At 45.9% G+C, this 60,948-nt stretch overlaps 1 protein-coding gene across 1 annotated transcript; it reads left to right on the forward strand.

Moving 5' to 3' along the window:
- Positions 1–39,472: 39,472 nt before the first annotated feature.
- Positions 39,473–58,533, forward strand: ERFL (ETS repressor factor like). Its single transcript, XM_026715385.1, has 5 exons — positions 39,473–39,536; positions 49,011–49,245; positions 54,379–54,568; positions 56,675–56,798; positions 57,908–58,533. The coding sequence occupies exons 1-5, from the start codon at positions 39,473–39,475 to the stop codon at positions 58,531–58,533; spliced, it is 1,239 nt and encodes a 412-aa protein (XP_026571170.1).
- The last annotated feature ends 2,415 nt before the right edge of the window (positions 58,534–60,948 follow it).

Genomic DNA, 60,948 nt, shown 5'->3' on the forward strand with positions numbered 1-60,948 from the left:
AAGGAAGGAAAGAACTAATGGAAAAGAAGGCTGCAAATAAACAGGGAGAAGACGACCTGTGAGCAGCCCAGCTGAAATCGGCCAGGGATGTTGTATTTACATCTCTCTTCTTTACAGCTGCTCTTCTTCACTTGCTGACTGCCAGCAGGTGTGGTGCAGACAGGTAGGCAGGAGGAAAACTGGTGCAGCTTGTTATTTCGTTTTATTTTATTTATCTGATTCGTCAATAGCTTACAAGATAATAGGTATAAGAATAAACACGAGTACGAATACAGGAAATAGGTACAAATAAACGGGGACAGTGGAACAGGGACAGTAGGCACGATGGTGCACTTAGGCAGGCCTCTTTCTTTTTTTTTAACCATAAATACTGCTTTTATTTTCATATTGGGAGCATAACCAGAATGCAGTCTACATTTTTGTCATCAATTAGTGTAATTTTTAAATAGGTAAGCTATATATATTTATTAAAAAAGGCAATCATATAATCCAGAATCCAACAAAAGCTACAGTACTTACATCTTCAAGAAACCTTTAAAAACCATGTGGTCTCCTTGTCCTGTTTATACTTTGTGGTTCGAAGATGGCACCACACACTAATTCCGGTCTTCTAGTCAAGTGATTTGAATTCACTTCACTTTCTTGAGGCAAATCTTTTTCCGCTGGGAGATCATAGTGTTGGAAAGTCTTCATCCGGTGGTTAAAACCTCCATTTTTAACTTTTGGGAAGAGGAACAGCAGGCTCTTCTGGGTCAGATTCAATACCGGGGACAATGGCTTTGCACTTAAACAGACAGATAAACAGCTAATCAGAGTTGGAAGGGACCTTATAGGTCATCTAGTCCAAACCACCACCACCCACGCCCAAGCGGGAGACCCTACACCATTTCTGACAGATCTCTTCTTGAAAGCCTCCAGTGATGAAGCTCCCACAACTTCGGAAGGCAACTTCTGTTCCATGGGTTGATTGTTCTCCCTGTCAGAAAATTCCTCCTTATTTCCACGTTGAATCTCTCCTTGTTCAGTTTCCATCCATTATTCCTTGTCTGGCCTACAGGCGCTTCAGGGAATAGCTTGACCCCTTCCTCCTCTCTGTGGCAGCCCCTCAAATATTGGAAGACTGCTATCCTGTCTCCTCTGATCCTTCTCTTCCCTAGACTAGCCAGGCCCAGTTCCACCATTGTGTAGAACTACACGCCGTCAACTGGGAGAGAGAGAGAGAGAGAGAGAGAGAGAGAGAGGGTTTAGTTTAGAGGGATTTTCTTTCTTGCACCCCTAAAGCTCCACAGCATCCTGTAGGCTGGGGATGACCAGTCTTGACAACTTTTAAGGCTGGTGGACTTCAACTCCCAGAATTCCCTGCTGTAGATGCATCAGAGTGAGGCAGACAAGCAAGAGGGACATAGCTGAAGGTTTGACATATTTGTTGAAAATCTGAAAACCTGAGATCACAAACTAATCTAAAAGCAGTAGCGTATACAGGCAGGCCTTAACTTACCTCCACAACTGGGACTATAATTTATTTTCTTTCTTTCTCTTCCTTCCTTCCTTCCTTTCTTTCTTTCTTTCTTTCTTTCTTTCTTTCTTTCTTTCTTTCTTTCCTTTTTCTTTCCTTTCTTTCTTTTTCTTTTCTTCCTTCTTTCCTTCCTTCCATCTTTCTTTCTTTCTTTCTTTCTTTCTTTCTTTCTTTCTTTCTTTCTTTCTTTCTTTCTTTCTTTCCTGCCATCTTTCTTTCCTTTCTTTCTTTTTTCTTTTCTTCCTTCCTTTCCTTCCTTCCTTCTTTCTTTCTTTCTTTCTTTCTTTCTTTCTTTCTTTCTTTCTTTCTTTCTTTCTTTCTTTCTTTCTTTCTGTATCCATCCATCTCAGCAAATGACTCTGGACAGCTCACTCACAAAGCTAAGTGGTTGTTAAATGAGTTGCATCCGATTTTACAATCTTTTGGGGCATGGCCATTAAGTGAATCAGTACAGTTGTTAAATGGATCACACGGTCATTAAGCAAATCCAGTTTCCCCCACTGATTTTGCTTGTCGGAAGTGGCTAGGAAGGTCAGAAATGGTGCTCATGGGAGCCCTGGAGTGCATTCATTGGCTGTGGCGAGTTGGCCCATTCCGCACCATATTATGGTTTAATGCAGAGCCTAAACCCCACCAATGCTCAGCTCTTAGCTTACCTAATAAATTTCAGAGCAGAGCAGAAATTTCAGCCAAAATATCTGCTGCTTTCATAATAGCAGCGGGAGATAAATTATTCTTCCATAGGTCCATTTAGCGCCGTCTTGATGGTTTATATTTTGTGTTAGCAGGAAGTCAACATGCATCAGAGTTTGAGACTCAACATGGATTCTGGAATTAGGGATGGTGCATAATGCAGAAAGAATTTACTGAATCACTTTAAGACAAGGGCTGGATTCACACAACATATAGGCTACATGATGGCTTAATGCAGTTTGAAGACCAACCCAACTCTACCAAGAATTAATGGGTAAGCAAACTACCATATATGCAGCAGCCTACTGCCTTCTGTCTCTCAACTTCACTTTTCTTGCAGAAATTGGCAAATGCAGGGACCTCTTAGGGCACGTTTTTTATTTATTAATTAATTTTTAAAAATTAAATAAAATTAAATGTTTCATCCGTCTCCCCAACAAGGTGACTTCTTCCTAACAATTCTACAACCTGGAAGGATTTAATTTTGTAAATTATATTCACTTTTAGCCCAAAGACTTTGCAATTTTGTACAAATATACACAATTAAAGATAAATGGAAATAAATATTTTCATGTATGTACTCTAAAACTAAAAAAAACAGAGTTCCAGGGTGTAAAATCTGCTGTTCCAATAACCAGACAGAAAAAATGGTGTGCCGTTTCCAGGTGCCTCTGCAAACTTTCTAACCCAGTAATGGAAAACATTCTTGTTTGCCAAAGGTTTTAATGCTGTCCATTATCAAAGAACTTGGAGCAAGACTCCAATAAAAAAAATTAAACTTAAAATTAAGACAACTAAGAAATGATCTGTTTAGAAGTTTATACAGCACAGAAAGCAGATAGGTCTCTTGTTTCCAAATTAGATGCTTTAAAATTCCAAATTGATTTTTTATTTTTTGGTAACACATTAAAAAGCAGCAGGGGGGCGGAAGTAAGCATTATTATCTAACCTTTTTCTGGCCTCAGAAGTCATTGCCACACCTTGTTTAAACCGCCTCTCCACAAAGCTTAGAAACAGATCTGAGAATCAAGCAGCCACTTGGCCTTCTCTGAGGATTTTCTGATCCGTATGAGATTTAAGAATAAAAAAGACTGAATTAGATATGGAAGCAGTGAGCCAGTTTTCCACCAAGGTCCTACTTATTATTTAATTAGAGATGTTTTTAAAATATCACTGGTATCTATTCTTGCCTGGGTTTAGAAGCTAAGCAGGGTTAGATCTGGGCAATTTATGGATGGGAAACTACCCAAAATTCTCAAGGTTACAGATTAAACTGGAGTGTAAGAAGGCAAAGAGCCAATCATTTCTATATTGCTGCTGAGAAAAAACTGCTCAGATATAGCACAATGATGTCCCAATTGAATTCCAGGGAGTGTTAACTTCTGTTTCTACTTTGCATTGCTTCAAATGGCGAGGACCCCTCAAATCATAAATTGCTTGTTTACTTTCTACTGTAGAAAAACTTCAATTATCTCTTTCCCTGACATTCACTATGTTTGCACAAGCTGCTTAAGTGATTCATTTAAATAGTTGCATTTGCAGAAAATATTGTACTGGGTTAATTTTTAACCTTGGTTTTGTGGTTTTTCTTTTCCCAGGGTTAGTACATTGTCTAGTTGAGAGCTAGTTTGGTGTAATGGTTAAGGCACCAGGCTAGAAACTAGGAGACTGTGAGTTCTAGTCCCATCTTAGGCACGGTGTCAGCTGGAAAACTTTGGGCCAGGCAGGAAGCAATGGCAAACCCCTTCCAAAATCTTGCCAAGACGACTGCAAGGGTTTTTCCAGACAGTTGCCAGGAGTCAACAATGACTTGAAGGCACACACAAATACACGCATCCACACACATTGTCCATTTAGCTGATAATTCTATGTATTGTCCAGCATCCTTTCCTCACAAAGCAGTGTAACGTTATTGTGTGAATGCAACCGACAACCTATTTCGATAGGGACAGGAGGAAGCCTGAGTATCACGTATGGAGTTTGTGGTGCATGTTTTATTTTTCCATGGAAAAAAAACTTCTAATTGTGGCCTTGGGCACAAAGCCAGCTGAGTGGCCTTGGGCGGTCACTCTCTCTCAGCCCAAAGAAGGCGGCAATGGCAAGGCACCTCTGAAATCATGGCAAGGAAGCTGCAGGGGACTTGTCCAGGCAGAAGGGAGGAGGAGTCAGGACTGGCTTGAAGGCACCAGACAACAAAACAAAATAAAACAACCCCATAGAGTAAGACATTACAGTAGTCCGGGATGACCAACCTAGCACGTGTATCAAGTTCTGTTGAAAAACTACAGCTCCCAGAATTCCTTTGGCTTGGCTGGCTGAGACTTCTAGAAATGGCTGTCCAACTTAGCTGGATAGAGCCATGAAGAGAGATGTTGGCATGCATTGGAATTCTAGCTGTATTCGAACAATCACTTGCAATAGTTTTCTCCCCTTGTAATAAATATATAGGAATGTCCAGGTATAAGGGCTCCACCACCTTGGGCAGGGTTTGGACTAGAAGACCTCCAAGGTCCCTTCTGACTTATGATTCTATAAAACCAGACTCTTTAGGTAAAAGTAAAGGTTCCCCTCGCGCATACGTGCTAGTCGTTTCTGGCTCTAGGGGGCGGTGCTCATCTCCGTTGCAAAGCCGAAGAGCCAGCGTTGTCCGAAGATGTCTCCATGATCATGTGGCCGGCATGACTAAACGCCTTCGAAGGCGCATGGAAGGCTGTTCCCTTCCCACCAAAGGGGTCCCCATTTTTCTACTTGCATTTTTACCCGCTTTCGAACTGCTAGGTTGGCAGAAGCTGAGACAAGTAATGGGAGCTCACTCCGTTACGCAGCGCTAGGGATTCAAACCAACGAACGGCCAGCCTTTCTGATCGACAAGCTCAGCGTCTGAGCCACTGAGCCACCACGTCCCCTAAGACTCTTTAGAATAGCCACTAAATCATCCAGATTTATCCTAGATTTATACTAAATGCGAGAACTTTATGCCTGAACCCAGTTTGGGAAAATGCTGATGCTATGGAATAATCCTATTGCACTGATATGCAGGTAGTTCTCGATTTATGTCAGTTCATTTAGTGACGGTTGGAAGTTACCCCACTGGAAAAAGTGACCGGTTTTCACACTTCAAAACTAAATTTTGTACATGTGAATCTATTGGGATCCTTATAGTTTGCAGGATCCCAGTATATTCACATGTTCAAAATTTAGACACTTGGCAACTGGTCCTGCAATCCGCTTTCGCGATCTTCTGACAAGCAAAGTCCACGGGAATTCACTCAACAACCATGTGTCAGGGTTCTGGTGGATGCCCTAATTAATTCATGAGCCTAACTTAATGTGACTAACTTAGCAGCTGCAATGATTCAAGTTACCACCTTGGCGAGACAGGTCGTAAAACGGTGCACAATTCGCTTAACGTGTCTCACTTACCAACAGAAACGTTGGGCTCCCTTGTGGTTGTAAGTCAAAGAGTGCTTGTAATCACCCCACAGGGGAGCAAAGAAGTGAAGTAAGGGAAGCGGTCGAAATTTTGGTGAAATAGAAAGGCTCAAACCTTTTATGTGCCGGAATCTGTATGCTCCAGATGTCCGTAAGGAGAGACCATGCTTGCAGAATTCACATTTTCTGGAGCATGGAGAGATTCTTATATCACCCTCTCCAGGTTTCCATTAACATACAAATCTGCACCTTAGCCTATGTCTGAGCACTTAAATTACTCTTTCTGCCTTTTCACGGGCTAGCTGTACCGATGGGGTGGGGAAAAAAGCCATTGTGACTGGAAAATAAATGAATTGAGGAAATCTTCATAAAAATCGGATTCAGCTGTAGCGCAAAATTCTTTGCACGCTGAAATCACTTGATGTTTCCAGGTAGGTCTGGACATTTTTTTTTCAAAAAAAAAAAAAAAAAAGGAGGAACTCTGTGGGCAAGGCTTACGCCTAGTTGTAAATGGTATGGGTGGTAGAGAGAAGGCTGCCCTCACATGATTTACGGCATGAAGGATTTGGTCTGGTTTTCATTGAGCATGTGAAATTGGGCTTCTCCGCACTGCTTATGGATCGAGGGGTGGATGGGTGTCATGCGAGCGTAGCCAATGGTGGTTTATTTCAATAAACCATGATGAAGGAAACCGCAGCGGTACGGTTTGTGAAGCAATCTATGCTGTAGATCAGGGATGTCCAACCTTGGCAACTTGAAGACCTGTGGATTTCAGTTCCCAGAATTCCCCAGGCAACATAGCTTAGCTGGCAGGGGAATTCGGGGAATTGAAATCCACAGGTCTTGAAGCCAGGGGTGGGATTCAAATTTTTTAACAACCGGTTCTGTGGGTGTGGCTTAGTTGGTGGGGTGTGGCTTGGTGGTCATGTGATTGGGTGGACATGGCTTGGTGGTCATGTTACTGGCTGGGCATGGCCAACTCAACATCACTCACATCGAGGCATGCATCTCCTCGCCTGGCCTCTCATGACTGTGGGGATGCTGCAACAGTCGTAAGTATGAAAAATGGTCATAAGTCACTTTTTTCAGTGCCATTGTAACTTTGAATGGTCGCTCCATGCAAGCAAAGTACCAGCAAAGGAGGGGAAAAAAAACTCCAGAGAAGTTCCTGAGACAGGAAGTCTAGTCCTGCCAAGAGTGTAATAAGGGTTAACGGAGAGGCAGTTTCTGTAAGCAACACCAGAATGTTTCCTTCCTGCCTTCCTTACAGGATTAGGCCAGTAATTTCTTCTAACAACCGGTTCTCCAAACTGCTTAGAATGTTAACAACCGGTTCTAGCAAATAGGTGCGAACTGGCAGAATCCCACCCCTGCTTCAAGCATAGCTGGCTGGGGAATTCTGGGAGTTGAAGTCCACGGGTTTTTAAGTTGCCAAGGTGGGATAACTCTGCTGTAAATAAATTGCAGTTTGCCAACTCCCCTGCACGATCCTAAGCCTAATCAGAGAAACCACATGACAGTTTGCAGGGTTGAATTAAACCACTTTGCAACTTTTCCTTCTGCCCACTCCAGCCTGATTTAGATCTGCCAATATAACCTGCAACACACACACACAGTCCTACTTCTGAGGGGAGAAACCTCTCCCTCTTTTTGCTTTTGCGGGTTTGGCTCTGTCGTTGCCACACAGATTGTCATCCCTTGATAAGTCTCTTGAAAGCTGGGTGTCCTAGAAAAGGCAACTGAGCAGGGGCAGAATTAAGGGAAGAAAAAAGGGACGGTTTCCAAGAACTCAGACTTCCAGTCCAAGAATGGCAAAGATTCCACCAACAAGAGGGAACATAAGGGGGTGGAGTAGTTTTAAGCAGCACGGGGGGGCGGGCACCAGGATGGTACAACGATGCCCAAGTCAAAAAGCAGCCCTCCGTTGTGAGAACCAAGCTCCAAGGTGGTTATTTAGAGAAGACAAATGTGGGGGGTGTGCTTGATGACCCAGGGGGGTCCCAATAGGGGGAAGTTTGGGCAGGCGATCTCACCAGCTGGCAGGGCCGTCTTAACCCAGGGGCCTGATGGGCCCATACCAATCTGTGCATGTTAACCCTTCAATGCGCCTTGCACCATATAAAGACAGCAAGATATTCATGACATATTTCATAGTTGGAAGTGCCAATGAAATCAATATATGTTTTGTTTTATCGACCGTTTACCTTTTTCATCCCTGTAATAGTCCTAGTGTGCCCCAGGACACGGCTTTGCCCATATAATGCTGTGAAGGTGGCCCTGGCAGCTGGGCCCTTCACAGAGGACAGAAAGGAAAAAAGTGGGGTGCAGGTTTAAAGGACACCCCCCCCCCGCCGCAGAGTGAGGCCAGGTGGGCCTGCCTTGGCATCTTCCCCAGGAATAGAATAGAATAGAATAGAATAGAATAGAATAGAATAGAATAGAATAGAATAGAATAGAATAGAATAGACAGAATTGGAAGGGATCTTGGAGGTCAAGCGGTCGCCAGCCTTTTGGACCTCAGGGACCACCAAACTCATCATTTTAAATCCCGCGGAATTTTGACTGATGGTGGCTTGCTGACGTTGGTGGGAAAGTCGGTCCCATATTCCACAGCTGCAGGAGTCACAGGACTGGCCCTTTGGTCATCCCGGAGTAGCTGCTCCTCCACCCGGGTGCACCAGCCTACTATGGACTAGAGAAGCTGCTCCGGGATGACCAAAGGGCCGGTCCTGTGACCCCTGCAGCTCCGGAATATGGGACCATCTTTCCCGCCAACATCAGCAAACCACCCCGGGGCGGATTTCCCTCCCCCGCCGTTGGTCTTACCTTCCAGTTCCAGCTCACATGGCTCTACTCAAGGTAAGGTTTGAGCTCGGCTGAAGGGTGGGGCCCAGCAGATGGGTGGGCCATGTGGGTGGCACAGCCTTGTGTTCCCACGCAGCCTGGATGAATTGCTTTGGGGCGGGGGCATTTCTCTGCGGACCACCAAAATTTTCTCACAGACCACCAGTGGTCCTCAGCCCACTGGTTGGCGACCACTGCTCTAGTCCAATCCCCTGCCAAGGGAGGAAACCCTACATCACTTCAGAAAAAATGGTTATCCCACATCTTCTTAAAAACTTCCAGTGTTGGAGCATTCACAACTTCTAGAGGCAAGTTGTTCCACTGGTTAATTGTTCTAACGGTCGAGAAGTTTCTCCTTAGTTCTAAGTTGCTTCTCTCCTGGATTAGCTTACATCCATTGTTTCTTGTCCTGCCTTCAGGTGCTTTGGAGAATAGCTTGACTCCCTCTTCTTTGGGGCAGCCCCTGAGATATTGGAAGACTGCTATCAAGTCTCCCCTAGTCCTTCTTGTCATCAAGCTAGACACATCCACTTCCTGCAACCCTTCTTCCTATGTTTTAGCCTCCAGTCCTCTAATCTTCTTCGTGGCTCTTCTCTGCACTCTTTCTAGACTCTCAACAACATTTTTACACCGGGGCGACCAAAACTGGATGCAGGATTCCATGTGTGGCATTATAAAGGGGCATTAACCCTTCACGTGATCTTGATTTCTATCCCTCTGTTTATGCAGCCTAGAACCGTGTTGGCTTTTTTTGGCAGCTGCCAATCCACCCTCCCCGCCGCCTCCTTGGATGGTCTGATCTCGAGGCGGGGAGGCGGGGGGGGAGCGAAGAGAAAGACCCCCATCCACCCCTTCCTCCAAGCGAAGGGTCCGGCCGGGGTTGGCGGGTGTGGGGGAAGCGCGGTTGCAGGGCGCCGCCCAGAGGGCTTGGCTGGACGGCGGTGGGCTGCGGGGGAGCCGAGCCGAGCCGAGCCGGGCAGCCTGGATCGATGGCGGCAGAGGCGCCGAGCGCGAGGATTGCATCTTGTCACAATAATTTATTGCTCTCATCCCCGCCTGATCGATGGTTTGAATTAGCGGAGCGCCCGGCTTTAATATTTACCCTCCGCGCTGCTCCTCCAATCTCAGGTCTAATTGATTCGGACACCGGCAAGCGCTGGGCTGGGCTGGGCTGGGCTGGCTGCGGGGGGCAGGCAGGCGTGGGAGGGGGGATGGAGGGAGGGGGTTGGGGAGTGGGGGAGTGGGCAGGGCGGGGCAGGGCGGAGTTGGGGTGTGGGGGAGCACCTGCACTGGGGGAGGGGTTTCCTGTGGGTGATGGGGAGGGGGAGAGGCATTAGGAGATATATATATATATATATATCTTGCCTCTCCGTTGGGTTTATATATATATATATATATATAATATTTATATATATATATTTATATATATATATATATAAACCCAACGGAGAGGCAAGATATTAAAAAAAGAAAAGTGGGGAGAGAATTGAAGACCGGAGTTTTGCAAGGGACATTATTGCTGAGGGGGAAGATGAAAGGGGAATCTCTATATATAGATAAATAGCGAAATCCCGCTCACGCATCCTCACAAAATCTCCAGAACCGTAAAGTTCTACAAACTTGAAATTGGGCACGGGGGTTGGCTTCTAGGTGCTCGCTAAGAAAGGATTTTTCGGAATGACCATCAGAGCATTAGTATTTCCTATATTATTATTATTATTATTATTATTATTATTATTATTATTATTATTATTATTATTATTATTATTATTATCTCGCTCTGACTCCCACTCCCCACCTGAAAAGAAATCTCTTCCAAATGCAAAACACAACTGGAGAAGAGAAATTGCGGTTTTAGTTTTAGTTTTAGTTTCATAGCACCAAGCAGCTTTAGTACAGAACAGTTGAACTAAGCCATGCCCAGGCTCCTTGCTGTCTCCTTCTTGTTCACACAGCAAATACTGTTTCACTTTCCAAACAGCCCTCAACTCTCTCACACACTGACAGAATTTTTTCCCTTTTATTTTTCTCCCCCCAAAACTAAGCCTGATCACATAGTTTTGTAGCAAAGCACCGGTATCCAGCTAGTAGTTTAAAAGAAGGACAACTTTCAGGCAATATTGCAGGAAGATTGGAGGGAAGGAAAAAATAGGAGGGGAGGAAGGAAAGACCTGGAATTTGGGGGTGGCATGAGAAGACACCCCCCCAACCTTCCAAAGGGCCACCAGAGCAGCCTCAGTTCCCCTGAAATTGGAGGGTGAGGTATTTTACAGTTGTGGGATTCAATTTTTTTTTTACTACAGGTTCTGTGGGTGTGGCTTGGTGGGCGTGGCATGGCTTGGTGGGCGTGGCTTGGTGGGTATGGCAGGGGAAGGATACTGCAAAATCCGCATTCCCTCCCCACCCCACTAACCTGCTTTCCAGTTCCGTTCTCCTGTGCAGGGCAACCAAAGAAGACCCAGCCAATCAGCTGGGACTCAGGAGGCGGAGAATAGATGGGGGCGGGCCCAGTCAGAGGCAGTATTTGCCGGCTCTCCGAAATACTCAAAATTTCCGCTACCGTTTCTCCAGAACTGGTCAGAACCAGCTAAATACCACCTCTGGTGAGGTTCTTTAAAAAAACACGTAAAGGGGCGAGAATTCATCCGAAAATAATAAAGAGCCAGAAATTGTATCGAGGAGAAAAGGTATACAGGCAGGCCTCAGTTTCATTTAATGACCGTTCAAAGTTACAACAGCACATTTGAAAAAAAAAATGTGACTTGCAACCGGTTTTCACCCTTACTAAACGTTGCAGCCTCCCAGTGGTCACATGACACTTGGCAACCGACATATATTTATGACGGTTGCAGTGCACGTGATTCCCCTTTGGCGAACTTCTGACAAGCAGAGTCAATGGGGAAGCCAGATTCGCTTAAGAACCGGGATATTAGCTTAACAATTCCAGCAATTCACTTAACAACAGTGGCAAGAAAAGTCGTAAAATGGGGCAAAACTTAATAACTGTCTTGCTTGGACTCAAATGTGGTCGTGAGTCTAAAATGACCTGTGCCTTTCTTAAAAAATTTGAGTTTACTAAGTGTATTGTGAGTAGAATGTCTTCATTTCTTCCCAGGGCACCAGAGGTGGCTATTCAGCAGGTTCTGACCAGTTCCGGAGAACCGGTAGCGGAAATTTTGAGTAGTTCAGAGAAGCGGCAAAAACCACCTCTGATTGGCCCTGCCCCTGTCGGAATCTGATTTGGAGGGGGAAGCCGAACAGCTGACAGGAAGTGGGAGTGCGGCTCCGTTGGCGGTGGAGGAAACTGGGGAAGGGCAAAGTCTGGCTGGGCGGGGCAGAGCAGGGAAGAGGTAGAGTAAGGGAGAAGGAATTCGGAGGAAGATCCAGGCCCACCCCCTCTTCATCCTAGGGCACGCAGGGAGGAACAGAGAAGCGAGCAACGTGAATTGCATGGCTTACGGGGGGAGGAAAGGGCCCTGATTCCCTTCATTAGCTGCAGCTGGGAACACAGGGTATAAAAAGGGAAGCTGCGCACAGCAAGTTATTGGGAGCAAATCGTGAATTTATCTGGTATCGTCGAGGCTTATCTGTGGTCCTGGCGTCTTCCCAACTGTGTGTGTTTACTGGGCTTTCAAGTCTACAATTCCTTCTCCTGCCCTGTCAAGTTAATTACTGCAGCGTGGTTTGTTTGGATTTTTGGTTACAGTTTGTATGTACTTTGTTTTCGGACTGAATTTCCTCCGCTTAAAGGCTGTTCCTGGGAGAGCTTTTCTCCAGACGAAGGTAACCTGGGCAAAGTTGGAGATAATAAAAGGATTTTTCTTGCTTATTTGACTGTGTTGCCTTTGTGCCATGCCCAGGGGTCATCACACTGCCTCCTGAGTCCCAGGAGGGACTCTGGAGAACCATAGTGGAAATTTTGAGTAGTTTGGAGAACCAGCAAATCCCACCTCTGACTGGCCCCGCCATCCCCATCTATTCTCCGCCTCCCCAGTCCCAGCTGATCGGCTGGGTCTCCTTTGGTTGCCCTGCACAGGAGAACGGAGCTGGAAAGCAGGTTAGTGGGGTGGGGAGGGAATGGAGATTTTGCAGTATCCTTCCCCTGCCACGCCCACCAAGCCACACCCACCAAGCTATGCCCACAGAACCCGTGGTAAAAAAATTTGAATCCCACCACTGCAGTGCACCTTTGTCCACAGGCACACAGCAGCGTGTGTGCATGCACATACCAATACACTAGTGCTGCATACACAAACAGGCACAAACCATTTGTACCTTTGGGTCTCAAGGTTTTTTTTTTCCAAATTGCAGGCCAAAGGGATAATATATATCTTCTTGTCTACCCATTATATGATCCGGGCCTGTCTTTAATAGGTAGGGACAATTTTTAGACATATTGCACTGAATTCTCATTTCCTCCAAGAGAGTTTCAGCCAGCTGAGGCTATTTGACAAGGCCTTCAGGTCACTAGTAGGATTTACATCCTTGTGTCTCTTTTGTGAAAGACCTTGAGTTAGCCACGGATTTGAAGACTTCCAATCATTTGTTTCTCAGATTATCCCGGAAGATAATTTCCACTTGCGGTCAAATTAATGTAAGTCTTGAGTTATTGCTGAAAATTGTTTGGGGAATTCGAGACCCAGAAGTGTATATTTTGGTTGATTCATTAGTTTAAAAAAAAAACAGTCCAAGGAAGTGATTTTGAATTCAGATCCTGCCCATTCACAGGATAGATGGAATATTTGCCCCAAATAGTTGCTCTAGATAGGCAATAATTTCACACCGTAAATGTGTCCGTATACTGTAATAGTGCAAAATGTAAATTAATAGGAGTGGAATAGGATGGGAGTCTATACACTATATATTCAGATCCGTCTGTCTGTCATGCTGTTCCTAGTCTAAACTTGTTTGGGTCACCCCTCAAAGGGCCCTTTTGCATTTTTGAGAATTGTGGACTTTCTGGTGTACGGAATAAGTGGGACACGGATTGTTTACTCCAATAAGTCTCCTGAGTACCAAAATAAATCGTATTTCTGGGCTTAGAATGAATCCATGCAGGGGAGAGGGAGGAGGGAGAGGGAGAGAGAGAAGGAGAGGGGGGAGAAAGAAGGAGGGAGGGAGGAGGGAGAGGGAGAGAGACAGAGAGGGAGAGAAGGAGAGAGGGAGAGGGAGGGGGAGAGAGAGAAGGAGAGGGGGGGAGAAAGTAGGAGGGAGGGAGGAGGGAGAGGAGGAGGGAGACAGAGAGGGAGAGAAGGAGAGAGGGAGAGGGAGAGAAAGGGGGAGAGAGAGAAGGAGGGAAAGAGAGAGGAAGAAAGAGAGGGAGAGAGAATTCCCACATCACTGTTAGTTTTTTTCCAGTCTGGGTTGATTTATGAAGGTGAAGACTTCATAAGATTTAGCCCAGCAAAAAAACTAGAAGAATTTAAGATCTGTTAACCTTCTAGTGTGTTTTAATTGGTTTTTAACAGGATATTTCTATTTGTTTTTTTACCTCCTTGGAGCCTTGGGGAGAGAGAAAGCTATAAATTTAAATACTTTTTGTTTTTAAAGAAAAAAGCGTATTCTCTCACTCTGGCAGTGTGTGCTGAGCTGGCTATTGGATTCTAGCAGGTTTTAACCAGCAAGCTTTAAACGGCAACCTTTTGAAGGGATTCTTGGAAGAAATGGATTAAAAAATATGATGTACAGGTAATCCTCAACTTATGACCATTCATTTAGTGGCCATTTGAAGTTACAATGGCTCAGACTTACGACCCATCCTTTACACTTAACGACTGTCACAGCGTCCTCAGAGTCACGGTTGGTGCTCGGCCACCAACATGTATGACAGTTGCAGCATCCTAAGGTCACGTGATTGCCATGTGAACAACCTTCCCAGCAAACAAAATCAATGGGACTTGCTTAACAACTGGGTGATTCACTTAATAAAAACATAGCAAAAAAGCCATAGAATCAAATGCACCTCTTTTAACTGCCTTTCTTAGCAAACCAAAATTCTGGTCCTATTGCCAGTTTGGCTGTTTAAAGCTTGGTGGTTGGTTGGTTTGTTTTTTTTTTTTGGTGTATATATCACTTCAGCCAAGACTCGAAAAGGGATGATGTCACAAAAATGTTGTAGTCAAAAAATGTCTTCTGCAAAAATCTGGTGAAGAATTCAGGGGAATTTCAGAGAAGGGTTAAAACAGTATGTTTCAAACTTGGCCACTTTTAACCCGAGTGGGACTTTATTCTGGAGCTGAAGTTCACAATGTTAAGGTTGCCGATTTTGAAAAACAACAGCATTTTATAGATACTGCATCCGGTATCTGCAGGATACGGTTAAAAATTGGCAATTCGAGGTGTAAGGTTATCCAGGGGTGGGCTTCAAATTTGTTAGCAGGGGGCTCTCTGCCCTAATGACCGGCTGGGTGAGTGTGGCTGGGTGGCCATGTGACTGGGTGGATGTGCCCAACTCAAGTTGCTTCTTTAATTATATATATATATATATATATATATATATATATATATATATGTGTGTGTGTGTGTGTGTGTGTGTGTGTGTGTGTGTGTTTGTGTGTGTGTGTGGATCTTTGGTTATTCTCTCACAGAAGATTGGAAGTATCTAGACAACGTTTTGATGAAGTCTCATTCATCATCTTCAGGCTTGTGTCTTCAGCTCTGTGCTTCTTCACTCTGAGAAGCACAGAGCCGAAGACACAAGCCTGAAGATGATGAATGAGACTTCACCGAAATGTTGTCTAGATACTTCCAATCTTATGCGGAGAAAACAAACAAACAAACAAACAAACAAACAAACAAACAAACAAACATACATACATACATACATACATACATACATACATATATATATATATATATATATATATATATGTAGATCTTTGTTGTTCGGGTTTTCTCCACGCGGAGAAAACCCGAACAACCAAAGATCTACATATAAATACCATGAGAACCTCAGAAAACAAATATATATATATATATATATATTTTCATAGATTTTCCCAGGTACAGGTATGCAGGTCTTGGCATGTTCGGGTCTTTTTCCGTGTTAGATTGAGAGCATCTTGCAACGTTTGATGAGGTCCAAGATGCTCTCAATCTTACACGAAAAGACCCAACACGCCAAGACCTGCATATATATATGTGTGTGTGTGTATGTATACGTATATGTACACCAAAAAGTTGTTTATTATTTCGTGCATGAATAATTAAATAAAAAACTGGGTGAAACCAGGCTTAATAGCAGTGACTGTGAGCGGGATTTTGGAGTCTTAGTGGAGTTTCTGATGAGTTATGTGATTCTTATTAGTTGGGAATTAATCCCCTCGGAGGCTAGTGCTTATGTTATCTGATTTTCTTGAGGGTTCTCCCTGGCAAGTGCTGAGGGGATTGTTTATCTAGCTTGCAACACTTTTACGAGGTGTGAAGTGCTCTTGGCTGAACGCCCAGAAGTTCAATTAAGCCTATTAAGAGCTTTCTCTTGCTGCTTGTCTTTCTGGGGTTATTGGGGGATTTCCAAGCCCCGCAGAGTCTTAGCTAGCCCCCGCAAGCCACCAGAAGCCCACCCCTGAGGTTATCTAAATCTATCACCCCAGATTTATGTGTTCAAATGACTAAAGTTTTAGCTTGCATGCCCGTCTTACCTAGCTGGAGCCTCTTGTGGGAAAATAGTTTAAAGCATCCTGTGATTTAAGCTGTGATTAACTGACCAAAGCCACCCATGGAAAACCCTAAAACTTAAAAGCACGCTAAACTTTTGATAGGCATATCTGTGCCTTTCATAAACTAAGTGCTTTAATATTAATGCATTGGTTAACAAACTAAACTGCTACAGGCACCCCTACCCACAACGGGGCAGCCTATTCCAGTTCTGCAGGATAACTGTATTCACTGAAGACTCTTAAGATGAATAGTATATATTAATTAACGTAAGTTTAAGCAAAGGGAGAACAGCACGGTAGCTCGGTGCTTAAGACGCTGGGCCTGGGTTCGAGACTCCAGTACTGTCCTTGCTCCAGCTCCTGCTGACCAGTGGGGTTATGCTGCTGGTTTGCACCAGTTCTAGCAATCCGGTAGCGCTGGTCAGCAGTTGGCTCCACCCACCTGCCCTGCCCTTTTCTTTCCTATATTTCCTTTGTTTGTAGCTTAGCTGTTAGGCGCAGCGGAGTGGATGGTTGTGCCTCAGCTGTTTACTCACCAGTGTTATTGGTAAGTTTTCATGCTTAAAATTGCCCGTTTTAGAACACTCCGTGCGTGTTTGTCAACTCACAAATATTTCTCTGGCCTTTTAGAATTTCCAGCAGAAAGGGAGTGGGGAAGTAATGCATTTCTTAAATGCTTATAGATAATTTCTAGGTGACCGAAGCTTCTGGAGTGCAAGATTATTACTGGAGAGCATGACTGATGACTCTTGGCTATGGATGTGTCCCATTGGAGAATATATAACCAGGGTCAAGGGTGGAATGAATGATGTGTCTCAGTGTTGGCTACACCCAGGTAGCAATAACATGTTTCACTCCTAATAAATCTTCTTTAAACTCTGAGAGATGTGGCTAGAGACTCATGATTTGAATGGGGGTGGATGCCGGAGCCCTGACAGCGCCCACAGAACCGGTAGTAAAATAGTTTGAATTCCACCACTGCTGCCAACCTAGCAATTCGAAAGCATGTAAGTAGATAAATAGGTACCACTTTGGTGGGAAGGTGCTCCGTGATGTCATGTTGGCCACACGACCACAGAAATTTCTTCGGACAGCACTGGCTCAGGGGCCTTGAAACGGAGACCAGCACTAAAGTCGGTAACGACCAGCAGAGGAAATTTTACAAGGATTTCTAAAATAAGGGGAAACAATCTTGGCCACAGTGGCGCATTGGTTAGGGTGCAGTACTGCAGGCTACTTCTGCTGACTGCTGGCTACCTGCAATTTGGCAGTTCAAATCTCACCAGACTCAAAGTTGGGCTCGGCCTTCCATCCTTCTGAGATCTTGTCAAATAAGGACCCAGATTGTTGGGGGCAAGAGGCTGACTCTGTAAATCGCTTAGAGAGGGCTGTAAAAGCACCGTGAAGCAGTATATAAGTCTAAGTGCTATTGCTACTAGATAGTTCCGTTTATCAGTGATGGGTTGTAGAATACCTGCCAAAGATTGACCTTGAAGAATGGGAAATGTTGCTAGGAAGTGAAGCTTGAACAGAATGCGTTTCTCAACCTCAGCCCAACTTTTTAAGATCTGTGGGTTTTAGCTCCCAGAATTCCCAATTCGATGTTTGGACAGACACAGCAAATACAGGTTTATGACCATAATTGGGGCTAGAACACCTGGTTCAGCGATGCGCAGAGGTGGGCATAGAAGAATGAGATGAAAGCAAGGACATATCAGAACCAATCTAGAATTCAAACTGACAAGTCAAATTTAGCAAAAAAAAAAATGCAACCTTGGTTGGAGGGTATTTATAGCTTAAGATTCTTCAGGAAAAAAAAATGTGGGAGAATGGGATACAGCCGTGCCAGAATCTGGACTCTTTTTGAAATCATTCTTGAGAAGAGAAAGTTGTTGAACTCTGGATACAATCAGTTTCCCAGGGCTAAGCAAAAATAATTGCAAAGACCAGGGGGCATTTAAAGAAAATCTAATTCGAATGAAAAGTCCAGCCAATTCATCAATTCAATTATCAATATTTCAGGTTGAAATGCCACTCGGTTTAGAGCGGGAAGTGGAGAAGTGGATTTAAAATAATTTAAATAATTTAAATAATCCATTGAATTTAGAGTAAACTGTGGTGAGAGCAGCAATGTTTTGTATTTGGGGGAAGATCTGACCATTGACCATAACTCAAAAACATGAAATGGATATTTTTAATTCTGATCTTCGCTTCAAGTCATCATCACCCTAGTTGTGCTGGTTATAAGGGCCGTTTTGAAAATCAAGATTTATGTGATCCAAAGGGAAAAAGGTGAGCTTAGTATCAGCCAATGTTTCTTTTACTTATAGCTACTGCTGTGTAACATTTCTGCCGACAAATTGTCCAATTATTAGCCAAGCTTTCATTGTCAGAACTGACTGTTTTCTGTCTGTTTTATTTAAAAGGGTGTTGATTTAATGCTCAGTATCTCAACCCCGCCTTTATTTTTTATCCCAAAAACTAAGGCAACTTTCTGCAGAGGCTTTTAATATCCGTTGTAGTTTGATATCCCTTAGGAGCGTAAATAGAATGAGGTTAATTCAAGTTTTATATCTCTGTAGTCTTGAGTGAATGCTGTTGTGCTGTTATCTTTTAAAGTACAAGACGCCTGCCATATTATTTCATCCATTTCTGTCCTGTAGTTTTATATAGTCTCTCTCTCTCTTATTTTTTTTTTTATGTTGCTGGAGTCTAATCATTTATTTTTTTAAAGGACCTTTATTTTTGTTCCAAAGATTTATATACCGCTTTCCAGTGCTTTCCAGCCCCCTCTAAGTGGTTTACAGAGTCAGCCTCTTGCCCCCAGCGCAATCTGGGTCCTCATTTTACCGACCTTGGAGGGATGGAAGGCTGAGTCAACCTTCAGCCGCTCAGAATCGAACTGCTAAACTGCTAGGAGATTGTGAGTTCTAGTCCCGCCTTAGGCACAAAAGCTGACTGGGTGACATTGGGCCAATCACCAGAAGATGCTGAGTTCTAGTCCTGCTTTAGGCCTGTAATTCCAGCTGGGTGGCTTTGGGCCAATCCCTCTCACTCTCAGCCCAACCCACCTTACAGGGTTGTTGCTTATGGGGCAAATAGGAGGAGGAAGGGGTGTTAAAATTGTTCACCTTCTTGAGTTCTTCCTAAAAGTAATAATAAAATAAATAGACATCCAGAGAGAGGAGAAAAGAGAGCTGACTCCTGAATTTAAAAAAAAAAAAAAAAGTATTGGGAGAAACTGAGGCTAGAGGCCCAGCCCTTCACTGGTTTGATTGATGCTTGTCTTGATCCCCTGACTGGCATTTCAAACCCTTTTCTGTCTTACTGACTTCCTTACACCTCCACTCGCACAAACCCACTGCAAACCCCCTTCGTGTGCCTCTCCTGGTTCCTGCCCCTGACAAATTGGGTGTGCAGTCGAGAACCCAAAGTTCAATTAGCAAACGCACCGAGCAAGCCTTTGGTGTAACTGACCTTACAAGTTTAATTAACGCCCTAGTATTATGAGAGATTGAGATCAAATACCCGTCACTTTGATAAATTAACAAATTATCATCCCTGCAGTTCTGGTTGGAATCTACTTGGGTTAGAGTTAAATAGGCAGGAAGACGGGGTAGGGTGGACGAGTTGGGAGTATCCTGGCTCGGGCGTTAGTGGTGGGGTTCAGATTTTTTTATTACCAGTTCTGTGGGCGTGGCTTGGTGGATGTGGTGTGGCTTAGCGGGCGTGGCTTGGTGGGCGTGGCAGGGAAAGGAGACTGCAAAATCCCCATTCCCTCCCCAGCCCGCTAACCTGCTTTCCAGCTCTGTTCTCTTGTGCAGGGCAACCAAAGAAAACCCAGCCGATCAGCTGGGACTCGATGGGAGGCAGAGAATAGATGGGGTTGGTGGGGCCAGTCAGAGGTGGGATTTGCTGGTTTTCCAAACTACTCAAAATTTTCACTACCGGTTCTCCAGAACTGGTCAGAACCGGCTGAATACCACCTCTGTCTGGCATGGGTGTTCTGCTTTTTCTCTTCAACTTTTTGGGGTCTTCTTTTTCCTCACCTAACTTAATCTCTCTCTCTATTTTTTCTTCCTTCCTTCCTTCCTTCCTTCCTCCCTTCGTTGATTTCCATTTAACTTTAGGTTGGTTTTAGGATTGTTTTTTGAAACCCTGACCGGCAAGGGAGATTCGAGAAATCAGCTATAACCACAAGGTGGCAGCAAATAAGCACCGAGAAATCTGACTATTTACTGCCATCTGCTGTTAGTTTGCAGATCTAAAGGCCAAGCTAAAGCCCGGTTTATTATGGGCTGGATTTATACGACAGCTAAAGCTATAAAACAGGAGTTATAAAGCTCCAGTGGCTGGCCTGAAGAAACAAAATTATACTTTCCACTGTTGTGTCAACCAGCCTTGCGTTAAATGGGGTATTTTCTTGGCAATGAATGGAGATATACAGAGTGAGGCCTTAAAGTTAAGGTCTTGAAACAAATGGATATAACAGAGGGATACAGTCAAGATCAAGTGAGGTACTCATACCACTCTGTAAAGCAAGGGTCTTCAAACTTGGGAAGTTTAAGACTTGTGGACTTCCACTCCCAGAATTCCTGAGCTAACATGACTGGAGGAGGAATTCTGGGAGTTGAAGTCCACAAGTCTTAAAGCTGTCAAGTTTGAAGACCCCTGTTATGAAGCCTTAGTAAGACCATACCTAGAATACTGCAGTTTTGGTCAACACACTATAAAATAAGGTTGAGACTCTAGAAAAAGTGCAGAGAAGAGCAACCAGGATGATGAGGGGACTGGAGACTAAAACATACAACGAACGGTTGCAGGAACTGGGCCTGGCTAGTCTGGTGAAGAGAAGGACCAGGGGAGACAGGATAGCAGCCTTCCAATATTTGAGGGGCTGCCCCAGAGAGGAGGAAGGGGGTCAAGCTGTTTTCTAAAGCACCTGTAGACCAGACAAGGAATAATAGATGGAAACTGGTCTCTATCTGTTGCACTACAATAAGGCATTAATAACAAATCACAACCTTTTGGCTTTTCCATAATAGTATGAACAAGTCATTTCTACAAAAGTCTATCAGTCTAATATGTCAAACCCAAAATCAAAGTTTCATTCTTTTCCACGTCAAGCAGGAAGTCCAGGAGCGGTTTCCGTGTGGAAACGAAAGTGCTTGTGTTCTTTTCTTTGAGCAGAGGAGTCCATTTTGCCAGTTTTCTGTTTGATGTCCTTGCTCCTCCATTGCATCCAGGCAGGGGACGGCCCGACACACACACACGCACACACACACACACACTCACACATCCTCACTAGGGAGCCTGCTTGTTTTCCAACCCTCCAGCTCCAGGCCAATCCAACCCCCACCCGTCCTTTCCCCATACGCATCTCAGGCTTCCAAAGGCTTCCTCTGGGATCCTCACCAGCTCAAACAACCTGCAGCTGCCTGGCTGCGCGTGAAAAGCAGGGGTGGGGGTGGGGAGAGAGTCACACAGAAAGAGAGAGGGAGATAGAAAGAGAGGGAGAGACAGGGAGGGGAGGGGAGGGAGGGAGGGAGGGAGGGGAGAGAGAAAGGGGAGAGAAAGAGAGGAGAGATGGTGGGAGAGAGAGGGAGAGGGAGAGGGAGAGGGAGAGGAGAGGGAGGGAGAAAGAAAGAGGGAGAGAAAGAGAGGGTAGAGAGATGAGAGAGGAGAGAGGGATGGTGAGAAAGGGAGAGGGAGGGGAGAGAGGGAGGGAGGGAGGAAGAGGGAGAGAGAAAGGGAGAGGGAGAGAGAAAGAAAGAGGGAGAGAAAGAGGGGAGAGAGATGGTGGGAGAGAGGGAGAGAGACAGAGGGAGAGAGAAAGAAAGGAGGGAGAGAAAGAGGGGAGAGAGATGGTGGGAGAGAGAAAAAGGGAGAAAGGGAGGGAGGGAGGGAGGGAGGGGAGAGGAAAGGGAGAGGGAGAGAGGGAAAGAGGGAGAGAAAGAGGAGAGAGATGGGGAGAGAGGAGAGAGACAGAGGAGAGAGAAGGGAGGGAGAGAAAGAGGGGGAGAGAGATGGTGGGAGAGAGAAAAAGGGGAAAGAGAAGGAGGGGAGAGGGAGGGAGGGAGGGAGGGGGAGAGAGAAAGAGAGGGGGAGAGAGGGTGGGAGAGAGAGACAGAGGGGGAGAAAGAGGGGGAGAGGGTGGGAGAGGGAGGGAGAGAAAGAGGGGGGGAACAGAAAGAGAGAGGGAGGGAGAGGGAGGGATGGAGAGAGGAAGAGAGACCCAGAGAAGGCTAAACCAACCTGGTTGGTGGGATTGAGAAGGAGGATTGAGATGGGCTGCGTAAAGGAACTTGGGAAGAGTGTACAGGTGAAACTCAAAAAATTAGAATATCATGCAAAAGTTCATGTATTTCAGCAATGCAACTTAAAAGGTGAACCCAATATATAAGATAGACTCATTACATGCAAAGCAAGATAGTCCAAGCCGTGATGTGTCATAATTGAGATGATTATGGCTTACAGCTCACGAAAACCCCAAATCCATAATCTCAGAACATTAGAATACTGTGAAAAGGTTCAATATTCTAGGCTCAAAGTGTCTCACTCTAATCAGCTAATTAAGCCATAACACCTGCAAAGGGTTTCTGAGCCTTTAAATGGTCACTCAGTCTGGTCCAGTAGGAATCACAATCATGGGAATGACTGCTGACCTGACAGTTGTGCAGAAAACCATCAGTGACACCCTCCACAAGGAGGGAAAGCCTCAAAAGGTGATTGCAAAAGAAGTTGGATGTTTCCAAAGTGCTGTATCAAAGCACATTAAAAGAAAGTTTTGTGGAAGGGAAAAGTGTGGAAGAAAAAGGTGCACAAGCAGCAGGGATGACCGCAGCCTGGAGAGGATTGTCAGGAAAAGGCCATTCAAAAGTGTTGGGGACTTTCACAAGGAGTGGACTGAGGCTGGAGTCAGTGCATCAAGAGCCACCACACACAGACGGATCCTGGACATGGGCTTCAAATGTCTTATTCCTCTTGTCAAGCCGCTCCTGAACAACAAACAACGTCCGAAGCGTCTTACCTCCGCTAAAGAAAAACAGAACTGGTCTGTTGCTCAGTGGTCCAAAGTCCTCTTTTCTGATGAGAGCAACTTTTGCATCTCATTTGGAAACCACGGACCCAGAGTCTGGAGGAAGAATGGAGAGGCACACACTGCAAGATGCTTGAAGTCCAGTGTGAAGTTTCCACTGTCTGTGTTGATTTGGGGAGCCATGTCATCTGCTGGTGTTGGTCCACTGTGCTTCATTAAGTCCAGGGTCAACGCAGCCGTCTACCAGGAGATTTTGGAGCACTTCATGCTTCCTTCCACAGACGAGCTTTATGGGGATGCTGACTTCATTTTCCAGCAGGACTTGGCACCTGCGCACACTGCCAAAAGCACCAAAACCTGGTTCAATGACCGTGGGATTACTGTGCTTGATTGGCCAGCAAACTCACCTGACCTGAACCCCATAGAGAATCTATGGGGCATTTCCAAGAGAAAGATGAGAGACATGAGACCAAACAATGCAGAAGAGCTGAAGGCCGCTATTGAAGCATCCTGGTCTTCCATAACACCTCAGCAGTGCCACAGGCTGATAGCTTCCATGCTACACCGCATTGAGGCAGTAATTGCTCCAAAAGGGGCCCAAACCAAGTACTGAGTACACATGCATGCTTATACTTTTCAGAGGTCCGATATTGTTCTATGTACAATCCTTGTTTTATTGATTGCATGTAATATTCTAATTTTCTGAGATCGTGGATTTGGGGTTTTCATGATCTGTAAGCCATAATCATCTGAATTAGGACACATCATGGCTTGAACTATCTTGGTTTGCATATAATGAGTCTATCTCATATAATAATATCACCTTTGAAAGTTGCATTACTGAAATAAATGAACTTTTGCACGATATTCTAATTTTTTGAGTTTCACCTGTATACCATTAAAAGGACGGTTTGAATTTGGAAAGGCACAAAGGCTCCAAGATTGGGGCATTGTGGGGGTGGGGTTCATTCTCGAATATGAGGGCTGGGGGGTCAGAGAAGGGCCTTGAGTCACATCAGGGAGACTCGGAGACAGGAACGATAGGCGCGGTTTGCTGCGGGCAAATTCTCTTGGGGGCGCTAGTTGGAGTCAGATGCGGGGAGGGGTCGTAGCTTTGATGTCGGGAAGGGTTTTTCCGGCTCTCCTTCTTGCCTTCCCCCTCCCCACCCCGCGTTTCCCGTCCTTGCCACAAATTGGCGCATATTAGAAGGGCCTAATTGCAAATCGATGCGGTTGGCCAACCTCGGGGGTGGGGCTGCTACCCCCCCACCCCCACGGTTAAATGCAGTTCGTCCTTGCCCGGCTTCTCCTGACCGGTGAAGTTGGGTGGGGGTGGAAGGCAGTCCTGGAATTACCTTCCCAAAAGGAAAGGTCTTTTACAGTCCTTCCCGATTTTGGGAGAACAACGGTATTGTTTTGGCCAAAGGCGGTCAAAACGGAAGCGCACCGGGTGTTGGAAGCACCAACCTTTACTCCATTCGAATTAAAGAGTCTAGACCAACTTGTTGTCCCACCTTGGCAATTTTAAGACTGGTTTCCCCACCAGCGATGGTCCCTGTTCTAAAACCGTTTGGGCACAACGGAGCATCCTCCTTACCCACGATCCTGTATCTGCGTCAGTAGTGGCATTCAAAAATTTTTACTATTGGGTTCTGTGGGCGTGGCTTGGTGGGCGTAGCAGGGGAAGGGTTCTGTAAAACAAGGGTCTTCAAACTGGACAGCTTTAAGAGTTGTGGACTTCAACTCCCAGAATTCCTCCTCCGGTCACGTTAGCTCAGGAATTCTGGGAGTTGAAGTCCACAAGTCTTAAAGCTGTCCAGTTTGAAGACCCTTCATTCGCGCTCCACTCCAGGGGAAGGACATACTGCAAAATCCCCATTCCCTCCTCACCCCACTAACCTGCTTTACAGCTCTGTTCTCCTCTGCAGGGCAACCAAAGGAGACCCAGCCGATCAGCTGGGACTCAGGAGGCGGAGAATAGATGGGGGCGGGGCCAGAGAGATGGTATTGGCCGGTTCTCGGAACTACTCAAAATTTCCGCTTCTGGTTCTCCAGAACTGGTCAGAACCTGCTGAATACCACCTCTGATCTGCGTCCATGGTCATAAATTCCACCGCAACTGATTCGCAATGACCTTAAAAGCACAATCACAAGCACTATCCTAAACCTAATGAGCAAAGAACATCTCTGCCAACTTTTGGACCAATCCTTAAAACAAAGAGAGCCATGAAAGAATCAACTCTGCCTGTCATGAATTCCTAAAGATAAATTCCGGAGCAGATTTAGCGCCACAACTTCGGTCCCTACTTCCATTGACTGCCCACCGAGTGATTTAACCGATTCCTATTCAATGATCCGGATGATCTCTAGGTCACAGATTTAACCGGGTAGCTAGCTCGGCGTTGGATGCCCTAGCCAGGCAGTGTAAGTGATCTCAGGGTAGACCAGGAATCTTTGGTGTCCTCTGACCTCCCCAACAATGAAGGGTGGGGGCTTGGTGGTCTCTCAGCTCGGTGGCTTTCTTGCAGACATTTCATTACCCAACTAGGTAACATCATCAGTGCTAGAAGGGAGTTGGGTTTGGAAAAGGAGGAAGAGGAGGAGGGCTGTGGAGTTCATGGCGCTCTCTGAGCTTGGTGGTTTTCTTGCAGACGTTTCATGACCCAGACTACGTAACATTGCGGTGCTAAACCTAATTCCTTTGTGGCACTGATGATGTTACCTAGTTGGGTCATGAGACGTCTGCAAGAAAACCACCAAGCTCAGAGACCCTCATTTCAACCCTGAGCTACAAATCTTCCCCTTTATCGGCTCCCCAACAGTTTCCAGGACTTTTCGTGAGTGGCGGCAGTTCACACTGACTTCGAGCTGCCTTCAACGGAGGGACGACTGCTTGCCTGAGGGACTCGCCAGCCTGCAGTGGGGGAGAGCTGCAGACCCACCTCCGCCTCTTCCTGGGCCCTGTCCCAGCCGCCTTGTCTTCTCTGCTGCTTTGCTGGAAAGCTTCAGGGACAGCCAAGCTCGGCCTTCCCCTCACCGCCTCACCGCCCGGAGCGTTTCATGGACGGGCTGCCAAACTGAAGGCGCGCCCAAGAGTGGAAGTCAGCGCTGCCCTCGGTCGCCCTCTGGTGCTCGAAGCCGCTTCTTCCAGAAGTGCAACTGCTCTGGGCGCTAAGGAGGGGCCTTCCTTGCGTCCCCTGCCTGCCACGACCTCCACGGTGGCGGTTTCCTGCGAACCCAGCTGGGACGAACCTGCAAAGTTTCGCCCAGTTTGCAGGCCGGTGGGGTGACGGTGGGGAGAGGGAGAGACAGAATGAGAGAGGGGAGAGGAGGGAGGGGAGAGGGAGAACGAGAGAGAGGAGAATGAGAGAGGGAGGGAGAATGAGAGAGAGAAAGATGGAGAGAGAGAAGAGAGAGGGAGAAGAGGGAGAGAGGGAGAATGAGGAGAGAATGAGAGAGGAGGGAGAATGAGAGGGAGAAGGAGAATGAGAGGGAGAGAGAGAGAGAGAGAGAGAAAGAGAGAGAGGGAGAATGAGAGAGGAGGGAGAGAAAGAGGGAGAGGAGAGGAGGGAGAATGTTGAGAATGAGAGAGAGAGAGGATGGGAGAGAAAGAATGAGAGAGAAAGAAAGGAGAGAGAGAGAGAGAGAGAATGAGAGAGAGAGAAAGAGAGAGGGAGGGAGAATGAAAGAGGGAGGGAGAGAATGAGAGGGAGGGATGGAGAATGTTAGAGAATGGGAGAGAGAGGATGGGAGAGAAAGAGAATGAGAGAGAAAGAGAATGAGAGAGAGAGGGGGAGGGAGGGAGAGAATGAGAGGGAGGGAGGGAGAATGAGAGAGAGAATGAGAGAGGGGGAATGAGACAGAGTGAATGAGAGAGGAGGGGAGAATGAGAGGGAGGGAGAGAATGAGAGAGAGGAGAATGTTAGAGAATGGGAGAGGAGGATGGAGAGAAAGAGAATGAGAGAAAAGAGAATGAGAGAGAGAGAGGAGAATGAGACAGAGTGGATGAGAGAGGGGAGAATGAAAGAGGGAGGGAGAGAATGAGAGGGAGGGAGAATGTTAGAGAATGGGAGAGGGAGGATGAGAGAGAAAGAGAATGAGAGAGAGGGAGAGGGAGGGGGGAGAATGAGAGATGGGAAGAGAGAGAGAGAGGGAGAGAGAGAAGGGAGCAAGCGAGGAGTACCCCGGCGCCCCCCTTCTTGCGGATCCGGTGTGTGCGGGCGATGCGCGCACCCATTCAGGTGTTCTGGGAAATGTTCTTTAACGCGGAGATTTCAAAGGAAAGCAAGTAGCCGGAAGGGATTTTTTTTTTTAATTTTTATTTTACTTTTTGAGGAAGGGGAAAAGAGGGCGGGGGAGGGGGGGAGTAGGTGAAGCGGCTGTCTGCGTGCGTGTGTTTGAACTCTACCAGCGTTTCAAGCGCGGCTGGTTCCTTTTGAAGCCGCCTGAAAGCCAACCCCTCTCAATAGGTCCTTTCCCGGAATTCCTGGTTTGTGTGTTGGGTGCGTGGCTGGGCACCCCCCGCACCCCGCACCCTTTCCTGATCCCCCGACTCCGGGTTGACTCCTACCTCGTCTTTCTCAGCCGTTTTTTTTTTTGGCACCGCTCACTTTCCTCTCCTTTCCTCCCGCGAGAAACTAAATCCCTCGATCCCACTCCCTCGCCTTCCTTCCGCTTTCCTTGAAGAAGCTTTGGGCCAGAAGAAGAAGGAACCAGCAGCTCAGGAATCGCGCCACTTTCCTCCTCCTCCTCCTCCTGGTTCCTCCGGGCCTCTTGTCCTTGTCCTTGTTGTCCCCCCAAGAAGGTTAGAGGGTACCCGGAAAAAAAAAATCACCCCCCCCCCAAAAAAAACCGGTGGTCTAACATGCCTTGGGAAGGCGGGCTGCGAAGTCACACTCTGATCGGGAGAGGCAACGTTTAAAAGGGTCGAAACTAAAGGATTATATATATATATATATTTAAAGCGTACATCAACCTGCTTTAATGTAGTACAGAACAGGAAAAAAGCGCAGCGCAAAATTGCAAAAATTGCGGCCGAGTCTGAAGAAGACAATGCGGAATTCTCGCCCTTTTGCAATTCCTTTTTGAAAAGCAGAGTTGGCGCGCGCTCTCTCTCTCTTTCTCTTTCTCTTTCACTTTCTCTTGTTCTTTTCTTTTGGTTTTGCGGCGAATCTCCCCCTTCGACCAGCAAATTGCTCCAGATTTCTGGAAATGAATGAAAACTTTCAGGGCTCTTTGTTCAATGGACTTTCCATTTCTCTCTCTCTCTCTCTCTCTCTCCCAGCCAGTGACGGAGTGGCATTTGTTTGGATCCTCTTATTTCAACTCGTTCTCTTTTGCAAAGATCAGGGGAGGAAATATGATTTTTTTTAAAAAAAAAGAGGGAAAAAAAATCAATTTTAATTTCAGTTTAGAAGATGGTGTTAACGGGGCAGCTAGATGAGGCTGACTCTCTGGAGCTTCTCTCTAGTCTTTCCGTCTCGGTATTTCCCCCCTCTTTCCATTGTTCGTACTTTGCAGGACAAAGGTTTCATTCATTCTCCCGTTCTCTCTCTCCCTCTCTCACTTACTCGCTCACTTTCTCTCTCCCTCTCTTTCTCTCCCCCCTCTCTCTCACTTTCTTTCTCTCTCTCTCCCTCTCTCTCTCCCCCTCTCTCTCTCTCTCCTTCTCTTTCCCTCTTTCTCTCCCTTTCTCTCTCCCTCTCCCTCTCTTTCCTTCTCCATTTCTCTCTCCCTCTCTTTCTCTCTCTCCCTCTTTCTCTCTCTTTCTCTTTCTCTCTCCCTCTCCCTCTCTCTTTCCCTCTCCCTTTCTCTCTCCCTCTCTTTCTCTCTCTCTCCCTCTTTCACTCTTTCCCTCTCTTTCCCTCTTTCTCTCTCTCTTTCTCTCTCCCTCTCTCTTTCCCTCTCCCTCCCTCCCTCTCTCTTTCTCTCTCTCTCTTCCCCCACTTCAATCTTGCTACTCAGCTGACATTCGCTTGCCTCTAAGCCTAATTTTCCTTGCCTATTTAGAAGTGGAAAAGTGGCTGCTTGTCTGGAAGACGCTTGGCATAGTCTACCAAGGGATGACGGTTGCTTCCGACTCTTGGAGAATTCTAGGCTCTCTCCGCTGCACCTTCCGATTTTGCACGAACTCTTTGGAGTTGTTCTATATTTCACTCCGAATTCCTTTTCAAACCGATTCCTTTTCAGCCTTAGCAAGACTATCTCCTCCTGCAAGAGCTGAGGAAGCAGGAGGCCAGGCTGGTTGGGAGGGGTTAGCCTTGTGATCAGATACAAGGTGGGGGAAAGGCGGAGGTGAAGGATGCTACCTCCAGATCCAGACAGGGAGACTATCCCAGGCCAGGTGGAAGGTACCCAGGTTGCTTAGGGGCAAAGGAGGAATGCCCCTGAGTCATTCCCCATAGCAGCAACTCACACCACTACAGATGACTCAAGAAAGCAAGCCAAGCTGTATCCTGACAGCAGGATCTGCTTTCTGTTGATCTGTATGGTTTGGGCTAATTCTCCCCTCTCTGTGTGTGTCTCTTTCTACTCCCTCCCTCCCTCCCTCTGCCTGTCTCTCTGTGAGCGTCTCTCTCTCTCTCCCCCTCTCCCTTCCACCCCTCTCTCTCGCTGTCCATATCATTCACGAATGGCACTCTCAGAGAGCCACCAACTAGGGGAAGCTTGTCTGTCTGTACCCCGGTTTTAGAAGCCTTAATAACAGAGTCAGTTTCAGAACGTAAGAGTCTCTCTTTCCTTCTCCGCCCGTTTTACTCAACCAGGGGGCATTGCTGGCTGGGGAATTCTGGGAGTTGAAGTCCACCTATCTTAAAGGGCCCCCCACTACTTCGAGAAACACTGCTCCGCGCGCCTTAAATAACAGCAACTTCAGTCCTTCTCAGCAGATAACCAAGCCCTTCAGCCTCTCCTTTGCAAGGCTGGCCTGACCCGAGACGTTTCAAAGCCCTATCGATGCTTCCGAATGTTACTCCCCGTCGCAACGCCCTCTCACTTCCCTTACCCTTTCCCCCCCCCTACTACTCCTAGCCGTAGTCTCTCCCGCAGGGCGCGTTCTTCAGCACCACGAGTAGCTTCCTATCCTTCCCGCTCATTCCTCCGCCTCCTCAAGTTCAAAAGGCCGCCCCCCGCCCCCGCCTCGAATAAGCAGGGCTGTAAAGTGATTAAAAAAGAAGAAGAAAACCTCGAGTTCTCAACACACTCAAAGCTTTAGATGTGGGATTTTCGGAAGTTGCCCCGGAGCAGAGAGAGAGATCGGCTGCGAAAGTCCCAGGCTGAGCTTCCTGTCTTGGAAATCCGTGGCTTTCTCCCTCCTCACCTCCACCCCTTGGTTCGTTTTTTTTTTCCTCCTCTGTTCACTTGCTTTGATCTCAGCCTGCGCGGTTTCCTTTCGCTGGCAGTGTTTACAGCTAGAAAACGCGCCGTCTGAGAGAAGACGTAAAACTGCAGGCCTTCCTGAAGTGCTTGGGTTTGATTTATTTGTGTTTTTTTTTTAAAAATAACAACAACCAAGCTCTCTCGTCCTTCTGGCAGATAACAGATCATCAGAGTTGGAAGGGACCTTGTAGGTCATCTAGTCCAACCCCACCGCCCAAGCGGGAGACCCTACACCATTTCTGACAGATGGCCGGCCAATCTCTTCTTGAAAGTCTTAAGCGCTCCCACAACTTCCGAGAGCAACTTTCCTTGAATTTTATTGAAACCACGTAGGCATCAACCTTGCTGCACAGCCGGACAAGTCCACGTTCCCCACCCCGTCCCGCAATTTGGCAATAAAGGACGTCCATAGGACACGAGTTGGACAGCACCCAACACCACCACCCCAGCCCCCCCCCCGTGTCGATCTCGGAAGCTAAGGAGAATCAATCTGGGTGATATAGGGATGGGGCACCACCAGGAAATCCCAAGACTGGCCTAAGTTGGAGGGGGGAGCGGGGAGGGGAGAGAGAAAACCCAAACGACAACACCAAATCAATTCTTTACAGTTTCCAAAATTCCTGCCTGGGAGGCCACTGCAGGAATCCAAGAAGTCTGAAGGAACATAGTTCCTTAATGCTGTTGGAAAATTAAGAGAGCAAGTAGCCAAATTGTAAAGGGTCTGGGCTCCCATTTAAAAAGCATGCAAATCGTTCCGGAAAAGGTAGTCCACCCGATTTGGGCAGAAATGAAATGTTGTTATGTGCTTCACTGTATATAGTATTGAGCCAAACAAACAAACAAAACTGATGCCAGAACTTTTGCAACGCCAAGAGGTTTTGAAGTGGGCAAGCATCAAGGTAATTAAAATTAGGTTAGGAATAGCCTGCACTATTCTCACCTCAGTCTTTGGAGTTCACCTTATGATAAATACTGCGGTTTTCCCTGAGCTTGGTCATTTCCTGGGTTATTTTCAAAAGGGATATTAGCTGATTAGGTTTAGATTAATCGGAATCTAAAGAGCCGACTTTCTTTCTTTCTTTCTTTCTTTCTTTCTTTCTTTCTTTCTTTCTTTCTTTCTTTCTTTCTTTCTTTCTTTCTTTCTTTCTTTCTTTCTTTCTTTCTTTTCCCGATTGGATATTGGGGTGGGGGAGGAGAGCACTTGGGATGGGATGGGAAGGGGTGGGGGATTGAGCGCAGCTCCAGGTCTGTAATATGCCAGACATAAAAATGAATATAAACAAACAAGGGGCCGTTTGGAGGGCTTCGAACCACATTTAACGCTAATGAGATGAGGCAGCGGAAGGTGGCAGACGAGGGCGAAGCCTCTATTAGGCTGTTAAAAATAATTATTAATTACTTTACTTAATAAATTGCTTGCTCGCTTTTCTGGAGAGCTGCTGCCTAGGAATGCAGGGACGTGGATGGAGTGTTAATCTCAGCTTTCACACACAAAACACACACACACACAAAACACACACACACACAGGTCGTATCTCGCTGTTGGGCTCCCCTCCAGCGTCCATCCTTCCTCCTCCCACCTTAAAACCGCTTCTCCGAGAATTCACGGCCCCCTTTCAACATTTGCCCTCCTGGCTCTCGCACCCGTGTCTCCCCCCTCTCACACACACACAAACACCAATATATTAAGCCCAGCTATTTAAAGAGCCAGCAGGGGCCCCCCTCCACACCCACGCGAGGCCCCCCCCGTTTTGTTTTGCACGGAACTCAAAGGAAATTCTTCTTTTCCTCCACCTGGATGTTGCAATATTTGTCTGGCATTAAAACTCGCCCCCCACCCCCCTACCCCCGCCCGTCTTTCCTCGCCCTCCGTGGGCTTCCCTCCCCCGCTCCCGTGCCCTTCCCCTTCCCCCCCCCAAGACTGCCTTCTCGCGCCTTGTTAGAAGCAGGTATTTGAGTTCTGAGCTGAGATTTGAGATCAAAGGGGCTTCGCTGGCTATTAGTTTCATGCCTCGGCATTGATCCCCCATTGATCGCGCGGAGTTTGCCTTAACGTGTGTATCGGGGCTGCTTTAGAACAGCCTTGGTGGAATGGGAGGGAGAAGGCGGGAAGGGAGGCGCGGGGGAGGACTTCCACCTCTGGCTTTTTTCTTCTTCTTCTTCCTTCTCGCCGGAGGTTATAGAACAATGAGGAAAGGAAGAGCCCCCTTTTTCATCCTCCAAACGCCGCCGCCAGATATCCAAATCGATAACTAATGACAATGAATAATTTACGGCATCGATTCCCCCCCCACACACACACACACAAAAAGAGGGGAGATGTTGGCAAACATCCCCTTCAAGATTTAGAAAAGAAGAAAAGGAAATTGTACGAGCGCTCCCGTTCCCAGCCCTGCCCGTTCCCCGATTCAAAGGGGGAGCGCTCCTGATTTATTTATTCATTCATTCATTTATTTATTTTATTGCAAGGGGAAGAGTTAGTTGCAATGAATATTTTTTTTAACCCAAAGCAACAGATAGGAGCGCTTCTGTTTGTTTGTTTGTTTCCTCCCGAGAGGTTTGTGCAGATTTCAGGACGGGATGGGTGTTAGTACTTGGCATACCGACCGTCTTCTAGCCCAATAAAGATCGGTAAGAATCGGTGGGAAATTCTTACACGCTAAGAAAGCCGTTAAGGCATAAACTTTCCCTACCCAGACATGGCTGGATTAATTAACTGATGCTTTCGTTGACTCTTCGGCAGACAAAACTGAGAATCTGTGGTTGCAAGTTCAGAACAACCTCGATTTAATTTTTTGCCTGTTGCTTCCCTCTGTATTGGGGTGGTGGGGGTGGTGGTGGAGAGAAATGAGGATAAAGTGGCAGTTTTTAATTTCTTGCTCACTTTTTTTTTTTTTTAGAATCAACCCCCCCCACCATCCTTCCAGAATGTTGGTGGTGTAAAATCAATTTATTTATTTTTAGTTTCAGGCTCCCGCAGCATTCTAATTTCCGTTACCCATTGCTCCCTGTTTTGGGGGGTCAATTTTCGCCCCCCTTTTTTAATTCTCCAAGCTATGGTCTTTTAAGTGGGGTGTCTTGGAAGGGGCACGTGAACGAGTGAATGCCGTGCTTAGACTTTCCTCCACCGGGGAGGATCGCGGACCGTATAGTTCGAGCAGCTTTTTAACTTAAGGTATGCGAAATCGGTTGAACAAAAAAAACAAAAACCAAGGCTGGAGATACTGCGGAGCCTTAAGCAGAATAACCTATCGGCGTAGTCACCTGTAGTAGTTGCAATAGGGCAGGGCGTACGGTCTTCCCTTCCCCTTCCCTCCCCACTTCTCCCCCCAATAAAGCTGATGTCTTGGTTTGTAGGTGTTTCTTCATTTAAAGAGATGTTCAATGAACGGCGACCTCGCTTAACGAGGACGCGGAAAACGAAACAAGCAAGGCGATAAGAACCGGCGTGTGTGTGTGTGAGAGAGAGAAGGGGGGAGTGGATACGAGAGTGCCCTATCCCCACTTTTTCTCGACCTCTCTCTTTCCAGATTGGGGTTCCCGGGCTCTCCTCTCGGCTTCAGGAATACGCAGAGATGAGAGGGAGGCGAGAAGGCGAAAGAGAGAAGGGGGGGAAAGCGGGAGGGGGAAGGAGGAGGAGTGCGGTGGGCGGCGGGGGCGGCGGGGGCGGTTGGGGGGAAGCAAAGAAAGAAAATTCCCTCGGCTACTTGTTATAACATTTCTCCAGGAGGTTGGAGGGAAGTTGAAAGTCTGGTAACCGAAATCAAAACTAACAAGGAAATGATCTGCGCCTCTCATCTGGGCCCCAGCTCCTGGGGGCCTGGAGGGGGGGGAAGGGAAATCTGCCCCCTTCCTCTTTGATTTGTAAAAAATGCATTACCTCCCAAATCAAACGGAAAATTACTGCAACCGAGCACGGGAGGCTGAGAACGAGTGTGGGGGGAGGGAGGGAGGGAGGGGAGGAGAGGTCTTTGGGGACATCCGAGCAGCACACGCACGGGGCTGGCGGCGGGAAGTGGGGAGTGGGGAGGCGGGGGAGAACAGGAGATTTTGTGGGGAAGGGAAAGGGGGCGATTTGAAAGCTGCGTGGAGCGCAAAATTGGGGAGGGCGGGGCGGCGGCGCTCGGATGAGAAGGCGCGGCTGGAGCTGTCCCTGGTGCTGAAATCCGCCACCGGCAGCGGGAACCGGCCGCGGCTCTATTGGTATTTGGCGATCTCCAGCTGACGCCTTTCCAATATAGCTAATCCAGTTAGTTAAACCAAGGCCTTCCGGACTGGTTCTCTACATTAGTTGGATTCCACATTTCACCTCTAAATGCACACACAAAAAACCCCAACCCAGCTTTTTAATCCTTGTTTTGTTTCTACTGTTCCTGTCTTTGATCCATTCCGCTCCCTTGGGACTGGAGGTAGGGGGATTGTTACACACACACCCTGGGCCCGCGTTCACACAGCCACAATAAGTAGAGGGATGAATACTAATCCAGCCGGCTATTGAGTCTTCGCTTGAACTCAGGTGACACGCTGTGTGAAGGCATTCAGAGAATCACCTTTACGGGGAGGGAAAAGCAGGGTGGGGTTGAAGACGTTGTTAATGACTATTTTAATGAAGGGGAAATGAGGATTCCCCTTGTCGCACCCCGTCCAGTCTAAATTCCCCTATTTTAGCTCAAGAGTTTCCAAGGATCAGATTAACCACTTGGTGCCCAGTGCTTTGACAGTTTTTAGATCAAGGTTTGGGGGTGCTTGCAACACTCCCGTTATTCTTTCATTCGACTCGTTTTCACTGGGGTGCGTGTGAAGAGACTGATGGGTTTTTTTTTTAATCTTTGCCACTTCTTCCTCTTCTTCCTCCTCCTCTTCCTCCTTCCTTGTTTTCTCTTTCTCCTTTCCTTCCTTCCTTCCTCTTTCTTCTTCTTTTTCTTCTCCCTCTTCTTCTTCCCCCCTCCTCCTCCCTTTTCCACAGTTTTTAAAAGATGTGGGGGGCTAAGAAGACTTAACTGGCCTTCCTGAAAAGAAATTGCGGTGGGCGGCCTTGTGTCTTAATCTTGATTCGCACTGCCGGGAGCTCCCCGGTCCACAACTAACGCTGGCGGCAAGTAGTTTCCAGCAAATGCTGGCCCTTAATGAAAACCAAGAGGGGGAAGTAACTTTCTCGTCTACCGCCTCGACCTTTTTAGACTGCCCATTCCCAGAAACCGTTCCGTGGGATGGTTCTGGTCAGCATGGGGACAACTTCCTCATCCACTTCTCCCACAGTTTCTAGAATGCCTGGGGGAAGCTGGCGCATATAGAGCGAAGGGCAGAGGAGAAGAGGGGGAGGAATAAGCATGTCAATTGGTAGAAGTGATAGGAAGGAAAAGTCTTCAGACGGACACGGAAGAGGCCAATAAAAGATGGAGGGGGGGAGGCGAAAGAGGCAAAGCAGGAGAGGAAAGAGGGAGCGGGAGGGAGAAGAAAAGAACGGGCTGCAGAGATTCGGGCGGGGAGGAGAAGGATGAGAAGAAGGTATTACAGGGCTTCATCCGGAAGGTGAATCCAGGAAGGAGGTGCTCGCTTTGCTCTGGCCTCCCACCTAGCAGTATAACCGTTGGACTGCCATCTGTCAGAAATGGGGTAGAGTCTCCTGCTTGGGCAGGGGTTGGACTAGATGACCTACAAGGTCCCTTCCAACTCTGATGATCTGTTAACTGCCTAGAGCTCCGATGCCGTAGAGCCCGGTCCAGGGGTGGCTTTAAGAGGACCAGGTGGCCTGGGTGGGAACTTGGAAGGACGAAACTGGCAGGAAGTCACAACCTCCCTTCCTTCGGTCTTCGGGGTTAAGAATGATTCTCGGGGCTGGAAGACTGTTGGGAAGGAGGGAGGGAGAGATGGGGGGAGAGGGGGAGAGGGAGAGAGAGAGACAGAGAGACAGAGAGACAGAGAGAGGGGGGCAGAAGGCTTCAAAATTAATGCTAGGCAAAAAGTTGGGGAGACACCCCTGAAAGAAACCAAAGGTAATCAAAGGTGTGTGTGTGTGTGTGTGTGTGTGTGTGTGTGTAAGGGCCTGGGAGGAGAATGAAGGAATAGAATAAGGTGACCCTGTCCTGGATGAGGAGACCACAGAATTGGGAGCAGGAAGGGATTGGTACCACCCTCTCGCTTCCTTCTTTCATTTAAGCCAGAGATCTCCAAACTTGGCCAACTTTAAGACTTGTGGACTTCAACTCCCAGAATTCTCATAGCTGTCTGGAGAATTCTGGGAGTTGAAGTCCACAAGTCTTAAAGTTGCCAAGTCTGGGGAGCCCAGATTTAAGCGCCCGCTACAAGATCGCTGGGCACAGAGAACCTTCTATTTTCAATTTCTTTGGGTGCTATTCTTAGATGGGGCATATCCAAAGACGATCCCCGAAGTAAACCTAAAGAAGGAAGAGTTGGTTTGGGGGAGAGAGGCGTGATGTAGAGGCGCTGGGGACGACTTTGAGGTTGTCTCCCCGCCCCGGGCTATGTTATCAGAATAACAGAAGGGAAGGGACCTTAAGTGGTCTTCTAGTCCAGCCTCCTGCCCAAGCAGAAAACCTTATACCATTCCGGACAAATGACTGTCCAATCTCTTCTTTGAAACTCTCAGTGTTGGAGCATTTACAACTTCTGGAGGCAAGTCGTCCCGCTGATTAATTGTTCTAACTGTCAGGAAATCTCTCCTTAGTTCTAAGTTGCTTCTCACCTTGATTAGTTTCCATCCGTTACTTCTTGTCCTGCCCTTGGGGGCTTTGGAGAATAGCTTGACTCCCTCTTCTTTGGGGCAGCCCCTCAAATATTGGAACGCTGCTATCATGTCTCCCCGAGTCCTTCTTTTCATTAGACTAGACATACCCAGTTCCTGCAACCGTTCTTCATATGTTTTAGCCTCGAATCCCCTAATCCTCTTGGTTGCTCTTCTCTGCACTTTTTCTAGAGTCTCTGCTATCAGCGTTCCAATATATTTTGGATCAGAGAGCGCTGGAACTCTGGGGATGAAAGAGGAGAAGGGTTATTATAGGATTCCACTGCGCCTCTGTGCCACCAACAAGTCACACCATCCTCATTTTTGCCAGCTTGTTGGGACTTTATTATCGGCAATAAAGGCCCATTCTCCACAGCCAGGAGGGCCGATTTGGTTGGCATTGCAGCTCAGCTTCTCTCACACACCCCGCCCCAGCGTATACCCCCCCCCAACTCTCCAGGTTGGTATCCTAAGGAATTGGGGACACTGATGCTGGGATATACTCTTCCAGTATGTTTTTTGTTTCCTTCCCCCTGGGAATGGTGAGCAAAATGGGAGATGGCCGTTATAAAACAGCACTTCCCATTCGCACGAAGCCAACGCCAACCACCTTGGCCGTGGTGGGCTTTGCGGAGGCCGATCCTAATCCAGCGATTTCCACACTTGTGAATTATAGCGCCGTCTAACCAGCGTCGGGCCGATATATCAGTAATGAAGGCGGCTTCAGGTTGTCGGGATAATGGATGGCCGGTGTTGGGTGGAAAACATTTATGGCCTGAATATTTTAAGGGCTCGAGATCAATGTTTTCACCAGTGATTTACTAACACCCAAGCCACGTTTTGGCGCAACGAAGTCTGCCTTTAACGCGGGTTGTTGTTGGTTTTCCCCTTGACACAGCTGTGAAACCACTGGTGTAAGAAACACTCCAGGGGGAGAAAAAGTGGCCTACATTGAAATTACACCTACTGGAAACGATCCTGGCTTTCTGTCTATGGAGATTCTCAGTCCTCCACGTTGTGGTTGCCCCAAAAGTGCTGTTTTTTTCCCCCAAGAGGCAGCTGGCCTTTCTGGTTTTCTCCTTGAAGACGTTTCGCTTCTCATCCAAGAAGCTTCCTTCTGCTCTGACTGAAGAATTCCATTCCCCACCATTCAATCAGAGCGGAAGATGTTTCTGGGATGAGAAGCGAAATGTCTTCAAAGAAAAAAAAAAAAAAACAGAAAGTCCAGTCGCCTCTTGGAAAAAAAAAAAAGCACTTTGGGGATATCCTGGCTTTCAGCGTGCACGCAGTTTTTTAAAGTTACACTTACAACGCTTTCACCCATCTATACCCACACGGAGTTCCCCAATGCTGACTCGCGACAGATACGAGTTTCCTTTGAATTATAGACCCAAACGCAGCTAACCTGGCAGCCACTGGATTAATTTAGGAGCCACTTCGATAGGCGCCTCCAAAAGAGCGCAACTGAGATTTGAGCGGGATCCCACCCACCCCCGACAGGCGCAAACGCGGGTCGAAAGCGCCGCGTTTCCCACGTTTTTTTTTTTTTAAGCAGGATGATTTCCAAAAACGAGTTACGCTCGGCGGGCCCTGACGAGTCCTGTCTTGAAGAGGGAGGGGGTGTCTTTTACCTGGGTCAGGAAGTGGGGACGGCCAACAGCAGCCCCCTCCCTCCCTCCCAAAACAGCAACAAGAAGCAAAACGCAGCACAGGTGATTTGTGGCTTTTATGCATGGGTTTGCCTCCCACCTACCTACCCCCACCCACCAAAGATTGCGCGGCGGGACTTTTTTTTTTCCTTGTGTGGAAACGTCGGGTCCAACTCCGCCGGGCCAGGATTGAAGCTCCAGTTGGGGTTCTCCCCTCCCTCCCTCCCTCCCTCGCCAACTCCGCCATCTCCCGGAGACTCCCTTCCCTGCCAGTGGGGGTGGGTAGGGGGATAGAGACACGGGACACACACACCCCGAAATGCGCAGTGCCTTCTCTCTTTCGCGCCCATCCCAAGTAGGTCGAGGAGAAGGGTGGGCGCCTCTCTGCTTTTTCCTCTCCTTTTTTTTCTTGTGCAAAATCGCGCCGGAGACCCCCCTTCCTCACTGCGCTTTCTCTCTCTCTCTCTCTCTCTCTCCTGTCTTCCCCCCACCTGCCTGCAGATAGAAGCTTCCCTCGCTATGGATTGTAACTGCGTCTCCGACCTGCTCCTCACCTCTCCTGTGCCGGCTCTCTGGACACCAGGTAATCCGGACCCTCGGGCTGGAGATTTACGACCGAAGCGGGGGAGGGGGGGCTTCCCAGGGCCTGCGCGATGGGGGTTAATCCGGGAGCCAAGGACTCAGCCGTGGGTAGTGGGTGCTGGATCCCCGGAATCACCTGAGCAGTGGCGGATTAAGGTTCACCGGTGCCCTTAAGCACTGACAAATCTTGGTGCCCCTCTACTGTACAAAAAAGAAGCCATCTTCTCAACTTTGTGGTGCCTCCTTTGGGCCTGGTGCTTAGTCTGCTTAATGGTTACTACACCCCTGCACCAGGGTGTTGGAGCCCCTTGGCCTCTAACTGTGCCTAGTTTACCAGCGGGTTAGGAAACTGCCTTTGGGGATGAAGGCTAGGCCTCCAACAGAGCCTGGCTGTCTTCACACAGCCTGCTTGACCTGTATACTGAATGGACTTCTAAACTGGGCCAGCATAAGACCCCCACCAACCAGTAACCAAAAGGCTGGGGTTCATAAATTGCTAATCCATGTGTCAGGGCTCTGACAATCCACGCCCCCATTCAAATCATAAGTCTCTAGCTGCATCTCTCAGAGTTAAAAAAAAAATCATTTATTTGGAGTGACCATGTCGGCGTGACCTGGATGCATCGTTCATTTCCCCTTTGACCCTGGTCTTCCTCCCAGCCCCTGGATGTATATTCTCCAATGGGACACATCCATAGTCAAGAGTCATCAGTCATGCTCTCCAGTAATAATCTTGCGTGCCAGAAGCTTCGGCCGCCAAGCAATTATCTATGAAGCATTTAAGGAATGCACTACGCCCCCCACTGCCTTTCTGCTGGCAACTCTAAAAGACCAGAGAAATATTTTTGAGTTGACACCACGGCTCTTAAAAGCTAACATGGTTCAAAGTAACCCTAGTTAAGAATGTTTGCCAAGGGCAACTCCATTTGGCTAAGCATGCGGCCTGAACGCAGGTAGACCGCCATCCTAAATACAGGTAGTGCTCAACTTACAACCTTTAGTGACTGTTACATATAAACCCAATCGTGGTGTTGGTTTAAGGTCGCCTCACAATCAGGAGGTTGTGAGTTCGATCCTAATTTGAGGCAGATCTCTCTCTCTCTCTCTGGGGCTCTTTGAGATATGCCTGCTGAATAAAACTCTGCATTGGCGACAGAAAAGGCATCCGGCCCGTAAATACTCGACTCCATTCAGTTGCCCAGACTCCACCCCCAAGGGATTAAGGGGTCATTAAAAGAGGGTGATAATGGTGTGGGTTTAAGGGAAGGCATGTCTGTAATTCAAACAATTGTCCTATTGAGATACAGGTAGACCTCGACTTACAACAGTTCATTTAGTGACTGTTCAATGTTACAACAGCACTGGAAAAAAGTGACTTATGACCATTTTTCACAGTTACAACCAGTGGTGGGATCATATATTAACACTACATTGCTAAGTCACTGTCCTCCCCAAAGAAACCAAAATTCCAGGTTTCAAGCTAACCAAGTCTAGCATGTTGTAAGAATGTAGCAGCAGGAGTTTTAGGTGATTTGGTTCTACCTGTTGCCTGAACCTCCCACAGACCCAGAAAACTTACCAGATCTGGTGCATTGATGCACTATCTAGTATAGTGTTAAACTAGATGAAATATTGTCATTAATAATAATGCAACGAAAAGGTAACCTCGGATAACGGCCAAGTTCTTTTTTAAATTGTCACCATGAAATTGAGAATGAAAAATTGTGTTTTGAGATTTCAGGTTTGAATATTAAAAAGAATTCTTACACACACACACATCCACACACACGCACACACACATATATATATACACTCTATTTTACTATATATTCATACCTGCGAACACACATGCTTTTGAACACTTGGCATTTCTTAATATTTTTAAGAAGGAAATATGAAACCAGGCCAGCTATCAGTTTTCTCCATAACACCCAAACCCGCATGCCAACTCTTCAAATGTTACTCCGTTTGCACATCAGTATTTTAAAACATCAAATATAAAATACTGTTGCATTCAGTCGTGTTGTTTTCCTCCAGCTTGTATAACTAAGTGTATAACTAAACCAAAATCCCATCCTGCACTTTTTATTTACTGATTTAGTGATTTAAAAGACAGGCCTCACTTTTCTTCACCCAAATTAAAGCATTTCCAGACAAAGGTAGCAATTAAACCAATGTAATTAATAAGAAGATGTAAGCAGACACGCTCAGAAAAATCATTACTTCCTTTTCTTTTGCAGCAAAATAAAGCCATCTCTTTCCCCAAATTATCTAAAATATTATGATTTTAGTAAGCATAGGGGGAAAAAAATAAATTTTCACAGGGGAAAGCTTGGCATCGTATTGAGAGCATAATCTTTCCCATACTGGAGGAAACTCAGTGATGGTGACATTTTTAAAAGTTGATTGGGATGAAAGAGGGGGAAAAAAATACAAATTTGGTGCCCAGCCGGCTGTTGAATGGATACTGGCTGCTGAGAATTATTTCTTCAAAATGTTTCTCTGCCCGGCTTTGCTTCTCGAAGTCAAATATCTAGTGGCTCTTTATCAAAATATTTTAGCCATCTGGGAACATTTTAGCAAATGGAAAACTGCAGGGGAGATTCCAGCTCTATCGCCAATAAATAAAAAAAAATAAATAAATAAAATTGGCAAGCCCCTCCGAACGCTGACAAGAGAACCAACTGCTGTTCAGATCACAACCCAGGGAACATGCCGAGAAATTGTCATGGTCCTGATTGTGTTCTTGCCTTCTGCCAGTTTGCAATAGGCAAACATTTCCACACACACACACACACACCCTTGTTCCATCCAAACAGCTATTAATTGCACCCTTTCCCTCCGAGCGGTGCCTCCCCCAGGAATCTAGATAGCTGTGAAGTTGATAGCTCCGAGCTGAAAGCTGGGGGCAATTGCGACAATCAAAGGGAAATGTTTTTAACCTGAGGCTGCCTTTCCCTTGCTCGGCCTCTGAGGAGTGAATCCTGCATGTTTCATTAGCCAGCTGCTTCAATCTTCTTTTCTTTCTTTTTTTTTCCCCCCTCCCTTCACAAAGGCTGATCGCGTTGAAGTAGGAAGGGAGAACGGGGTTCAACGGGGTTTCCTTGGGGCCGAGGATGCCTGCTAAAGGGAGGTTTTGAGAGAGTCAAAATGGCAGCCGCAACCATGGCATGGAAGCCCTGCCTGCTGGGTGTTAAGCTGCAGTTCGCAAGAGTTATCACACAAGCTTTTCCACAGTCAACTAAGTACTAAACTGGCACCAGATAAGGGGCAGCGGAATTCGGGAGAGGTTGGACTTGTTTGTGACAACATAAGGATTCTAGGCTAATGACTTACTAAACTCCACCCTCAGTTCTACTGCTCTTCTCCTGCACTGTCCACCGTGTAAAAAAAGGGGGGGGGCTTTGATTACATAATTTTGACTGCCATCTTGACTTTTTTTCAACCCCTCCTTCCCAGACTCTCCTTGTCACGGTATTTAGTATTCTAGAATTAGAATGAAAAGAACTTCCTTCTCCGTGTTCATGCATTTCTAGAGTCATTCTGGGTAGTTTATGACACTACTGTAAAAGTTACAACAGCCCTCAAAAAAGTGACTTAAGTCCAATCCTTGCACTTTCAACCATCCCAGGCAACATCCCCACAGTTGTGTGATTAAGATTTGGGCGCCTGAACAACCAGCATGTATTTATGATGGTTGCAGCATGCCAGCTTTCTGTGAACGCCATTTCTGTGACTTTCCCAACTGGCTTCCAACAAGCAAAATCAATGGTGGGTAAAGGTGGATTCATTTAACAACTGTGTGAGTCACTTAACAACAGCAGCAATACACTTCATATGTCACCATTCCAGCAAACCTCCATTCCACTCAATAACTCTGAGATAGACATCTCTCAAAAGTTCCTTTTGTTTGGATAGTAACTGGCACAACTGTGCAATCTCGAATCTGAAAGTTGCAGGCTTCCTTACAATAAGTACAAACTACAAAATGCACCCCCTGCACCCATCAATCACATCACATGGCCCAATCACCATCTGTCCCCATCCGTCCTCTCACTTATGCGCAACACAACCTGACCTTGAATCAGAAAAAGAATGCTATTACGCCTACCTAAATATACTCCAGTATATTCCCTCCTCCCACTCTCCCAGGCTCAGATGTGGCAGCGTGGGAGCATCTGGTCTCAATATGGCTTCCAAAGCTGACATCAAAACTGGGACAAAAAGAATTTTAAAATCAGTCGCTTAATCACCAGCCGGCTTAGCAACAGAAATTCTCGTCCCACTTGTGGTCATAACTTGAGGACTATTGGAATATTCCTGGTTCTCCTTTGCAAATGGGAAATCTCAGTTGATGCATAAGTGCTTGTACCTGCTCACTGTGTGACCTTGAAGCATCTGCTCTGCTCTTCACGGGGCATACAGTTAGTCCTCACTTTGCAACGGTTCTTTTTAGTGACTGTTCGAAGTTTCAGTGGCACTGAAAAAGGTGAAATACAATCGTTTTTCACCCTTAGGACTATTGCAGCATCCCCGTGGTCACGTGATTAAAATTCAGACATTTGGCAACTGTCTCACACTTATGATGGTTGCAGTATCCCAGGATCACGTGATCCCTTTTTGCGTCCTTCTGACAAGCAAAGTCAATGGGGGAAGCCAGATTCACTTAACAACCATGTTACTAAATTAACTGCAGCGATTTACTTAATAACAAGGACGGTGACAAAATCGGGCAAAACTCACTTAACAGCTGTCTTGTTTAGCAATAGAAAATTGGGGCTCATTTGGGGTCGTACGTTGAAGATGACCTTATTGGTTTTGCTTCCTGCTTGATTTGCAAAAGTGGATTACTTGACATAAATTTAAAATCAAGGCCTCTTTGGTTTTAACTAACTCAAGGCAATTTGTGCATTTTTTTTTTAAAAAAAAGGCAGGGAACAAATTAGTTCTTGTTACAGCCAAAGGATCTAGATATTTAACGGTTAATTAAGACAAAACTTACTAAATAAAATCAAGCGTGATGAATAGGGTAGAGCACGGTTTCTCAGCCTGAGCATGGATGTGGGAAATTCAATCGCCAGAATTCCCATTCAAAAATTTATTTTAATGCACGGCCTCTTTAAGTTAGCATCCGAATTTTGATCATCGGGCCCACAGGGACAGGTGTAAGTCAAAGATTACCTCTTTAGTGCAGTTGCCAAGAAAATTAATGGACATATTGATAAAGATTCCAGGGTTGGGCTATATGCTATTGTAGACTTGATTTGTGTTGAGGCAAAAAAAAATCCAAATTTCAGGAGTGGGTTGATGGGAAATGGAAGGAAGAACAAGTCAGGGCTTAATTAAACCATTTACACATCCTGCAGCAGCTGTAGAAAAAGTGGATTTCCCTCCTCAGGGATCATGAGGAAAGAAGCTCAAAATAAAAGAGCTGATATCACCACATTTTTATGCAACGCTATTGCTAGATTTGGAATATTGGTGCAGATCTATTCACTGGACTTCAAGAAGGCCGGTTGAGGGGTTAGAATGACAGAATAACAGAGTTGGATCTCTGAGATCTTCTAGATTATGCTAATAAATAAATGAAGCAGAGAATTGTGGTCGTTACATAGTAGGTAGTCCTTGACTTACAACAGTTCCTTTAGTCATGGTTCAAAGTTACAACGGCACTGGAAAAAAATGACTTCTGACCATCTTTCACACAACCGTTGCAGTATCCCCCCCATAATCACGTGATCAAAATTCAGATGCTTAGCAAGTGACTTGTATTTATCATGGTTTGCTGTGTCCCCAGGAGGTCGTGATCCCGTTTTGCGACCTCCTGACAAGCAAAGTCAATGAGGAAGCCAGATTCACTTAACAAACCACGTTTCTAACTTAACAACTGCAGTGATTAACAACGGTGGCTCAAAAAAAATCGTAAAAAGGGTTGAAATGTACTTAATACATATTTCACTCAGCAGCAAAAATTTGGGGCTCGGTTGTGTCATAATTCGAGACTACCCGTAGTGTTTTTTTTGTGGAGATTTAAGAAATAAATAGATAAAAATACGATCTCCAGGGCAGGTAGCAATAGCATGTCTGGAGAACTTTATGGCTGTCTCCACATAAGGTTTTATTAGAAAAGTCACAGTTGCTTGTTATTATTGCAAATATTCCTCACAAGAAAGTTCCGAAATCAAAATGTACCTGGCTCATTTTGTTAGGATATATGAGAGATCTAATCAGTTTTTTTTTTATGTTATTCATGAACATAAAATTTTTCTTTGTCTATCCTAAAAAAATCCTTCATGTTATTGCTGTATATGTGTGTTAAGGCGAAACCTTAAGTTTTAACCTCTTTATTGAATATTTGTTTCCTGGCCTTTCCATGAAATGCCAGCTTTGATTTAAAAATAAAACTGGACTGTGGGCCATTTTTAAAAAAAAAAATGGAAATATGAGGTAACAATGGCTGCAGGATTGTTATAGCTAACTTCTCATTTTCAGTAATTGGGCTGATTAAAATAGGTTAGTGCCAATGATGAAATTCAAATTTTTTTACTACCAGTTCTGTGGACTTTTAGGGACCAAGGAAGAAGGGAAGCATTGATGTGTCTTTCAGAACTGAACGGAGGCCAATAGGTTGATTGATGGTTGTAGGAATACTTCAAGGGGCTTCAGCCTTAGATCCATCAAGACTTTTTCAACATTTCAACATTTCTGGACCCTCCTGTTGGGTGTATGTGAGTGTCTGCCTTCCATCCTTTCCATGTGTCATCCTTCCTTACAGGTAGTCCTTGACTTACAAACAGTTCATTCAGTGACTGAAGTGACAACAGCACGGGAAAAATAACTTATGACCACTTTTCATACTTAAGACCATTGCAGCATCCCCATGGTCATGTGATCAACACTCAGGTGGTTGGCAACTGGTTCGTATTTATGGTGCTTGCAACATCCCGGACTTATGGGGTGGGATTCTGCTGGTTCGGACCGATTCGGGTGAACCCCTCGCTCTGAAGATCAGTTGTTCCTGAAGTGGTTCACTGTGGCAATCATGTAGGTCCACCCGCCCACCCAGGGGTGGGATTCAACTGGTGTTACTACTGGTTCATTGACTACGTTTTGCTACTCTGATGCCTGAGCTAGGCATAAAAACCTAAGCGGGGGAGGAAGATATATTTTTTTTCTTCCAACTAGCAAAGCACCCTCCCATCTCACTCTTGGCGAGCCATGGCATTCGCCTGATGTATAATAGAGAGGCCTTGGGGAAGGTGAATGCAATTTGCTGCAGGGGGGCCAAAGGTGCGTGGTGTAACTGAAAAATCAAGCCATCGATCAGCAGTTCATTATGCCTCTTAATGACAGATTCCTAGATAGAGGCACAGATCGGAGGAGGCCAGCTTGACCTCGCCTGCACCGGAGAGATCTGGTACCTTCTGCCTTGAAGGTCTGTCCTCTGCTGAGTTGGAGCCAGCTTTTTAGCTGTGATTAATGTGGATGGTAGGTGGAAGCGGAGGTGAGCCAATTGGCTATCCCAATGCCCTAGAGAGGCCTTTGTTTAAACGCTGGGTCAGGTGGTTATGAAAGCCCACTGCAGAATTAAGAAGAGTGCAACGTTGACGTCCTCAAGCACTTCTTAAAGCTGCCAAGGTTGAAAACCATTGTATCATAGACCCATTTCCTGGAAAGACTTGGGTGAAGTCATGTTCTACTGGCAGAAAGCAGAAGTAAATAGGGAAATCAAAAATTCATTATTAAATACCTTATTTTAAAAAGAAAGAAAGAAAATTCAACAACTCTAAAAGAGGATTCTGCTTTAAGCTTAGTACACAAAATTGTCTGCTACAACGTCCCACCTGTCAATGATTACTTCAGCTTCAACCACAATAACACATGGGCAAACAATCGATACAAACTCAAAGTAAACCGCTCCAAACTCGATTGCAGAAAATAGGACTTTGGCAACGGAGTGGTCAATGGCTGGAACTCCTTACCTGACTCTATTGTTACATCCTCAAACCCCCAGAACTTTAACCTTAAACTGTCCACGATGGACCTCACTCCACTCCTAAGAGGTCTGGTGCATAAGCGCACCAGCACGCCTACCGTCCCAGTCCTACCGTTCCCTTTTATTCGTACTCATTTATTATGTATATACTTATACCTGTTTATATAAACATATATGTTTATATGTTATGTTCATACTTATGTTCATACATGTTTTCTCACATATGCTTGACAAACTAAACTAACTAACTAAATAAATAAAATAAAACTACGTGGAATGGGAGATTGTAGATCAATTAATTGGTGAAAACCAAAGTTATTTCAGAACAAAGATTGTGCACATGTGCACATGTTGTCTTTCTCTCTTACACACGCACACACACACACACACACACACACACATTATTGTAACTTAGAAAGCAGAGTCTGTGCTAGTTCACTCAGTGTGTCTCAGTTCAGATTGCTTTTCCTGAAGCCAGCTATCTGATGCTATCCAGGTGTTTTCAGAAATAAATCCCACAGGGTTCTATGAGATTTAAGTTCCAAGTAGCTGCAAAATTGTAGTAGACTACGTGAGTGGAGGAAATCTATGGGCAAGCTCTGCCTAAGTCTTAATTCATGATTCTACTTTTTCTTCCTCCCCATTTTTTCCCCATTTTTTCTATGCTTCTTATACATGAAGCGTTTTCACACGATGCCAATTATTGTCTATATGTTGTTGGGTTTGTTTGTTTTTTAAGAAAATGTATGTACCTGCTGTGGGGTCCTTGGTGCTCTCTGATCTTGGTTGTTTTCTTCCAGAAGTTTCATTCCCCAACTAGGTAACATCATCAGTGCTAGAAGGGAGCGGGGTTTGCTCTCTGAACAAACAGAGACAAACACAGAAAGCAAACCCCACTCCCTTCTAGCACTGATGATGTTCCCTAGTTGGGTAATGAAACATCTGGAAAAAAAAGACAACCCAGCTCAGACAGCACCAAGGACACCGCAGTTCTCCTCCTCCCCTTCTCCTGTTCCAGAAAGGTTGGACTTCTTTGTGGCAACATAAGGATTCTAGGCTTATGGCTTACTTAACTCCACCGCCAGCTCTATCTGCTCTTCTCCTACTCTGTCCCCCATTTTTTTTAAAAAAAGGGGGGGAGCTTTGATCACAAAAAGCAAACCCCACTCTATTCTAGTCTAGCACTGATGATGTTCCCTAGTTGGGTAATGAAACGTCTGCAAGAGAACAGCAACCAGGCTCAAGAGAACACAAGAAACCCCACAGTTTAACCTGAGCTACAAATATTTTCCCCTACTCAACCTTATATTCCATAAGAGTATTGTGCAGATGAAAGCAAGTGAACCTACAAGTGTAAAAGGGGGAAAAAGTTGTTCTTTATGGAACAATAGGATTTTTAAAAAATATATATAAATGAAGTCAGATTAGCTAGTTAAGACTTGTGACCTGCAATCCGTTAATTATTCTTTTCACGGGCAGGTTTTGCTTTTCCTGACTGGGCCTATAAACCTGAGTCGAGTCCTGGTTCCCGTCAGATCCAACTCTGGCATTTTATCCTGGAGCTCCTGCAGAAGGAAGAATACCAGAACGTCATTGCTTGGCAGGGAGACTATGGCGAATTCGTCATCAAGGACCCGGATGAAGTGGCCCGCCTATGGGGTATTCGTAAATGCAAGCCCCATATGAACTACGACAAGCTGAGCCGGGCTCTGAGGTAAGACATGGGGAAGATAAAGAGATTTTGGCTCACGCACACGTTTATTTGAAAAACAAGTCTTATTCTATTGCAACGCTGGGAATTGTTTTCATTCCCAGCTGGTAATGAATCTCAAACACTCCCTCGAGATAAGCACCCACCTTTCTGTCCTGTGAATTGCTGCCAATAACAGAAGTGTCCAATGAACTAGAAAGAAAGCCAACCAAAGTACAAAAGAGCGTCAAGAATGAGTCTGAACCGAACGAACGACTTTGCTTCCTGCAAAGAGTTCGTCCTTGAGGTCTGCCTTTATACCTTATGGGAGGGGCAATCATTTCCCAGCCTTACTCCTGAGTCACCCCTTTTGTTTCAGCTGCTCTCGCCTTCTAGCAGCTCTGTGCACACACACACACACACACTGGGAACAGGCTCCCCTGGGTCCTCTGCCTCGCTGCTGCCAGATTCCAAAGGCTCCGGAGGCAGCACCCCACTCCCAGATGCCCCATCTCTGCATCGGATGCAGGACCCTCGTCCGAGTCCTCTCCAGACTCCCGGACTGGTCCCCGTTCTTCCCCATTGCCTGATCCCACTGCCATCTGCACAGGCTGCCGGTAAACCACAACGTATCTGGAACTGAGGGGAATCGGGTCTACTGCAATGTTTCTCAGCCTAGACAATTTTGAAGATCTGTGGACTTCAATTCCCAGAATTCCCCAGGCACCATGGACTTCTGGGAGTTGAAGTCCATTGATCTTAAAGATGCTACAGTTGGAAAAAACCACCGTTCTCAGGTGAGGAAGGGTACAAAAGCTTGAGATTAGGTTTTCAGAGTCCCCATCTATCCTGCTATATAAACCTGCACCCAGTTCTCATTTAAAGCGAGAATCGGGATTCTACAAGATTTGAAGCAGACCTAATTTTGTAGAAAAGCTGATTAGATTTCAGTGGATCTACATGGCTTTAACACCCAAAAATCCAAGTTAAGGATAGTTCATATGCACAACAATGGAATACTTAAGAGATCCCAACAGAGGAAAGTGTTATTTTTTTAAAAAAATTAGAATATGCTGAGTTGGATAGATTAACATTGAAAACAAAAGATAAGGAAGAAACAGAACACTTTTAAACATGAGAGATATTTTACCAATGGCTAACTAACAGAAACAGAAGTTAGGAACTACAGTAAATAGATTTAAAAGATAATATAAAAAAAATATTTGTATTGAAAATTTTAAAAGATGGATAATCTAATTGTATTTTGTGATTAATATTGACATGTTTATTATGATTATGATGAATATTGTTGTATTTCTACTTAAAACTGTGCCCAGACAAACATGCTGTTCAGATAGATATGTTTATTAAAAGAAAATATCAATAAAACATATAGTTTAAAAAAAAAGGATAGTTCATTATGGATAAAATCTGCCTATATGGTGGCTAAGAATTAACACTAATTTGATAAAACATAATCAGCCTCATGGGATAAAACCAGTTGTAATTCCAGATTTTGAAAAACTTGAAGGCGAATTTTATTCAAATGCAAGATCCCATAAATGCTTAGGCGGATTTTACACTGCTTTCCTTCCACGATTATACAGGTAGTCCTTGACTTACAACAGGTCATTTAGTGACCTGTTACAACGGCACTGAAAACAGTGACTTATGACCATTTTTCACACTTGTGACCATTGCAGCATCCCCCTGGTCATGTAACCAAAATTTAGAGGCTTGGCAATTCATATTTATGATGGTTGCAATGTCCCAGGGTCATGTGATTCCCTTTTGCAACCTTCTGACAGGCAAAGTCAACGGGGAAGCTGGATTGGCTTAACTGGGTTACTAACTTAACAACTGCAGTAATTCACTTAACGAAGGCGGCAAGAAAGGTCGTAAAATGGGATAAAATTCGCTTAACAACTGTCTCGCTTAGCAACAAAAATGTGGGGCTCAGTTGCAGGCTTAAGTCAAGGAATAGAATAGAACAGAATAGAATAAGGAATAGGAATAGGAATAGGAATAGGAATAGGAATAGGAATAGGAATAGAATAGAATAGAATAGAATAGAATAGAATAGGAATAGAATAGGAATAGGAATAGGAATAGGAAGAGGAAGAGGAAGAGGAAGAGGAATAGAATAGAATAAGGAATAGGAATAGGAATAGAATAAGGAATAGGAATAGGAATAGGAATAGAATAGAATAGAATAGAATAGAACAGAACAGAACAGAACAGAATTCTTTATTGGCCAAGTGTGTTTAGACACACAAGGAATTTGTCTTGGTGCAAATGCTCTCAGTGGACATAAAAGATACATTCGTCAAGAGTCAAGAATCATAAGGTACTATCTGTAATGGTGTTACGATCTTGTTTGAGATCAAAATTTTCAATCATACAGAGCTGCTATTCACACAGTATTAAGCATATGACCAGGGGAAGAATAACAGAATGATTTCATTTATCCCAAACTGTACACCGTTCCTGAAGAAAAGACCTGTTGAGAATGTAATTGTCTTTCAAGGTTTGTACAAGCAAATTCAAAATTATTTAAACTGGATTCCATGTTTTAACGTAGCATGAAAAATATAATTATTACAGGGTTCGGGGCTCTGTGATAAAATGCAGCTAAGAAGAACAACTGAAAAGGGATTGATTTAAGTCTCCCTGGTCTTAAATTAGGGATGCAGCAGCTCAGTGGCTAGGACGCTGAGCTTGTCAATCAGGAAGGTTGGCAGTTCGGTGGTTCAAATCCCTAGCGCCGCATCACAGAGTGAGCTCCCATTACTTGTCCCAGCTTCTGCCAACCTAGCAGTTCGAAAGCACGTAAAAAATGCAAGTAGAAAAATAGGGGCCACTTTGGTGGGAAGGGAACAGCGTTCCATGTGCCTTTGGCATTTAGTCTTGCTGGCCACATGACCACGGAGACATCTTCGGACAGCACTGGCTCTTTGGCATTGTAATGGAGATGAACACTGCCTCCCAGAGCCAGAAACGACTAGCACAGATGTGCAAGAGTAATCTTTACCTGTCTTAAATTTGCTTCTATAAAAACAATGTTAGTAAGAAAGGTTGGAGTAATAATAATTTGTGAACTCGTATGCTGTACCTTAAAAATTCTGGGCAGCTTCCAATAATCACAGGAAGAAATTAGAAAAATGTATCTGCATATTAATGCCAACTTCCAGTGCCTGAATGTTTAACCGATTAATTTTAAAAAGCAAGACTTTGAAAATGGACAGCAATTCCAGCATAAGGACTCAAAAAAAAAAGTTTAAAAAGTTCAAAAGAGGAATTCTCTCCATATGAAGGATGATCTGTGGCATTTTAAAGGAGTTTGCATAAGGCTCATTCATCATCTAACTCCATAGAAGCCATAGAATTATTATTATTATTATTTTTTGGCTTCGGAGAATGGTTGGCGTATTTATAAGCACTTTTGATTAATTAAGTGGCCTACCAAAACTCTTATGATTAATTAGCAAAACTTCCGTGATGTAGCAGCAACCCTGCCAAATATAACTCATACCTGTAATGTCCGTTTATCATCCTGTCATGTCATAAACAGCACATTCCTTCTCAGGTGTCAAAAAATCCGCAACCCTCAGCTTTCTTCTACCACTTCAAAATGCATGATAAAACCCACAAGAGCTCCATGGTTACCTTCTCCATAATTGATCGACAGCAATATTTGTTATCGCTTATTAATTAACTGGCCGCTTGAGATTCCTCTTCCCTAATTAATATTTATGAGGAGCTAAGCGCTATTGACACTTCCTATTAACTCAGCCTGGGAATCCACCACGGCTTTGCCCAGTAAATAAATTCTAAAAAGACGCCCTAGTAAACCCACAGGAGAAACTCAAAAGAGATGTGTTGCTAGCACAGACGAAAGGGAACTTGGTGGTGATATGCCACGGCTTGCTAGGGGGCGCTTTATTTGAAATCATGCTGATTTCTTCAAATATACCACCAGGGGGAAGTACACTGCAAGAAAGAAAAAGTGATTTAATCTCCTTTCCAAAAAGAATGCCAACCAGTTTTATTTAATTGGTATTTTCTCCCATGTGGCTAAATTGTTGCTGAAAGAAAAAAAAGGATCTAAGATTCTATGATTTATTTTAGCTATCATCTCTATAGAATTTAGACAGAGCATTCCCCGTGAGTTTTTAAAAGGCAGCTTGTCTATCGCTGTTACATGCGTGCAAATATGGATCAAATCGTTTTGAATCAAATGCAGTGCTTTGGCAATTGATATTAGAAAATGCTTTTATCTTTTGGAGTTTGCCTTATTCTACCCCAGACTCTTAGCTTGAATCAGAGTTGGATGACTTTGATTAAGAGAATGAAGGAGAGAGAAGTGGATAGGAGTCTCCCATCGCTCCACAAGATGGGATTCCAAACCAGCATTAGGAATTATTTTCAAGACTCCAGATCAATTGCCTCACATATTTTGAAATCTGCTGTTGGACAATGCAGCATGAAGTTTCTTGAGTTTTATTTCTTCTTCTTCTTCTTCTTCTTCTTCTTCTTCTTCTTCTTCTTCTTCTTCTTCTTCTTCTTCTTCTTCTTCTTCTTCTTCTTCTTCTTCTTCTTCTTCTTCTTCCTCTTCCACTTCCTCTTCCTCCTCCTCCTCCTCCTCCTCCTCCTCCTTCCTTCCTTCCTTCCTTCCTTCCTCCCTCCCTCCGTCTTTTTTCTGCTTCTTTAAAGATTTTGATTAAAGATTTTGGGTGTGGCTGTGATTTGAGGATTTCCTTCCCTCCCTCCCTCCCTTCCCCCTTCCTCCTCCCCCTCTTCTCCTTCCTTCTCCTCCCCCTCCCCCTCCTCCCTTTCTCCTTTCTCCTTTTTCTTTCCTGATGGTGATGAAGAAGGAGGTTAAACATTCTGGGTGTGGCTGTAATTTGAGGAGTTTTGTTTTCCTTTTTTTTTTTTTTGCTCCTAATTAAATGCAGGATGGATGATGCAAAATAAGTGGAAGCCCATTGACTTATTTCCGGCATGTTGTTTTAACCACAGAATGGACCTGTTCTGAGAAAGCCACTCCCATCCGGTGCCTTTTTCTGATGTACAGCATATTCCGCCATTACTTATGGAATGAGGGATTTATATCCCATCCACCAACCGCTAACTCAGCATCTCCACTACTTTCTGCAGGTATTACTACAACAAGCGGATTCTCCACAAGACCAAAGGGAAACGCTTCACCTACAAGTTTAACTTCAGCAAAGTGGTCTTGGTTAATTACCCGCTCCTGGACATGGCTGCCAACTCCCCATTTCTTCTCACTCAGAACCCTTTCAACGGGAGCAACCACGGAGCCGACTGCACCCCGTTAACCACTGAGGTATGACCTGCAAGAGAGAGAACAGAGCTAGAACATAAGGGTACGTGCGGAAGACCTTGGGGAGAGCGGGAGGAGATGGGAGAGAGAGAGAGATGAGGCCTAGGGCAGGGGTCTCCAACCTTGGCAACTTTGAAAACTTGTGGGCTTTGTTCAGAGTATTGCAGCATAAATTCGGCACCAGAAAAGTAAACACAGATGGCTGAGTCTTCCTTTAACTTCTTTATAAACACATGAAGTAAATTTTACAATACCAGTTGTAGATTTCTCCAACATGGAGCAAACAGAAGTAGACATGTTACAAGTGCAGAGCAGAACAGAAACTCAACTTCAGGAAACAAGCAAGCAAGTTAGTTTCTCTTTCACTTTAGAGCTGAGCACAGGACAGAGATAAACCACACCCAAATTCTCTAAGTTTCAGCCCTCTGTTTAGCTCTCATTGGCTGACTTTGTTACTAAGCTTTATTCTAGTTCATGAATATACTCTGACAGACTTCAACTCCCAGAATTCCTCTTCCATGGTTGCAGGAACTGGGCATGGCTAGTCTAGTGAAAAGGAGTACCAGGGGAGACAGGATAGCGGTGTACAGATATTTGAGGGACTGCCACAGAGACAAAGGGGTCGAACTATTTTCCAAAGTGCCCAAAGGCCAGACAAGGAATAATGGATGGAAACAGATCAAGGACAGATTCAACCTGCAAATAATGAGAAATTTTCTGACAGCGAGGACAATCAACCAACGAAACAGAAGCTGCCTTTGGAAGTTGTGGGAGTTTCATCCCTGGAAACTTTCAAGAAGAGATTGGACTGCCATCTGTCAGAAATGGTGTAGGGTCTCCTGCTTGGGCAGGGGGTTGGACTAGATGACCTACAAGGTCCCTTCCAGCTGATTATCTGTAACTCCAGAAGGGTCATTTTTTTACGGCATGCTTACCTGAACCAAAAATATATTCTGGTTAATTGAGGGCCACGAACTAAAGATCTTCAACTCCCAGAATTCCTCTTCCATGGTTACAGGAACTGGGCCTGGCTAGTTTAATGAAGAAAAGGACCAGGGGAGACAGGATAGCATATTCCAATATTTGAGGGGCTGCCACAGGGAGGAGGAAGGGGTCAGGCTATTCTCCAAAGCACCCAAAGGCCAGACAAGGAATAATGGATGGAACCTGAGCAAGGAAAAACTTTCTGAGAGTGAGAACGATCAACCAACGAAACAAAAGTTGCCTTCAGAAGTTGTGGGAGCTTCATCCCTGGAGGCTTTCAAGAAGAGACTGGACTGTCATCTGTCAGAAGTGGCGTAGGCTCTCCTGCTTGGGTCGGGGGGTTGGACTAGATGACCTATAAGGTCCCTTCCAACTCTGTTAATCTAATCTAAAGTCTTAAAGTTGCCAAAGTTGGAGGTCCTGGCCTAGGGAATGGTCACAGAAGAGAAGGCACAGCCTGCAGCTGCCTAATGGGCAGAGAAAGAGACACAAGAAAGGATTCTCTCTAACTTCTTGGGTTATAAAAGAGACCAGACAGGAGATTGGTCCTATCAGAGTTACACAACCAGATGCGCTAATTCTACTTTATTTTAAGATCACCTTAACGGAATCGAATGACCAGTGATTCAAAAATTTTTACTAGCAGTTCTGTGGTTGTGGTTTGGTGGACGTGGTGTGGCTTGGTGGGCGTGGCAGGAGAAGGTTACTGCAAAGCCCCCTTTCCCTCCCCACCCCACTAACCTGCTTTCCAGCTCCGTTCTCCTGTGCAGGGCAACAAAAGAAGACCCAGCCAATCAGCTGGGACTTGGGAGGCGGAGAATAGATGGGGGGTGGGGCCAGTCAGAGGTGGTATTTGCCAGTTCTCCGAACTACTCAAAATTTCTGCTACCGGTTCTCCAGAACTGGTCAGAACCTGCTGAATGCCACCTCTGATGGGATTTGCTAGACAACTGTCATGATCAGTTTAACCATGGCAAAAAAAGCATGGTTAACAACAGGCACGTGAACTAGATGTGCTTGGTGCTAGGAAGATGAGCGACAGGTGTTCAAGGTTCTCTCACTGTCTCCAACCCTTCCCTCTCTCCTTTGCTGCGATCTCTCGCCTGCTGGATTCGATCTCCCCAGACCTTGCAAAGCCTCTTCTCCAGCCCTCGCTTGGGGGATCCCGCCAGCCGCACCCCACTCTTTGAACGTCAGCCAGAACCAGAGAAGCTGAGGCTGGATGCAGCCTTCCCCTTCTTGGGATCAGGTGAGTGTGTGTGTGTGTGTCTGGGTGGGTTTAGGCTGGGGACCAAGGGGCTAAAGACATTATATAAAAGGCTTTTTCCTTCCTTCCTTCCGTCTCTTACATTCTTTTCCCTCCTTCCTTCTTTCTCTTTTATATTCTTTTCCTCCCTCCCTTCCCTCCTTCCTTCCCTTCTTCTGTCTCTTACAGTATTTTCCTTCTTTCCTTCCTTCCTTCCATCTCTTCCGTTCCCTTCCTTCCTTCCTTCCTTCCTTCTTGTCTCTTATATTATTTTCCTTCCTTCCTTCCTTCCTTCCTTCCTTCCTTCCTTCCTTCCTTCCTTCCTTCCTTCCTTCCTTCCTTCCTTCCTTCTCTTGTTCTTTTCCTCCTTCCTTCTTTCTCTTTTATATTCTTTTCTTTCCTTCCTTCTTCCTCCTTCCTTCCCTTCTTCTGTCTCTTATATTATTTTCCTTCCTTCCTTCCTTCCTTCCTTCCTTCCTTCCTTCCTTCCTTCCTTCCTTCCTTCCTTCCTTCCTTCCTTCCTTCCTTCCTTCCGTCTGTCTCTTCATTCTTTCCCTCCTTCCTTCTTTCTTTTATATTCTTTCCTTCCTTCCTTCCTTCTCCTCCTCCCCCTCCCTCCCTCCCTTTTATACCTTGCCTTTATTATTTTTACAAATAGCTCAAGGTGGCAAATATATCCAACACACCTTCCTCCTCCTATTTTCACAACAACCCTGTAAGGGAGGTGGGTTGGGCTGAGAGAGAGGGACTGGCCCAAAGTCACCTAGCTAGCATCTCTGCCTAAGGTGGGACTAGAACTCCCAGATTCCTGTTCATTGGCCCTAAGTCACCTAAACTGGCTTTCATGCCTAAGACGGGCTAGAACTCCCAGTCACCTGGCGATCGGCCCAAAGTCACCCAGCCGGTTTTCGGGACTAAGGTGGGAGTAGAACTCAGAGTCTCTGGGGGTTTTGTTTTAGCCTGGGGCTTTGACTACCAGACCAGACTGGCTGAACGCTAGATTTCAAAGGATATTGATATTATATTGGAAATTATGCCGTCTCAAACACATTTATCCAATTCTTGGTCTGAGCACGGAGTGTCTGCTCACCTCTCTTTCCTTCTCTCCACAGGTATGGCTGGCTACACGAAACCCCCCAGTTTGCTGACTCCTTATGGCCGGAACACTTCCTTTCCGGAATATCCTTGGAATTTTAACCCTTACCTGTCCAGCACTTTCCCCCTGAACAGCTCCAAGTTGCCCACCTCTCTCTATTCCCCTCATTTCTACCCCAACCCTTTGTCTGGCTCCCTGGCCCAACTTCCCACGCCCCTCTCCCTCCTGACCAACGAAAACCCCGAGAGAACCGCGGCCCTGGCGGGGAGCTCCGTGCCCCGGCTCTGCCTCCCGACCCATAGCGCAACTCTGCCCCTCCGCGGGGACGTCCACGGACCGAGCGCTCGCACTAAGGAATTGCTGGGCCCCAGGCCATCCAGCCCATCCGGGGTAGCTCGAGGGGCTAAAGAGGACCCAGGGTCCGATTCCGAGTTGGAAATCACAGATTTGAGTGAATGCAGTTCGGAAAACGAAGGCTGCGACTTCAGCCCCGACAGCCTGGAGACGTTAGAGAGCCAGGTGCCCAATTACAAGCGGCTGGAGGGCGAGCGGACGGCCAGAGCAAAGTCCACTCCGCTTGATGGGGAGGTGGGGGTCAGCCTGGCCCTTATCAAGCAAGGCAAGGCTCTTGCGAGCAGTTGAAACCGAGCCCTCAAGGAGCTTGATGGTTGGTCCGTCTCTGGTCTGTTTCCCCCCCCCCAATTCAAAACCAAGGTTAAAGGAAACAACTAAGCCCGCCCCCTGTGTCCCCTCGATGTCTATTTTTATAGGGAAAGTTCTATTCAAGGAATATACTGAGTCTAACCCCACCCCAACCCATACAACAAGGCTCTTCAAACTTGGCAAGCTTAAGACTTGTGGACTTCAACTCCCAGGATTCCCGAGCTAACATGACTGGAGGAGGAGGAATTCTGGGAGTCGAAGTCCACAAGTCTTCAAGTTTGAAGTGCCCTGCCATACAATCACCCCTCCTCCAGTCCTTCAGACGAGGCTGGGATTTTCTCACTGCTTAAAAAAAATGATCAATGATGCCAGGAAAAAAATAATAAAAAGACCATCTCTTGAAGCCTGGGGCTGGAGAATGAGGGTAGTGGTTGAAAAGAGACCCCCTCCCCCAGATCCCACCTGCCTGGCTGACCGATCTGAGTTTCCTGGTCACACCTTTCCTGCCCTTCCCCCTCCCAAATTTATTTCCTTGGAGAGGCTGCGCTCAGTTCAAAGCCCCCGTTGCCACCACCGTCCATCTCAGACCGTCTCCACAATGGACCTCCCTGTTCATGGACTGGCCAGTTCCGCAACCGCGGGGCGCGGGAAAAAGTTCCCAATTCAAGAAAAAAGTTCCTATCTCAAAGATAAAATGTGCAATAGCTTCTTTTTTTTTTTTAAAGAAAAACCTGGTCATGGAGACCTGTAGAAAGAATCAGTTTGATTGTGGTGACAAGGAGAAAAAAAACCCCCAAAGTTTCTCTACCTTCAGCCAGCTTGGTCCACTGATTTTGGTCCCCCAAAATCAAGCATCTACCAGAGATGAACATCTACCCAAGGATCCTACCAGGATCTTTCTCTAACTAATCACGTTTATTAAAAGGTTATGCCTTTTAGCCCTCGTAGACATAACACAGCTCTCCTCCTACGGAATTCACTGAAATCTCTCCCAGGCAAATTGTCTGAACAGAATGCAGGAGAATTTGCTGGCAAATCCGGAGTGGCTGAATTCTGTTTTCCTCCCTTGCGGGTGTCCTTAGCAGTAATTTAAGAAAGGTAGCCCGTTCCTTTGGTCCCAGGTGAAACTTAAAGGCTGCCCGGTTTTGCAAATTTGTACCTCCTGTCATTCAAAGGGTCAGCTAGAACAGGTGTCGCCAACCAGTGGGCTGGGGACCACTGGTGGTCTGCCAGAAAATTTTGGTGGCCTGAAGAGAAAAGTTACTCCCAAAGCAATTAATCCAGGCTGCCTGGGAACACAAGGCCCGTGGAAACACAAGGCTTGCGTTGCTTGCATTGCAAAAAAACACGAGGTAGTGAGGGGAGTGGGGAAAAGGTGGAGGTGAGGAACTTGCCCCACTCGCCCTACACACCTCACCTGGCCACAGGGCTGCTTCTTTCTTCTTCTGCTTTTGGCTGCACGCAAGGAAAGCAGCAAAAGTCGTTCTTTCTCTCCCCCAAACTCTGCCAGAAATGAGTCTTTGGGACCCTGCAAGGCCTCCTTGCTCCAAAAGGTTCTGCCGGCAAGTCTCACAAAGATCATTTCTGGTGGAGTTTGGGGGAAGAGAAAGAAAGATTGCTGCTGCTTCTGCTGCTTTCCTTGCATGAAGCCAAAAGTCTCTCCTCTCCACCACCACCACCACCCCCGAGAACAAAGCTGGAGATGGTATCTTGCCATCCCCAATAAAGAATAATCGATCGGTAGGAAAACCGGGTGGGGAATTTTCCTGCAGACTTTTTGTGGGATTTCCCCAGAGTCTCTGGCCTGTGAGTTTGGTGGTCCCTGAGGTCCAAAAGGTTGGTGACCCCTGAGCTAGAACGCATATTGAGGTTTATAAATCAGGATTCACATACAGGTAGTCCTCGACTTACAATTGGGAATTTCTGTTGCTAAGCAAAGGCAGTTAAGTGACCTTTCTCCAACTAATCCCCATGTTACTTTTTCTTTTTTTGCCAACGTTGTTAAGTGAATCATTGCAGTTAGGTGAATCATGCAGTCATTAAGTGAATTTAGTGACTTTCCTGGTCAGAGGTCAGCTGGAAATGTTGCAAATAACGATGACCTGACCCCAGATGCTATAACTACCCTAAATACATGTTGATTGCCAACTGCCCAAATTTTAATCACAAGGATGCTGCAAAGATGCAAAAGGACCGAATCATGTTTTTTTTCAGTGCTGTGGCAACTTCCAGCAGTCACTAAAAGAATGGTTGTAAGTCGAGGATTATCTCTGTGGGCAGCCAACTGTTGCTGGGTATAATTGTTCTTTACATTTGACATTTTTCGGAGCGCAACTGAGTAGGAAGCGTACCTCTTTAAGGGTTAACATCTGGAGATGTTACGGAGTGGCCCCA

This window comes from Pseudonaja textilis, chromosome 10 (assembly GCF_049901715.1).
Source record: "Pseudonaja textilis isolate UNSWEBS1 chromosome 10, rPseTex1.2, whole genome shotgun sequence".
NCBI classification, from domain to species: domain Eukaryota; kingdom Metazoa; phylum Chordata; class Lepidosauria; order Squamata; family Elapidae; genus Pseudonaja; species Pseudonaja textilis.

Bases quoted from the DNA above. Each gene is read 5' to 3' on its own strand.
- ERFL (XM_026715385.1), top strand. From the start codon at position 39,473: ATGGATTGTAACTGCGTCTCCGACCTGCTCCTCACCTCTCCTGTGCCG. The intron at 54,569-56,674 runs GTATGACCTGCA...CGATCTCCCCAG, and splicing joins GCACCCCGTTAACCACTGAG to ACCTTGCAAAGCCTCTTCTC. The intron at 56,799-57,907 runs GTGAGTGTGTGT...TTCTCTCCACAG, and splicing joins CTTCCCCTTCTTGGGATCAG to GTATGGCTGGCTACACGAAA.